Source organism: Ptychodera flava, assembly GCF_041260155.1.
Source record: "Ptychodera flava strain L36383 chromosome 23 unlocalized genomic scaffold, AS_Pfla_20210202 Scaffold_24__1_contigs__length_23054250_pilon, whole genome shotgun sequence".
Taxonomy (NCBI): Eukaryota; Metazoa; Hemichordata; class Enteropneusta; family Ptychoderidae; genus Ptychodera; species Ptychodera flava.
The window spans coordinates 17,825,672-17,897,760 of record NW_027248278.1 but is presented as its reverse complement, the minus strand read 5'-3'; the positions used below and the strand labels follow the sequence as shown (position 1 = coordinate 17,897,760).

At 37.3% G+C, this 72,089-nt stretch overlaps 1 protein-coding gene and 2 long non-coding RNA genes across 3 annotated transcripts; all 3 read left to right on the top strand.

The window, feature by feature from the left end:
- Positions 1 to 14,135: 14,135 nt before the first annotated feature.
- Positions 14,136 to 25,156, top strand: LOC139124990 (uncharacterized). The gene is made up of 3 exons (XR_011550117.1): positions 14,136 to 14,211; positions 23,326 to 23,360; positions 25,050 to 25,156. It is a non-coding gene; the product is annotated as an uncharacterized lncRNA (long non-coding RNA).
- An 18,286-nt stretch (positions 25,157 to 43,442) lies between these two features.
- Positions 43,443 to 50,786, top strand: LOC139124867 (multiple epidermal growth factor-like domains protein 11). The gene is made up of 4 exons (XM_070690965.1): positions 43,443 to 43,675; positions 46,398 to 46,558; positions 47,883 to 47,947; positions 49,642 to 50,786. Exons 2-4 carry the CDS (start codon positions 46,401 to 46,403, stop codon positions 50,580 to 50,582), a joined length of 1,164 nt encoding a protein of 387 aa, XP_070547066.1. The 5' UTR covers positions 43,443 to 43,675; positions 46,398 to 46,400; the 3' UTR covers positions 50,583 to 50,786.
- Positions 50,787 to 63,989: 13,203 nt separating this feature from the next.
- LOC139124866 (uncharacterized) lies at positions 63,990 to 66,996 on the top strand. Its single transcript, XR_011550079.1, has 3 exons — positions 63,990 to 64,418; positions 64,794 to 64,950; positions 65,514 to 66,996. It is a non-coding gene; the product is annotated as an uncharacterized lncRNA (long non-coding RNA).
- The last annotated feature ends 5,093 nt before the right edge of the window (positions 66,997 to 72,089 follow it).

Below are 72,089 nucleotides of genomic sequence, written 5' to 3'. Positions count from 1 at the left end.
GTGTAATGATCAGTTGTTGAGAAATACATCACTTTGTAATTTTTAAGTCCTTGTGACTTAGTTTGTCGCCAATATCGTAGTTGTGTACTAGACTCTACCGCCCTGACGATCGAGGCCGAGAGCGCGTTCACTTCATAAAGTTATAGTCTCTTTGACAACAATTGGGCCGAGTGCTGTGGCCCTTGGTGAGAGTTACTCCAATAGAAACGTTTACAAGAATGTGCCTCGGAAAGGATCACTCTTGAACCAAAAAATCCCTAAAACGAACAAAAGAAACATCCCGATACTTTACGAAAATCATAATCCATAGCAGTATAATAAAGGTAACAATTACCCTCTCCAATTGTCAGTGAAATCCCTTACAGTAGATCATATTTAAAAAAAAAATATTCAAATATGTCTAATTATTGGCAGCATGGGGCACATTCAAGTGAAATGAATATATCCCTGACTGAAGTGTTGCCAAATCGTTCATGTAATCTTTAATTTAAAAAATTACATTTTGGCCCTCACATGTAAGAAATTTATTATTCTATTATCCTTAATTATTTCACCTTTATTTAGCTTTGAAACCTGCACCTCTGTCGATGCAAGTTATTTAATATAAGTTTAGTTTGGCATCTTTAAGATATGATTTTGTGTGTTGGCGATGATCGCATCAACACTTCTTTTCATGATGAAGTTATTTAATTTCCATAATTGTATGTAAAAGTTATAAAAGATAATAATATACATGGCTATCCTTCACCTACGTTTTACTCTCTGTTACAACTCACCAATTGATAGGAGGGCTAAATAGTATACTGCCGAAGGGCCGATGGCAGTAAAATTGAATGATTAGATCCAAAGCAAACCTCTTCACTTCGGTATTCCAATACATTGAAAGTAGTGTAATTCGGAAAATTGTGTGCAAATGGCGAAATCTTCTTCCTCTTCTTGGCCCTATGAATAACCTGACTATTCCATTGTCACCCAAGGGTGTGACTTGTATATCGGCAAATACAACAAATGTCGTATGAGAGATTTTAAAATCATCTCAAGACGATACTCATGTTATATTGAAGCTGTGTAGCTCAAAATGTTTGAACACCCGGCGTCCTACACAGCTTCTCTGACTCAGACCAGGTGGAATACAAAATGATACATTGCACATTACATAATATTGTTACGATTTTAGGACGGGTTATGACACTGTACATGTTATTACCCGAATTACATGTCGGTGTGTACAACAAGCCCTGGCTTAAGTAGCTCAGGTGTTTTTTCTCGGAGCAACAAAACTTCCCGCCTTCGGCCTGACTTTGTACGGCTCCGCGGATAACACCCGTACAAGATAACGTCAAGCAGAGAAGAGTACCATAGAATTACACACAGACACACACAGACACACTCTGAGTTTTTTATTGACATCAAACATCACGTCTAAATGTCATTCCTAAAGAGGCATTTGCAAATCTTAAACAGTATTTCATTGATACCATAATATCCAGTTTCTAAGGTCTTCTCGAAAAACTCTTTTCAAATATGATTCACTATTTGCTACTTCAACCTTTGGGAGATTGCGGTTACCATGTGTTGTGGGTCCAATTCGTACCTTATGTTTTTCCGAAACATTAGCGGAGAGAAGGAAGTTAGGTGTTCACTCAATCGCGTATGAATTTGTCAATTTTTTGCCCTTACATGGCAGTGTGGTTAACATCCAATAATATGACTATTAATATCGAAAAATAATCTTAGACATCATCTCGTGGTGCACGTAAGAACGGTATCTGTCTTTTTCCTCTGGACGTTGATGACAAATGAAATTCCTGTAGACGTCTTGAAGGAGGATATCTTTTAAATGTTATAGCGAAAGCTGCCACAGGAGAAGCAATATGACATAAAACTGGTCCAATAATCATTTCAATTCAAGGTAATACATTACCAGGTCCGTACGACATTTGTGATTTACAAATTTAAGTAGGACCATCCTGAACCACTGATAGTTAGTGGTGGTACCAGGTGTCCGGAATGGGTAAGCGTACCCTGCTAGCATGCTACACCCGTCAGGATTGATCCCAAAATTGTCTAAATATTGTATGAAGTGATACAGTATATGAATCACTGTAATAAGTCAAAGCCGGGAATGCTGTCGCTAATCATTTGAGTGACCGAGGTGTCATATTTGGCCACAATGTCGTCATATCGACCGTAGAACTTTTTGAAAGTCCTAACGGGTCTTTTTGATGTATATCCCTGTCTCACTAGTTTTGATACTAATAAGCTGTGTCTCAGTTGAAAATCAACGTAGGAATCACAAGCACTACAATGTCTGAGAAGTTTAGACACGTACACACCATAAGCAGGTCCAGACGGAATATTACTTGACAAGTGGGGATAATTAAATTTATGATTTCAAAATCGAAATCATCCTTGCTGTGTAGTACAGCTTTGTGTGTAGCCCATTAGTACTCACTTGTAGGGTGAGATCAAGATATGAAGCAGAGTTCCTACCCTCTGTTGTTTCTTTGATTTCCAACTCATCAGGGTAAATATGATGTAAGTAATTGATATGTCTGGATTGTCTAGACTAATCACATCATCAATATATCTGTGCGTGTTGTTAACACGCCTTGCAGGTTTTTTAGACCCTGGTTTGTAGAGAGATCGTAGGAACTCTGCTTCATATGAATACAGATATGAATCAGCTAAAAGGGGTGCACAATTTGTACCCATTGGTATGCCGATAGATTGTTGAAATGTTATACCACCAAACTTAACAAATATGTTGTCGATTAAGAGATTAAGCATTTTAATAATTTCTTCATCTGTGTATTTGTGCTTGGCCTTCAACTGTCATTTTTATGCAGGAAAGCTTGTTTAACAAGAGATGACAGCCTTGTTTTAAGTCAATCGTGGGGAATTGAGGTGTATAATGTGGAAAAGTCAAATGTTCGGTTTGAGTTGAACTTCTTTTTCTTGACGTTTAGATCAAGCAACACACGTTTCGTATCGAAGGATAGCTTCATGTTACAGTCGGGAAAGAGAAACATAATTACCGAAAAACCCACGACACAAGCGATCTATGCACATAAAAGATGTCATAAGTGTGTAAGCACTTTCAAGAGATAAAACTTTACATTGTCAAAAGGTCAAATATTAAACTGCGTATATAAATGACGAATAGTTATCACAAACAAGAATGTGTATAACAACAGCTAATAGGCAAACAGTCGCAAATACACGGATGTATATTGAAATAAAGCCCAGTGAAAATGAATATATACTGATGACTGCAACATGGCTTTAAGTGAATACAAATAGAGCTATGTCACTTCGTCAAAATAACCTAAGACATAGATTCGTTCTACACTGTGCCTTGTTTGTAAAAGAATGCACACCATAAAAATGAGCGAGAAAAAAATAGCGAAAAACCTGTTCAACATTGACGTATCGTATGATAATTTTCAGTCCCATGAGTCTGTCTGTCTGTCCGTCTGTCCCCCTCTGTGCCTCTTTCTAGCTCTCTTTCTTCCTCTCCCCTTGAATAAGCACACAATCAATTATCATTCCGCGCCGGTCTTCATAATAATGTTCGACACTAAGTAAACTAGTACTTATAATGCGTTTTAAACTATTTTCTAATTATGGTTCGATTCTGAGATTAAGAAATCTTTAGATATGATATGCTAGTCTTTACCAAGGTAAAACTCTAACGACATAACTAGTGTCAATATGACAAAAATTCTAAAACAGCTGTTGTATATTAGAAAATCAACCAATCATAAAATCATTTGATTGATAGACGTAGGTCACTGAGTTCACAGTCGACGTAAATCACGCAAGCAGTTGGCAAAAATCCACAGAATCGCTTACAGGGATTTAGTTTCGCATAGAGAAGAGGGACAGTTGCCAAACTGTGAGGAAATAATGTACATTTCTACGAATTCGCTCAAGCAATTACTGGCTATTTTAATTCTTGACTATTTGAGTGCCTTATCGCGGATAATAAACGGAATATAAAAAGAGAACGTAAACGTGAATAAACGAATGTGCAACATGTGTTTATCTTGTTATGTAAATGGCAATAAACCGCAGAGAAAACGAAAGTAGGTCCCTTGACTTCGGCATTACCTTAAGTGAGCAATGTAGTAAGAGACTTTGAATAACGCATATGTGGTAGGTTCAAGCTTTGTTAGACTTCATTTACAGGTGCTCAAAATGTGTTTTGCACGTCTCGCAAACTTATAATATCATTCGACCTTTTGGCGTGAACATTCCCATTTTCAATGCAAAGAAATGGAAAGGCAATAACACGCGCTCTTAGAATAGTCAAAATACCTGACTTCCAGTTTGAACACATATAGTTCGGCATGTTTCCGTTCTAGCATTTGTAACAAATCAACATTACCTCCCCATAGGTCTGAGACAGTCTTAATGTCGGCTGGTACCTTGCTGGTGTGTTGGCTCCGAAGGATAATGTCGTCTTTGCGATCTCGACGGTTTATCTCAATAAAACATCACTTTGCTTAGATATCGAGCTGCTCTCTGTTTTGCTTGAAAGAAACTCACGAAAACATGACGGTTTTTATTGCGAAGCTTATCTCCAACAATAACAATTTACAGCATGTATATCTTATCTGCGAAACATTTGTATCGAACTTAAAACTGACTGTAACATAAATTACAGTCCCTCCACACACAGACTGTGCGTAAATGAAACTGCCGAGCTTAGATAAGTAAGTATAGGATAAATAAAGAAATGATGTAGGCTCATGCGACATTATACTCGACCGCCCACATCTCTTATTTGAACGTCACAATGAGGAACAAGACCCATCATCTGTAAATAAATTTTAGGGAGAAAACATGAATGACTTCAGTTTTACCGTAATCGAGAGCAAGAACAATGTCTCGCATTCGTCTCCTGATGACGTTTACGCAATTGAATTTTTCTGAACTTGGTCTGCCTACTAGCGTTTAGGTACAATGTAGCCTTCTATTCCATTAATATTTCCCTCCCTGTTGTGCCCGTAGCTGGCCCTTCAATGTCAAAAGTATGCGAGTTTTTAAAGCGTTTTTCGCTAAAATTAGTAAAAAAAGCAGTCGTAACTGCCCGACTTGGAAGAAGACCAATGAAATGATTGTTTTCAAGAAATGTCTCCAGGCTTGAGATTGATCGGAACAGCATTTCACGGCTTCTCACATTCATTAACAAGTGGCACAACTTGTAAAGAATGAGGGAAACGTGATTATTTGTGCAAATTTTTACACATTTAGCGGCGTGTATAACAGTACAAAGGCCAATCCCCCGTGTTCTGGCCGTAGCAGGCATGTATCGAGAGCCAGGCTGTTTGAAATTGATAAGACCCTTTGGTAAACGCAATTTAGCTCGGCTATTCCACTAATTTCTGTAGTTATGGTCCATTATTTAATATGCTGTTGGTTGTAATATGAGAGAGAGAGATAGGTTAATCAACTCTACATTCAATTTGCTACTGAACGAATTTCTAGTGATAAGGTCAATGTGAGCGAGAGCTATATATATATCAATATCCGTTACATTTGTACTGAACGATTTCAAAGATTTCAAAAAAAGCAAAGGCCTAGAAATGTAACTCAGACAAAGTATAGTTATTTTCTGAGAACAAAATCGACTGAATCCGTGAACACTGCAATGTCGCGCCCAACTGTACTCTCAGTCGCTTGCGAATCGATACTTGACAGCCACTGCACTGTGTGGTGCATAACAAAAGTAGGCTACAATATTAAAATGTATACCACACAGTGGTCGTCGGGTATCACAATCTACTGTGTCTCTAACCAGGTTACAATGCCTACGGAACCTAGGCAAAAGGAGCATCTCTCGTGTTTATTGTTCCGAAATTGATGTAATTCCTTCGGAATCTACGTACGAGCGTTACACTTTCGGATTATTATTATGGTAATCTATTAACATGTTGATTTTATCAAGGGGGCGCTGCATCCAAAAAGGCGTGTTTTGCTCAAAAATAAAATTCAGATTTGTATTTATTTGTTAACTCAAGATTAAAGTATTGGTTGGGTTCACCTTTTTGCTTGTCAAGCAGTCGTAAGTTGATTGATAAGAAGTTTTAATTTATGCAAATGTATGCAAATCATCAAATTTCCTAGCTTTTTTAACTCCACACAGGCTGGGTCAAATTTGCGGATCATATAATTATATAATCATATACTTTGCGCAAAACCAGTATTTCCCATTGTTATGCAGGTCTTTTTCTCCCCCTTATGACCAGAGTTTAATAATTTAAGAACATTCTTCTCCATGACCCTGAATTCAATTAGTCACGTTGAGAATTTTCGGGAAATTGTATAAGTTTTGCTTACTAAACTGAATATATTCAAGAACGGTAATTATCATATCCATAAAAGTTATAGATAGATTGATAGAATCATTGGGTGTAACTAGACGACAGCACGGTTTTCAGTCAGACTTCTCGATCCTGTCACTGACGTGTTTACTTCAAGACTTGGGGATCACTCAAAGCTTTGTGCCGTCGCAGCTGAAATAAGTTACCTGTAAACTCTTAGAGCTTGCACTTTTTCGCTCGACCCATTGATTTATTAGCTCACGTGTGTAAACACGTGGGCTAATGTCATAGCGATGTCTGTCTGTCTGTCCGTGTGTGTGTGTGTGTTAGTGTGTGTGTGTGTGTGTGTGTGTGTGTGTGTGTGTGTTAGTGTGTGTGTGTGTCTGTCTGTCTGTTTACACGATAACTCAAAAACGCCTGCACGGATTCAAGTCAGATTTGTTACACAGGTACCATGTGCTACTTGCAAGAACTGATAAGATTTTGGTTAGTGTGGCTTGCATAATATTATATAGGGCTCAGCCCTTGGTGTCGCGCCAGGGGTTAAGATTGGCAATGTATTTGTATGGATTCATGATAAACTGTAATTGTTACTTCATAAACGTTTATATGACAACTATGCCCAGTTTCCCTCTGATGAAAGCAGTTTACGTACGTACACGACGTCAAACCCTGCAGCAGGGCAGGTATAGATTTTCTGTAGCGTGTAAAAACTTTGGCAAAAATTGGCAATTTTTACAATGATAACAGCCTATTGCGATAAATAAGGGGCGTATTATGCAATCATTATCATTGCAATGGTAACCGCACTGCCCACCTTCCACTTGCAAGCTGAAAACTATAGCGTTCCGTCTAAAAACTGGTAATTTTTGAATCTAATTATTGACACAGGGGGCGCTCTTCTATAATTCAATCCCAGCATTCTTTGCGTATGCCCCCGTTCATATGCACGACAGTTTTCTCCCTTTATCTATATTAACGATATTTTGTATCAGCGACAAGGTGCATAATAACATTTACTGGCTAATAAAAGAGGTATATTTTATAAAAGGCATGTAATATAATAGTAATTTGTTTCGTATTTGTTTATTTACGAGTACTCAAAAAAAAACATGGCGGCGCCCATGAAAGAAGGGTACACTTCCGGTTACTCGCATAGTATATTATGAATAAGCGCATGCGTAGTCAGCAAGCCGCTGGCGCGACTATTAATGAAGTTATGCAATATCGTTTTTTTCCATACAATGGTTTCCCTATGGAGACGGTAATGACTGTGTAGACATATATCAAGAAATACTGCACAAAATTTTATGAAACTTTTCAAAGATGACAATCTAAGAACATTATGATGATATTCTGAGTGTCATGTCAATTATCTTCTCATTTGCATATTTAATGAGCTTTTGTTATTAGTGAGATAACTCTGAAATTCTTGCACCAAACTTGATGATACTTGCAACAAATATTGATCTGATATATATCTAATTATACTTAGAAGCATTAGACAGTGTCAAGTTAATAAATAGCTCATTTGCACATTTTATTACGGTTGTAATTAGTCATATAACTCCGATATAACTTCACCAAATGTGATGAAATCTGCTGCAGAAACTGATCCGACTGATATCTAACTGTAGTGTAAAGCATTTAGTAGTGTGAAATTAATTAAGGGTTCATTTGCATATTTAATGAATTTGTAATTAGGTATATAACTCTTAAATTACGGCACCCAAGTCAGTGAAATTGGGTACAGATATTGTTTTGATAAATATCTAATTGTACTGAGAAGCCTTTGGCAGTGTCAAGTTAACAAATAGGTCATTTGCATATTTTATGAAGTTTTGTAATTAGTGATATAACTCCAAAAAAACTGCTCCTTATGTGATGAAATCTGCTGCAGATACTGATATGACAGATATCTAATTGTGGTGTAGAGCATTTAGTTGTGTGAAGTTAATTAAGGGTTAATTTGCATATTTAATGCATTTTGTAATCAGTGATATTACTCCAAAATTACAGCGTTATATTCGATGAAACTTGCTACAGATATTGATCTGGTAAATATCCAATTGTACTGAGAAGCATTGAACAGTGTCAAGTTAATAATTAGCTCATTTGCATATTTCATGAAGTCTTATAATTAGTCATATAACTCAAAAATAACTGCATCAAATGTGATGAAAACTGCTGCACATACCGATACGACAGATATCTAACTGTATTGTAAAGCATTTAGTAGTGTAGAATTAATTAAGGGTTCATTTGCATATTTAATAACTTTGTAATTAGGTAACTCTTGAAATTTCGGCACCAAATTTTGTGAAACGTGCTATAGATATTGATTTGATAAATATTTAATCGTGCTATGAATCATTGAACAGTGTCAAGTTAATTTAGGGTTTATTTGCATATTTAATGAACTTTGTAATTAGTGACATTACTCTAAAATTACAGCATTAAATTAAATAAAACGTGCTACAAATGTTGATCTGATGGATATCTAATTGTCCCCTAAAGCATTGAGCAGTGTCAAGTTAATTAACAGCTCATTTGCATATTAAATAAAGTTTGTAATCAGTGATTAAACTCTGAGAGTACTGTGCGAAGTTGAAAAAAAACTGCTACATATAGTGATAATGTATATCTCATTGTTCTGTGAAGCGCACTACTATTAATGAACCTGTTGTAAAACACGTGAGCATATTCATTTCATATCTGGTTTTATTTTTGAAATATAGATTATTCTAAAGAAAATTGCTGACTTCACCGTTTTTTTCTCAAGTAACATTACGTTAATTACGTAATTTCATAATATTTAAATCTCATCATCTCAAGGTTTGCAAGTTGAAAACAGTTCCGCTTTATTTTCCGTCAAATGATAATTATACGGCCCGCGACCTCATCATCGAGTTAACATTGAATCCTAAGGAGCGAACGAAGGTCAAAATAGGTGGCATGTAATAATAAATGGTGGCACTAATCTAAAATGCTCTGTAGTACAAACCAAGCAAACATCTGCGTGCAATTCCAACATAACATTCCATACGCTTCGTTACTCATTAACAATATTATTTACATAGAGTGACGAAAATTTCTATCAACAGACAATCAACGTTTCATATTTCATCATGGGTAGAAAGCTTTATCAACTACGACTATCATCGATTGCCGTAGCTTGTACTGTTGTGACAGTAACGCTGATTTCGTGCAGTGATGACACAGTGTTCGCTGGACAGGCTAGATCGGACGATCCACATGCTTGCCTTTGGTTTGAACCACTTCAGGGGCCAATGTAAGATAGACATGTACTGACCACTTACAGTTTTCCGTGTGAAAAATAATGACAATGTATTGATTTTAAATGTTTTAAAACTATTTGTCACAGCTACTTTTGATATTTTGTATATGTTTCCATATTTGGAGTTGGAAATGATTGTAAACCGTATAAGGACATCATTAATACTATTTAAAGTTACATGTATTGTGTTTACTATCCGTTGATATACTTCAAATGAAATAGAATTTACGTAATAGATTGACAAACCTTTTTTATTGTGGCATAAATAAAGACAATATGTGCTGATTCGGAAATTAAACTAATAATTTGTTCAGTGTTTACAGATGTTGTGATGGTTATTTCAAAACCCAAGAGTCAAAACTGACTGAGAATTGTACAGGTAATGTCGTTTTAGCAATATTTGTATGATAAATTTACTTACACGCCGTAAACAATAAAATTACGATGATCTATAATTTGATGCAAATGACAAACAAAAACGGTTTCAATTCAATGTTATTTCAAAAATCAACCGCGTGCATATCATTCTTAATTATATATTCAAAATGAAACGAGTGTTTTTGCCGTATTGGTTAAAGAGGCATACCAACTTGGTAACATTTATAAAACATGTTACTTAATGCCAACGGTCGATATTTGACGTGGCGACTGCGCGCGGATCGCGAGATATCGATAAAAACATGTCATTTCCCGAGCGTATTTTTCACATCCCGAAGTTTTACGATCGTTTTCTGATTATGACCCGAAATCCCCCGAAGGTTTGTTGTTGTGCTGATTGACGATGTTCTAGGGAGTCCATAATAAATTCAAACGACGCAATTAATTTACCTCCCACTGCGAAGACTTTATATACAGCATTATGCATTTACCTCAGGTAAGTTTTTTAAAACTTCTCCTTGGTTTTTTTTCGTTTTCATTATTCTCAATCATTTGTATTATATTTTTAACCAATACCACATAGATATCAGTTTTTACGAGTAAAATATTAGCCGCCTCTGATGACTACATTTTGTCGTCTGCCAAACAGTTACGCATGGTTCCATACATACATAGCGGCCGCCGCGTGGTATGCGTCTATGCATACCACGCGGCGGTCGCTATGTATAAACCTATGCGAATTCTGGTGGAATCAGCAAACTTTGTTTTTCGTTTGTTTGCCGAGTCAGTACGACTCGACTTTCTCCCACGGGCATGACCGATCACCGACGCAAGTGGTACTGTGGCGTACTGCAGCGTCAGCATAGACTCCTTAGCGTAGTTGACAACGGCCCAAGTTGCCGAACGTTCGATGTTCGGAAGCTGAATTTAGGTGGGCCATCGGAATTCAAAACTTTATTTTTTTGAAGACATGTTTTTATCGATATCTCGCGATCCGCGCGCAGTCGCCACGTCAAATATCGACCGTTGGCATTAAAAAATGTGTTTTAAAATGTTACCAAGTGGAAGTGCCAATTTAAGACAAGAAATATTGAATATAAATGTAGACTTTAATATGCAGGTGAGTCTCTTCCACAAACCCTTATTACCCTGACGTCTATAATCATAATCTTAATACATGCATCTCCGAGGTAACGGAGATGTATTGAGACCTAATTATGACCAGAACATCACAAAGAAACTTAAATCTCCTTGTGTTAGCGGGGTTGTGTGGGATACTGAACAATTTACGGATTTCATATTTAAAGCACGGGAATTACGAAGCATAGGTTTTAATTGCTGTTTCGGTAACCGTGATACGGAATTTAAAATTGAGAAGAACTGGAGAAAATTTACTTCGGAAAAATAAGGCTAAAAGATGATGTTATGGATGGATTTCTAAGCATTAATCTGGATAGGCGACTTATTTTCAACGTGTATGCTCAAGTATCAATGCTTCAAACTTCATGATAGCACTAACGATGATTTGAGAACATTGTATAAAGATTAAATAACGACGTGATCCAAATATATCAGACTTTCTACATTGACCTAAAATTATTTCTTTTGCACATATTTGTCTACAATAGCAATTTCATAAGATAAACTAAACAGCACATTTTCAAAACTTGCTTTTGCTGCTGTGACAATATTGTTATATGACTTAATACACACAAAAGACAACAGACTCTTCTGGTTTATTATTGTAGTTATCTTAGATTCACCTGACTGAGATTTTCTTTATATTTTCGCAGAATGTCATGATGGATCGTATGGATATTACTGCAAGAAGAACTGCAGCTGTGAAAATGGTGGGACGTGTAACAAACTGGATGGTTCTTGCCATTGTTTAGCGCAATATTTTGGAAACAATTGTCAGTTTTCCTGTAATTGTCAAAATGGAGCAACCTGTATGTCTGACGGCTCGTGTTTGTGTGCAAAGGGTTTTCATGGAGAATTATGTGATCGTCAATGTGTCTGTCCTATAAATAGTGAATGTGATAGTAGAAAAGGAGAGTGTGTCTGTCAAAATGGTTTCTATGGTGAGTCGTGCTTGCCGTGCAACTGTTCAAACAACCAACAATGTGACCGGGTTAATGGTCTTTGTTCTTGCATACCTGGTTACTATGGTGAAAACTGTGATAAACATTGTTCTTGTTTTAATGGAGCGTACTGTGATATTGATCATTTGCATCTGTGTACATGCGCATTTGGATGGATTGGTTCAAACTGTGCTGATTGTGATAGCGAAAAACGTAAATCAGATGGTCTTTCATATTGTGAGGATAAATGTTTACACTGCTTTAATGGACTTACTTGTTCGGTTCAAAATGGCGATTGCGAGTGTTCCTCTGGATGGCAAGGTAACAGATGCGACAAACAATGTGACGCGGGTTTCTATGGCTTCAATTGTTCAGAAATATGTCATTGTGAACATGGTAGCTGTAACCATGTAGATGGTTGGTGTCAGTGTGAGATTGGATGGACTGGTCAGCGTTGTGAAGTTCCCTGTCAAAAAAATTGTGCACTGTGCAGAGAAAAAGATTGCATGTCTTGCAAATCTGGATGGACTGGTAAAAATTGTAATGATAAATGTGAATCCGGATTCTATGGAAATGCCTGCATGCAAATTTGTCCAGAATGTGCCTGTGCCACGTCTTGTGGTCATGTCAATGGCAGTTGTCTTGACGTTGTCAGGTAAGATTTGTTAACCCTTGACCATTGAATAAAAGTTTTCTCATTAACTTTGTTACACAACAATACAGCTGTGACACTTAGCTCGTGTATAGTAAGATCGGAAAACACAATTCAAAGTAACATTAAACTTTTGTATTTCAGACATTCTTGTTCAATGATCACATTAAATGAACAATTAATGTAATGATTCGCTGTGAGCAGCATGTCTTCAGCGCAATATATATATTATATATATATATATATATATATATATATATATATATATATATATATATATATATATATATATATATATATATATATAAAATGCTTTTGATTTATTTTAAAATAATTATGTCATAGAAGCAATGTTCGCCAGCAATTGTTTTAAAGACATACAATACCGCATATGATGGGCAAAACGATAACGCAAAGCATTATGGGGAAAGCACTGGCAGAGAAGTTGCCAGTGACGATGTGTAAGAGACGGACTTGACGCATGTGCTTTAGGAATATGCTTACGGCTGCCATTTGAAGACCACAGCACAAGCTGTTTACATTCATCTAAGTTCGATAAAGTTCGTACTAACTTTTAAGTGACTGACATGATCCCCCGGGTCTACCGCATATATTAAATAAATATAAAACACATTCAAAGTAATATGTACTTGAAAATGACGTTTTGAATGTTACCTTGCTATCTGGTTCAAATAATATGAATTCCACATGTAGTGGTATACATAAATCTTAGATTTCCTTCGTGACAAAAATAACGTTAATATTTCTTTGTGACAAAAATAACGGTAATCTGGAACTATGGCAAACTGTACAATATTATTTCAGATGCAAAGAACAAAAATGCAAATATCCAAACGCAAAAGTGTGTAAGGAAAACCCTTTCCAACTCGAATGTCAAGATGGATGGACTGGACGACTCTGTAATGACAAAATGCACAATAGTATGTAGTTAAATATTCTTTTGCACGAGTTCTTGCAATTACGAGTCTAAATGTGTATGTCAGACCTGCTGTGGATCCACAACAGCAGCCACTATTGATTAACTTTCTATAATATTTGCAAAATAAGTTATTCTTTTCCTTATATTTGTCAACAAATGAACGGATTTCACCATTGTTTTCTAAGGAATTTGACCGACATTTTTTAAGGTCTACCATACCGCACTTCAACAGAGGCTGTCATGAGATATTCATGTAGCTCTTTTGTTATTAACACTCATGATTGTTTAAGAATTGTATTTCATAACATAAAATGACAGATATCGGTCGTTTTATTTCTTCAAGAGAAGTATCTCTTTATATTTACCCCAGGCGAAAAAATGACCATTAAACACAACAACACAGTAAGTGAGACCGCAGATAAATCTTTCCCGCATTATATTTGGATTGTAATTGCCATCATCGTTGTCACCACTGGTATTGTTTTTAGTGCCGCTGTCATAATGATTGTCCGAAAAAGGCGAACAGTCCAACGGTAAGCTTGAAAGTGTTACGCGTTTACTCATATATGTTTCCGATCCAAACAAAATAGAGATGCATTATGTCGATCGTAAAAGAGAAATATAATGATTATCTGAGAGATTACAAAGATTTTTTTCCATCCTCTTAATTAGCATTATGAGAATTCTATTAAGCGATATAATGTGTCTGTTCTGTAAAACTACATGTGGAAGTTATACAATACAACATAAAAAGAATTATTACACCTCACGTATTATTCAGGTACTGTGATTGGCTGAGCCTCACTCACGTGATATAGAACAAAAAGTGATAGAACATGGCTAAGGTGATATAGCCCTGTCGCGTGCGCTGATATAGCCCTGTCGCGTGCAGTGATATAGCCCGCTACCACGTTCTGGAATACCGCGCGTACTTTCTGCGCGTACAACATCGTCGCGTACATTTGCTTGGTATTTTCTGTAAAGCAATGGCTTTTGAAAAGGCACAAGAAATTAGCTCGACCTGAAGTACAGAACAAAGTTTAGTACATTTAACGAGAAAAGCTTGAACAACATTGTGTTCGTTTTTAGACGTTAATTCAACTTCATGTAGCATTGCGATCGAGCAACAAATAGAACGTTTCACTGTGGCGAGTCTCGATCGACACTTGACTGCATTCTGAGCAAATTTTCGAAAACAAGTGTTTGTTCGGTGTAATAAAATTAATAACACACGCTAGCACGGGCAAGATCACGATTTGTTGCCTGCCCTCGGGCTGGTGCTCATGACGGTAATATTGATGATACCCTCGCCTTCGGCTCGGGCATCATCAATATTACCGTCATGAGCACCATCCCTTGGGCGGGCAACAAATCGTGATCTTGCCCTTGCTGGCGTGTGTTATTATTTAACTTCTGCATGCTATCTTTAAATCAACGGAGTAATGTATTAACAAGATTGGTTTCTCAATCTCAGTATGCAATCTCTCGATATGTATGTTTTTCATATATGTGTACTTATAAGATGACGAGGTTATTTGTAACTTATTTTGATTTATAAATGACAACGGTTTGTGGAACGCAGAATTGACATTCTATTGCCCATCAATGAAGTGGGGAACTGCAAGGTGATATGCTGCAAGGGATACGGCTTAGGCCCGAATTATTTCATCAGCACTCATATGGTCTAACCTTGCACACCATAATGAAAATGAATGGAAAGGGACACTCTGCTCTAAAGTAGTTAGGGCAAAGTTGTTTTTATACAGCGATTTGCTCATTGTGATATAAGTCAATCCAGCACTCAATAATTGCTTTTGTCACATGAACTATCTGTCCCAAATTTCCCCCGATGTGATGCATACAAACACACATAAGAAATATGTCATGTTGCATGGCTGGTTTGACATGTTTATAATCGTCCGGTATATGTACATTGTTCATGGTGGTCGTTGCTGTCCTGGCTACTCGTACACTGTCCAGTAATAGCACACATACTGAAGAGTGGCGCATCATTATCGGATGGTTTAGTCACGATATGTCAACAGTGGTATAATAACTATAAACATCGGCTGTTCATAAAGATATGGTCAATCGCAGTCACTCATGCTGGATTTCTCACTGAAGTCAGTACGTCAGAGTCTCAGAGCGTCTATATTGCTGTGTCTAGGCGCGAGTGCCAAGAGTAAAGTAAAGAAGTACGAAGAAGTGCCAGCAAAGGAGTGCACTTCTGTTGAGAAAGCGTACAACTGAAATCATTTCGAAAACCTGCATATTGTCATGACTTTGGTATGCATCTACAGTTAACCAAAGACGAGTACTAGTCGGCAAAGCAAAGTAGAAGAGGGTCGCTCCAATTTAAGTGCCATGTAAAATAGGAAGAAACGATCTGTCAACATAGAGCATGGAGGTCCAGATTAGACGTCCGGTCATTGCCAATGACCTAAGCAGTTGTTCAAATAATATCTCCGTGAAAGGAAAATAAAACGGTCAATTCAAAGATAGAAAAATAAACAACCCAGGTATTAAATTGTCAGTCAACTAAACCTGGACCCAAGTTCATATTATCCAATCAACAACAAAGGAAAGAATGATTATCGTACAATTTGAGTTGCAGTTGATGTTGAGGTTTATTTCACTACACACTAATGATGATTAAAAGTCTACAATACTAGCCGGCAATACTGTTTAAACATTCAGAAACTCTAGACACGCCCCTATCCAAGTTCGTATCAATTACAGTGTTCACTCAATAGACACTCTCCAGAATTGTTCAGGGTTCAGAGTCCACGTCGCTCCTGTTGCTACGGTTACCAATTCCGTGATGTAACCTCTTCCAGTTCGGGTGGGATACTGATTCACACAAAACGTCCTCCAGACAGTTCTCCTTTGGGATTAACTCATTAGCAGTCCAAACGCTTCCGTCAATGGGTTGGTATGTCGGGAAACTAGAAGTTCATAAGCCATGCAAAAAGAGAAGAGCACTTACAAGTTACATAAGCTCTTTGAGTCAGCAGATCGTGATATCAGCTGGATCTTAATCCATGGCATGGCAATGCCATTCTAGTCACTTTATGTCAAGGTGAACAAGTTCATTTTCTGTTGAACTATTGGTATTCAGGAATCAAAACAAAAAGTACAAAACTACTAAACAAATCAATCTATTGCTGTGGAAGCTTGAGATTCAGAATGGCTCACAGTCCAATCGGGAAAGCACATGGCCTCTCCAATTTGCCTCACAATGGGTGTGGTCTCAAACTTCAAAAAATACACCATGAAAACACGTTACAAATTCAGTATTGCAACAAATGTGAAAACCTACCTAGAAGTTCATAAGCCATGCAAAAAGACCAACCACGTCGTCTTGGTTACTGGCAAGAAGAACTAATTCCCTTAGACCGAGTCTCTGCCCGCACAAGCCACCACTCCACGCAGTATCTGTCTGTTCGCAGTTCATTGTGGGTGATAACGGCAATCAAGGAATTCCATCTGATTACTTACTGTCAGATGGGATGGAAGATCAAATCACGTGACTTACTTCGTAACCGGGGTTACACAAATAAACAACACGAGATTAGTCGCACGATTCATCACGTTTACGGTTACTGTCGGTCAGAATCATTGTTAGTCATTAAACCCTAATCCAAAAGTCTGAAATACTACGCAATCGTTGGGCGATATTACAAATCCTTATTAACCCTGCTCTATGTCATCCAGTCGGTCCTACTTTCAGCCTTGAGACAGTTGACCGCTTTTAATTATTTTGAAGCGTTTGCTTATCATTACAAAGCACTGCGCATACTAATGTTCAATACAACTTTTAATTGGCATCAACCTTCATAGACAGCACGAAAATAATACATAAAATAAGTTCTTATAATTGATTGTAGATTGATTGGTGTTATGAGCTACTGTAGATTATGATAAGGGATGTATTCAGTAACGACATATCTTCCTTTTTAACACGTAATTTGGAAGCCAGCGACACTTGAATGTTAGGGAAAAACATTACAATATCGTCTGGCAAAGTTTATTCAAACTGAAGTCAGTACATCAAAGTCTCAGAGTAAAACATCTGTAGTTTTTGATGACCTTGTTTGATGTCCTTTCTTAGCATATAAGCAGTACGTACTCCATTAGCCTAGTTTGGGAAGGTTGGCTCACCGAGAAATTGAAAATGGCGATTGAGAGTGTCCAGAAAAGAGCACTTAGAATTATCTTGCCTTTCACTCACTATGACGATGCTTTAAAATGTTTGGGCATTGTGAGTTTAGAAGACAGGCGTAAACAAATTTGTAGAAAATTTCGGTCTGAAGTAACAAATGAACACCACAAGCTACATCACTTAGTGCCAAATATCCATTCACATGGTTACGAGACCCGACATAAGAATAGATAACCTTTAAATGTAGGACAACACGAATGGAAAATAGCCCCATTGTACATTGTATTAGATTGAACAATCAGTCATCATGATTTTGTAATGCTCAGTCTTCTTATTCAACAACGCATTTATCTCTCTGCATCAGTCAGCGTTTTTAGATGTAATACTTTGTTTTATTTTATTTTACTCTGTCAGTGTTTTTACACGCAATAATTTATTTTATTTTATATCATTCAGTCAGTGTTTTCTAGATGTAATACTTCTTTTTATTTCCCTGTAACTCATACTTTTTGACCGTCGGTCACCTTTTGAGTGCTTACAATAAACCATTATTATAAGGCTACATGCCTGTTTTGCGACTCTTTTTAGCGCATCGATGATGATTTGACTTCACTTTTGATATACGTTGGATTGTACAGTTTATATGCAATTGACCCTTCAAATGTATCAAAAGATGCAACTCACACCTTACTAATATTGGTGTTTGTAATGCAATTAAACTACTCAAAGTGCTCTGAATTGTGTCAAACGCAAGAAGTTGGTATTTCTGCTGCCTATGAATGACACTATGGCAGAAACTAGAGACTTGTTTGCAGCATGACGGTTGTAAAGCTTAAGGTACAACGTCTGACGGATGACATTAAAACTGGTTGTCAAAAGTGGCAAAAGACAAGTATCTTCATTGTCAAATCAGAAAACCATGCCTGCAATGATAAAGATATTCATAGAAGGCCTCTGCTACACCCACTTGCAGTCATCTGAGTGACTAAGTTGGTGCAAAGATAAACAAGACAGATGACTCAGGTTGGCTCAAAGACGACCAAACAAGTCACTTTTATGCGAGTGCAAATGCATTCTCAGCAAATTCGCCTCGAATAATTGAAGCTCATTTATTGTGGTTGATTGGCAAATGATAAAATGACCATTGATGTTGTATGGAAAGATACAGTTCATTATCATTTAATTTAAATGGATGGTTTGACAATTTATGTGGATGGAAATGTGAATTCCATGACCTCTCAAACAGACCAAAACACACACAACTTTGTGTCAAAGATGCTGGATAAATTAAGATACGGTGTAATGTTTTACAAAATCATTATAGCGGCAATGTGGGATAAAATCCTTCCATTAGAGGTAAGATTTTTCCAGCTCAGAAAACAAGCAATGAAAACCCTGCGGCCAATACAACCTGACCAAACACAACAAAATAGATCTCAAGAATGCTTGGTGGATTAAGATACGACTCAATGTTTTTGTGGCATCCATTTGTGTGGCCATAGTTGATATTGGGTGGTCATTTTGGCTTTCAATGAAATATTTCACACTTAGGGACGGACCATAGATCTTGGGAGGGGGAGGGGTGGTGGTCAAAAACAGAAAAAAAAATTTCAGAGCAGAAAGTTAGGGAAAGAAAATCTTCAAACTAGTTTGCAACATATAAAAAAAATAAATAAGAAGACAAAGGCGTAAAAAAAAATATGCAAAAGTCTTTAAAATTTTGATGTTTTTTTAGATTTTACCGACAGAAAGCAACTTTCTGTATTTTTTAGTACATCCTCCAGGCACATTTTTAATTTTAATTTATACATTTAGAGTGACTGTATCGCTTATACTGGAAGTTGTGATTATCTTATCTTTTCAGGACTTTTTGTATTCTGATCACTTGAAACTTATGAAATTATAGAGCCTGTTTTCTACTTGTTTCATGCGTACAAACCAAGCAGGTACACTAGGTAAAACATTGAAACTATGGTATGGTTGTCAAGACAGAAAGTTGTATTTGCCTTTTAAGATCAAGGTAAACAGATGCAGGCCACATCAGTTTCATTTTTTTCACAGCATTTTATTACAATGATGAATGCAAGAATGGTTGAACAAGTAGAAACACGTCAATAATGATAAAACAACATATCAAGTCATTATGTATTATTTTGCTTTTAAAAAGGCATTTTCAATTCTTTTTTCTCAAAAACAGCCTCAAAAAACAACAGCAACACATGTTTTAACATTCAACAATATACTACGTAGAATGCCATCTATCCAACAAATCCCAACACAAAAACACACAAAAGGGTTGAACTTTGAAAGTTTCTCGATAGCAAATACTGAATAAATCTGCATGAATAATCGTTTTTGTTTTGCAAATTCCAAAGAAATTGGACAAGCCCTTTCAGAGAATACAGATTTTTGACCATGAATGGCATAAATTGCCCTAAAAAGACAAATATTGAAATTTCACAACATCTATACACATCCAATCAATTTGGACATGCTGCTACAGAGAAACAGATGTTTTGATCAAAAAAGGGCAACAATTACAAATATGCAAATTTAACTATATTATTTAGTTTATTTTAGCTTCTCAGCTTGTAAAAATCAATTGTAAATCATGAGATATGCATGATGTTTGGTGGGGTGAATGTAGGCATTTCACCACGCAGTAGAAAAGGAAGCCAGGAAACCAAAATAGTCAATTTTCAAAACTATAGGAAGCTACTGAGGAGCAAGAAGACCATGTTTTAGAGGAAGATGTGTAATCCAAAAAAAATGCTCCCAAAGTGCCACCAAATAACACCATTTTTATCTCTATTTTTCAAAAGTTCCAACAGCAGGGGGGGACACCCCCTCCTGACCACCCCCGCAAAAATACTCCCCAAGTGCCACCAAATAACACCATTTTAATCTCTATTTTTCAAAGCTCCCAACGGCAGGAGGGGGACACCCCCTCCTGACCACCCCCCGCAAAAAATACTCCCCAAGTGCCACCAAATAACACCATTTTAATCTGTATTTTTCAAAAGCTCCAGCAGCAGCAGGGGGACACCCCTCTCCTGACACCCCCCTCCCCGTGACCGCTTGCGTGACCGCTTGTGGTGCTTGGCACAACTTTGCCCATTTTATCTTCAGACAGCGACGAACTAAAAAAAATTATAATCTGAAAATTTACTCTGAAAAAAAATTTGCACAGCTAATCTAAATTAGAAAAAAAGAAATTCAGAAATTTACAATAGTAAAAAAAATCACAATTTCATTGTGACCACCCCCCCTCCCAAGGTCTAAGGGTCCCTCCCTTATTATAACGAAAGAAACTTAGCCTTCAGCCTTACCTTACTGTATTAGTCTCTAGGATGCAATTTCAGCTAAGATATACCTTGATATATGTTGTGGAAACAAGCTTAGCAGCTATCTTGGATTGTAAGCATCAATTTCAGACTTTCATGGTTGATTTTTAGCAAATAAAACGAAGATACCAGTTTTTGACCCGTAAAACATGCCGAAAGACACCAAAATCAGTGGCATAGTGTATTAGTGGCATAGATATGACTCCTTACACACTGAAACAAGTATTTGGATTTTTTATGCACATTTATGCAAATTAAGGGTTGAACATGTCAGCCAATGAAAGATATGAATTGCTTGACCCAATATACCTGGCAAAGGAGACCAAAATGACTCCAACACCTTCTCATTGAGCTGAGTTATGATATTTTACCTGTTTTTGGATGTCGTTTTGGCAGCCATCTTGGCTTTTTTATGCAAACTAAGGGTTGTACATATCAGCTAATGAAAGACATGAGTTCCTCAACCCCATTTACCTGGCAAAGGAGACCACAATGACTCCAACAGCTTCTCATTGAGCTGAGATATGATATTTTACCTGTTTTTGGATGTCGTTTTGGCAGCCATCTTGGCTTTTTTATGCAAATTAAGGGTTGTACATATAAGGCAATGGAAGATATGAGTTCCTCAACCCCATTTACCCGGCAAAGGAGACCACAATGACTCCAACAGCTTCTCATTGAGCTGAGATATGGCATTTTACCTGTTTTGGAGGTGATTTTGGCAGCCATCTTGGATTGTTATGCAAATTAAGAGTTGCACATGTTGGGCAATGAAAGAAATGAATTCCTTGGCCCTGTTTACCTGGCAAATGACACCAAAATCACTTTGATAACATTTCATAGAGCTGAGATATTACCACTTACATGTTTTGGCGGCCATCTTGGCGGCCATCTTGGCGGCCATCTTGAATATATTAAAATGCCCAAAGGTGCCAGGGCGGCATCATGCAGATCCTGATTCAGTAGGCTTTGAAGATACAGAAGCCACCGAGAACCATTGTAGGGCTGAAAATTTTGGGTTTTGTGTTTCGGCACCAGACTATATTCCCATAACGTTACTTCATATTCTCTACCAAATCTTTCACTTGCTGCCAAACGTCAGCCATGCCACAGCTCGAGATAATGATTGGCAGATTTATCCAGGAGGTATCGTGTCCACGGTATTTAACTTTTTAAATCGACCGAAATTATGATTGAAAATGCTCTGATTTGCTTATTTGTTTTGCATATGACCTTGCAACGCTCAGCCATTTTTGCAAGGTGCAAACAAAATATTGTTTTCCCGCTTCTTTGATAAAAACAAGAGGGCTATTAATGTAATAAATATAGAATCCCATGGAATTGTCCTGCTTTTGACAACAACGTAGGAGAGTGTATTTCATGGAACTGCACAAGTTCTCGCTTAATGGGTTCTGTTCTACGCGTCGAAAACAATAGTATACGATGTCAAACACAGAAAAAATGTCACGGGATTATATGTAAGAATAATAGAGATGCTTATCTTTTTTATTATTGGCCCTGACGTTGCAGATTACAGTATATCGATGAATATAGAATAAATTCAGTAATTCGAGCAAGAAAAATCAGGACTTACACAACCGGATTTGCGCAATTACTGATGTTAAAATAACGACACCCTTCGCCATGTTGTCCAACATTAATCCATCCCATCTGATCATGACAAGAGTACACAACATCAGTGCTATAACTGATGTGTTTGTATATATTAAAAACTGAAAGTGCAATTGGCCATTCAATAATGAATTCAAGGCTACATTTATGTACAACAATTTTAAACTGTTGTTAGTTTCAAAGTCTAGCAGTTTTTAATCTTTAGCATTTTGACGTTCCTACCAAGTTCTTTGCAAAGAACTTTCGAAGTAATACTTGACAACATTTTCCCATAAAGGTTATCATGAATTAAAACTTTCAGCGTCACCTTCCTACTTAATAAAGTAATAATGTTTATCTTACCTTACTGGTTTTCAATATTTTTTTGACCTGTATGTACAAGATATCAGGTCCCGAATTCCACCTTTGAAATTTCCGATTTCTCTTCTTAGAATGTTGCCTAACATCTTTGTCGAAAATGATATTTAAGTCAGTAAGCAAACAGCTTTATTTCATGCTTTCATTAATAGGAATCCTGAATACTGCGAAGCTACAGACATATATGGTGAGTATTATTTTATAGAGAGACATTGATGTTTCTTATTGGAATGTACCAGGCAACATGCAATATATGCACCACAAGTGACCTAATATATCAATCTATCAATCAATCTGGAGAATTTATAAAGCGCCAGCATCCACTACGAAGTAGTGTTCAATGGCGCCGTACAAAGTTATGGCATGGTGTCAGTAGGCTCTTTCGAAGAGATGGGTCTTGATGTTCTTCTTGAAATTGTCCAAACTGGAAGACTGCCGTATTTCTAAGGCAAATTATTCCAGTTAAGTGGAGCAGCACGCGAGAAGGCACGTAATATATCAATCTATATCACGTTTTACACACCCAAAACGAGTTGCTACGAAATACATAAACAGATACAACAATGATGACGTTGATCTTAGTTAGTTGATTCTCTAAACTCGGCAGTTATAGTATTGAAGTATAAAAAAGTCAAATAGGTGAGATACAATACCTGATCACATCATTGCCGAACATTTAACATCTTATTCCAACCACTTCAAATATTATTTTCTTTATTTTCTACTTTAAATGACGTAATTCTCTGGCCCTTCCAGAACACAGAGCATATAGAAATAGCAAAGGGTACGAAAACACCTGTTGTTCTCCCATTATCTACATGGGAGTTTTTCAACATTTGCGAGATTTAACGCACTCACAATATCAGATGCTTGATACATCTAGTATAGAATACTGCAATTCTCGTGAATTGCATGTGAGGGAAACAGAAAGGAGTGGTAATAAGGTGTTACTTCATATAAGAAGTATGTGGTACTATCATACCGTGTTATTCTCTGTACGTGACATCCTATATTTGAATTAATTGCCAATATCGTCTCCACTTAACAACATGATTAACTATATAGTTACGACTGACAGACATTTGCAGACCATTTCGTAACTAATTGTAATTGCCCTTAGTTGACGGAGCAGTCTTTATTATTTTGGTCTGAAATACAAGTCAATGTTAACAGTTTCCAGTAAATATTATACTGTTATTTTCTGCCCAGTTAATATGGTGTCACAAGTAACCAAGAAGGACTTTCCGAAGTAACGTTACTTGTCAAAGATGAGATTAAAAGCTCCTCAAATTATATTCAACATGCACAGCCTCTAAAATTTAGTATGATAGCAATAGTTCACTCGAAATATAAGGGGTGAATAGTTGGTGTAGAAAACGTCAATTTGATATTCATGATAAACTTTATTTATTTTAATTTGACCTAACACTTTCAACTTAAGTATAATGTGGAAGAAAATGAAAAGTAATCAACATCATAAGCAAAATTAAATTACTCCTATCCAAATGTAAGAGCTTTGTTGTCAAATACAATTGTCGTTTTTTTATACAGTAATCAAGAAAAAAAAATGCAAAATGTGACCTAACAAGAGTTGTGGTATTTTTATGAAATATTGGAAATCGAAGAAAAAGGAAACCGAGACATTTGGTGATTTGCGTGAATTCTGCATACATTTAGGCTACTTTCTCACGCAACTTACGAACGTTTTGCATGCTGAAAGGTGAACCCAGCCGATATTTTGATCCTGACCTGGTTACACATTAATGAAAGTCCGCTGTTTCATTGCGTGCACATTTTAGGGGCATTTCATTGTTCGATACGATTCTCTTCCTCCGGTCATGTTAATTTACGACTATTGATTAATGCATGATTTCAGATCTCCAACAAGACAGAGGTACCTCTTACAATGAAAATAGGAATGCAACACATAAAGAAGATTATCAAGAACTACGTGACTTCACGTACTCTGAATATCAAAAGCTCGATTTATCAGACACTCAGTTTTAAAGTAGTTAGTGCGGAAAGTCAATGGAGTGATATTTTGTAAATAAATTGTAAATCAATACATTGAAGATGTTGGTTTAGTGAATTTCCCTTGGTATAGAAAACTTTGGTGTCTTTGAAAGACATATCCATAAGAATTTGAATTTGAATTTGAAAATTATCTTTACATCTTCAGAGTTTGTTTTACTGCATTCCTTCAAGGCGACGTTTTATGTGTCTCGCTTTAAGGTAGAATGCGCCTCGGGATCAAGTATTCGAACACTCAAATTTCTACATCTCCTTTCTGACGTGCCACTTATGAGGGCTCATTTTGAAGCTCTTGACAATTATATTTCATCGGTAATTCGCCACTTTGCCTTACAGAATAACTAGTTTCGGGGTATTTGTACTTTTACACGTAGCTTAGTAATAAATATATTATTTTGTAATTCCGCTTTGAAAATTGTGTTTTTTGATATTTTATTTATTTGCGAACTTTAAGTTAACAATATTTGTGGATATTCAAGACTTTTGTAAGTTTGGATTTATCTGTATTATGTTTAATTTGCTTGCATCATTTAGCAGGAATATTTATTACTGAATAGACCAACTTTTGTGTTTTAGCTGACAATGTTTTCTTGATGTATTCTTCGATAGGAGAAGATCACGCCGGAGTTTAGAAACTCAAAGGAGGGGTAGTGTGCTGTTTCTGGGTGTGTAATTGTCTTTTTATGATTTATGATGTCCTAATTACTTAGTGCATTTTAATTGTCATATTTATGTTTTAATTACAGAAACGTGTGGCGAACTCGTCTTGAGACATACACATAGGGCTCCAATTTGTATTGGCCTTGGTTTGACTTTAAACCATAGCAGAACTTTGCCGGCAGGTAACATTGAGTCAGAATCCCTTACAGGGCCCAAGAATAGTTTCCTATTACTGGGGCCGGCGACCAACTTTCCTTGGCAACATTAATACACGGGGTAAAACCATGTGTGGACTATATTCGCAACACAAGAGCAAGAAGCATTGTCTCATTTGTGGCGAGGGCGGGATTATACTCCGATTTTGAAGAAGAAATAGTACACAAACAACACTATGTGTGAAGGTTAGCCTGATATTGTGTGCTCGGTAATTCTTGTTTGAGACAAGTCATAAAGAACAAATGTTCACACATTTACATCCTGCAAAGACCATACTGTAAATAGCGGACGCTAGACGCATCTTTACGCGTTCAAAATGTAGATGACGGTGTTCAAATGTGAACGGCTAGTGTTCATATTGTTAACACTAGTGTTCGTATTATTATCAATGGTCACTGCATGAAAAACCTATAATTCAGATAAATTCACATTAATAAGTTACCTGTATTGTAGTTTAAAAACTATCTACTGTTGATTGACCAATCAGAGTGCTCAATTCAGGGTGTTTTATTTACTCATAAAGCCTTGGTCACCAAATTCCAAAAACGAATGACAGCGCCGTAGTAAAGTACTGTCCAATCACAAGTGAACATGTCATATTCTGTAGACATCTGGTACATTTTAATATTCAAATTTGGTAACACAGCGGAAACCAGCTGAAAAACAAAATCTGCTGTGCCCTAGGGCATTTATAGAATGTTTCATTACATTGGAAGGCTATTTCACAAATAAAAGTTTTAATTCATATCCTAAACATGTTACATTGACAAAGGGGACGGTTGACGTAAACACTTTGAAAACGAAAATATATCAGTTAGGGGCGATAGTTTTTAAGTCGGATAAAACCCTCGTACTCGGGCTCTTCTGGTATATAAAGTCCAACCCTACGATAAAATGTCTCGGCCTGCGGCTCGACATTTTATCGTTGGGTTGGACTTTATATACCAGAAGAGCCCTCGTACTCAGCTTTATCCTAATACACGTTATTCCACTCTCCGCCTCGTGCCCATTGTTCTAACCATGCTCTCAAATTTCCATAACCGAATATTTTATTATATACCACCTGGCTTTCTTTTGTTTAAAAAGTGTCCGATTTACAAGTTCTTTTGTTTAAAAGTGTCCGATTTACTAGTAAATCGGACAGTTCTTTTGTTCAAAACTGTCAAGTTTACTAGTAAATCGGACACTTTTAAACAAAAGAACTTGCAAATGGACACTTTTTAAACAAAAGAAAGTCACGTGGCGACGAATAAAAAAAACAAATGCGAGACATTATACCAGAAGAAATTTATTTCACCATCAAGTACAGAGTAAAGACACTTTAAAAGACTCACCGGACTGAATTAATTTTGCACGACTGTACATCTCAAAATCAATTACAGGTCACCGTGAAATAATGGTATTGATTGCAAATATCACTTCTGTGTTAAGGTTATTGTTATCACAATCATTCGAAGCTGAAATTTAAGACTTCAAAGTCAGTTATCAACACTGAATGTAGAGGTTTCAGTCGCCTAAATCTAGCTACAGGCAAACACACACGCAGTACCACAGTCATTGTGGATCTACACGTATTTTTTGTACTTGCAGTTTCTGTTGCGCCTTTCTCTGACGTGGCTGTGTAGCTTGGTCTTCCGATTGTGGCCGTTAGCACTGGCGTGACAGGGGACTTTTCTTTTCCATCTTTGGCTTTGGTAGTTGAAGTGCACCGGATACAGCTTTCATTTGTACTTCATTCGCCATATCGATATACGTAGAGCGACTCGGCAATTGCGTGTATGCTGCTCAAAGTTTTCGACCCAAATGAGCAAAGCGTGACTCTAACGTCGATCTGCAAACACCTTTTCACTTCATTCAACCAACCAATCAATCAAACATAATTCATACACTTCAAATCAAACCAGGTGCGCAACCCACGTCATCGTACTACAATAGCAACACATGTCAACTTTGTTTTATCCAATCAATCATGGGTTAGTTTTTATACTTTCGTTCAACAAGGTGTCAAAACGCGTCAATGTTTTCCTGCCAAAGTTTCAACTTGCACTGCACTAAAATTACAAATAAAAACTTTCGGCGTGCAAACAAGGCTCTAAAACTCGGCAAATTCGTGGTATAACACGGTCAGCGAACTCGTAGTCGGCGGTTTACGGAATTTAACGGTACAGTTTGCCATAAAACTCCTCGGCCCTGCGGGCCTCGGAGTTTTACTGGCAAACTGTACCGTTAAATTCCGTAAACCGCCTCCTACTCGTCCGCTTACCTATAGTAAATTCACATTAATTCACATGAATACAGGCTTGCTGAATACAAAAAATGGATTCTTGACTGTATTCATCTGCATATGCACTATTCAGCTAAAATACAGGCAATAATCCATGCTAATACAGTAAGTATTATAGGGTTTTTTATGCAGTGGGTGTTCTAAAACCAGAACACGGGGTATAACAACCATCTCCCTCAATTGTTAAAAAACTCAGCATTAAAGAAATTTCATAATACTGCTTATCAATTAACAATCTTTATTGTTTTTTACTTTACTATGGCTATATAAAATTTACTACTGCCTCGCTGTCCAGCAAACGTACACGGATTACGATGAAACGAATTTCCCACTAAGTGAAAAATATCTCCTGTCTAAAATTGCTGAAAGCTTGTTGTTTCTAGAAAAGGAAGTATACAAAATAATTTTACACGTTCATTACCGGTTGAAATTTTGAAATTTTGAAAAGAAAATCAGATAACCATTATGAACGTTTTAATTTTAACATTGGCCTGCAAGAGACATTCTACTCCTTAACACTTGGTATTCAAGTTTAGTGCCTTTTCTTATCCCGTCATGCATCAAAACGGAAGTTGCGACATTTTTTCTTATAAGCGCACGCTGAAGTCGTGATCTTGCAAAAGCAAGACCAGAAAGGGTAAGTTTTCTCGCCAAAATAGTAAAAGGCATTAAATTTTGAAGCATCTGTATTATTATCCTTATCCTTATATTTGTATAGTACTTTGGAATAGCTAAAATACGTGAAGAAACCTTTTTACTTCCAGTGGCTGCTATACCATACACTAGCTGGGAATACGCAGCGGTGTCACGGCGTATCGATCGCATTCGGGTCAAGGGTCATCATCAAAGAACTGTAGCGATGACCTTTGACCCGAGCGCGATCGATATGCAACATTACCGCTGCGTAATCACAGCTTACACATGTCTTTAGTAATCACGATCGCATGTAAAACATCAGTTAAACATCGCAGAGTGTACGCTCTGTTGTTTCATCATATGAGAGTTGGCTTTTTACTTTTCATCAGTTGATGACAAGAAGTTTAGTGCAATAAGGCAATATTTTGTAACAGAATCGAAATGACGCCTGTATACCAAAGTCACCCCGTTTCCTTAACCTAATCAGCCCCTTGTCTATCATTTGCAGTCTCAACTCGCCATATTACCATACTCTTGCGTTATTTTCAGGATGTGAAAAGTTGGATTTACCTGGTAATCGAAGAGTTATTACAGAATCTTATGGTACAGAAATTGAAGAAGATGAGTGTACAGGTAGCTGTCCGGAAACAAGCTTGAGAACCTCAGTTCATCTTTAATATAGATTTAAACTTTCGAGTGTCAGTAATGGAATTTTGATAAGTTTCTGTATTTTTGTTCTGAATTTATCTAAGCTTTGGTAGAACGCTATGATCAACTAAATATTACAGGAGAATAAACTTTAAAACACGTGTAGTCTCCCTTATCAGATGCAAGGATGGAATGAAGAATGTCAGAAGCAGTTTTTGTTCTGCTCTCAACAGAACATTAAACCACTGTAAGTTTTTAACACACCGTCTTCACGTCTTAATGCACTCCTTTTGTGAACTTTTGTAATCTAACTAGAATCAGAATTTACTTGTCCACAATTAAAATAAATTCTGTACTATAAAGAAGCTGAACTACCTAGTAGAATACTTTGTATCTCGACCAATTTAATGTGTAGAATAAGCAATTTTCCCTTAAAGTCGGAAGAAGTTTTTTAAAAAGATATGCAGATTTAGGTAAATGAAGAACACGCTTAGATGGGGATAAATCGCGAGTGACTGTGTCTAGGGATGTTGTTAAAACTCATTCCCATTGTTTTAAGAATGCTAGAAGAAGACGCACCATGAATAATTGCACGGCGCGGGATATCACGCATACAAATGATTTTGTATCGGTACTTAAGCGTCTAAATACTTGCACTTCAAAATTGTCAGGTAGTTGAAAAGCTATGGGCCTTATTTGGATGTCAAAATCGAATCAAAATGCTTTTAATCAAGACAGTAACCCATTCATTTTAAAAAGTCCTGTTGGCGATGAATTTTAGAAAGCGAAGAGGTCAAACACTGTTTCACCGGATGTGTGTATTGTCTTTGCACTGTATACACAGTTAGAATCAATACATACAAACTCGATCGCACTCATAACCGGAAAGAAAATTAAAGATCCAATCAGTGTTGCCGGGGCCAAAGCACTTTAGCAGTGATTGAAATTACAAAGTATGTATACTAATGATGATATAAGTAACATTTGAGTACAATTACTGCATTGGTTTTGGAAAATAAGAAAAAAATTACATTATTCTCGATTATCATGGGCTTTTGGCTAAAAAAACAATATGGATGCCAAACCTTGTGATTGGTCCAAATGCGTCTCACAGAGTTGAAAGTACATATGTTCATGATGATATGAGTAAAATGTCAGTTCAAATCATAGTAGTGTGCAGTTCTAGAGAAGAAAATATTTATATTTCGGTGGTAAAAGTAAAATGGAGAGCAACATACCAAACTACATGGTAAACTCAAAGACATGTTCAAAGGTTTTTAACAGCACTTAGCACTGCTTTCCACCCGTTCATCTATCCTCAAAATTAACTTTAAATGAGGGCTGAGTAGTCATGACCATTGGGCTATTGATTAATAATCTCACGTGCAACATCATTTCGAGCATTTGCATTTGAACTCGAACATGGCTTAGGTCCCACAACAAATGAACCAATTGCAATTCTACGGTATCGAACCAATTGAACACCATTTTATCACCTTTAAGGCCTTGTCGAAGTCTTGGTGCAAACTGCTTTGTCTGTGCTTTATCTCCACTAACATAAATACGATGATTGTGTTCGTTTGTCTTCTTGATTTCTTTTCCCGTTTCCGCTGTATATTCGTAATCTGTGCAATTTCATTAGTTAGAACTTAAGTGACCCCGTTATATTTAGAATCGCAAATAAACTTGTTTACTTTTAAACGTTTGACAATTTGTGCTCTTATCTCAATGAAACTAATTTTTAGTGAGTGACTTTGTTTCGGTTTAGTTCATCACTGACCGCATGATTTATGTTGGTAAGCCAACTCAGTGACCTTTGTCTGCCTATCGGAGGTTGTTGTTTGCATGCAAAACCTACGTAAAACCTGATTTAATTTTCAATTTTTATGAGCGGCAAAGTTACTTGGGAGAGATAATTTTGCACAATGAGGACTGCACAGAAACATCAAGGAAAACAATTATAAAAATCATATTGTCAATGTACCAAACAAACTCGTAAGTCGTATTAAAAAAAAGCATTATTATTTTATATCAGGCCGCTTTTATCGATAAACCTATTAAGTAAACTGCAAAATATCATATCTGAAAAGATCATACGAGAACAATGCACCGTAATTTTTTATTTGGCTTCAAATCAAAGACCTTTAAACGGTACTAAATTTGCTTCACCCACTTAACGTAGGCGATAAGCGAGTTTAGTTTCGAAACTGAACAGGTTAAGTTAAGTTACAGCAGCTCAACAGAACAGGCAAACGGCAAACTGGTTGGTCTGTATATGGATATTCTGCATGACGCTAACTGGAAATGTAAGTAAGTTATAATTCGAAGTGATATCATTTTCCTTCGTTTCAGAGAAACTTCGCAAAGGAATAATTTGAATCGACAATTTATTTGTAATGAATAATTGTATGTTTCGAAGACAGACTGCGACCTACTGGTGACAGCCTTTCAACGATTCTTTATCTTATAGTTTTAAAATTAAAAAACTAATCATAGCTGTATATGGTGTATCAAGACTTCGTCTAAATGGACCTTAAATCAAAGATGAAATGGTTGTGTCGGGATGCACGTGCATCTTACGTGTCGGGATTATGTCTTATGGACGTTTTGTTGTATTTCCTGTCATGACGTGCAATATTTCTATGGTGTCGCATTATGGACACTCTATGATGTCGCATAATAGACCGACACCCTGGTCTGTCTCAGAAAGTATTACTTTATCGTCGTGAGCAAAACAAGCAAAACCAAGTTTCGGCTATGCTTGTCACATTGGAATTTCAAGCCAAGACCACCAGGAACCGTTTTCATGCTTATTGTATAGCAGTGATGCATGTGGCCGCTTTTGGCGGCCCTCTTCGCGAGCGAGAACGAATTACCGTATTGTTAGGGAACAAAGGATATGTCATCTTTAAAAGATCCACAAAATACAAAAGGGTGAAAAAAACATGGACCAGGGTAAGTTCAAGCCTCACAGGAATTAAACTGCTATCTTAAATTGCACATCAGATTCTAATCGTGTGCGGTTTGACAGACGGCAAATGCTTCATTGAGAATTGAAATTTTGAAAACCAAATACATCGTCATTCTTAGCGTTAATGAAACACATCATTCTTCAAATAACATATTTCGTATTGGTGGTTATTTTTGGCTTTGCAATAATAGTCGGCGGAACAATTTTTCAGCTAGTATCGCAAAAAATGATGACGTCAAAATCGTCGTACGCGTTATATTGACGCCTTGTAATAGCGTCAATGATTAACTATGTAAGTTAAAATGAAATTTATTTTCACTTTCTTCGAATCACTTTCACACTTTCCGATTGCTTAGTATTTGATTCGGGCGAAGCAAAGTTGGGGCCTGGGAAAGGAGATAGCTGACTGAATTATCGGAACAGAGAGAGCGTAAGCAAGCGAAGTTCCGAAGGAATGTTTGTTGTCAGTCGTTTCGATTTTAAACATTTCAACATTTAATCAAAGGATAATTACTTTTCTTGATGATAATGAAATATTTGTAAACGAGCAAAGGGGCTTTCGTAAGGACAGAACTTTTCAGACAACGTTTTTGCAATGGATATTTAGAAATCGGTTAAAGAATGATCTCTGAACATTTGTAAAGTCTACAGACTAACAAAAAGCTTTTGATTTTGTTAATAAAAATGTTCTTTTTATAAGCCCTGAATGAATAGCATTGACTTTTAACATACAACTCAATATCTGCTCTCTATTCCAGTACAATTGCTTGTGTACAAGTACAAAACAATGATGATTATACTGAACAATCTCTAGTGATAGCGTTTCTCCCATCACCGAGCTTCATAGTGGTATTCAGATAGGTTGTTATACTATCAAATCTCATGGCGTTGAATTTGACGTAGCTGATATTTCAAACGATTAAATAATATGAAAAAATATTGCGTTCTATGATTGAATGGTGTAATAAATAGTGTCGTTTGATAAAGAAAAAAAAAACAATAAAAATAGTACACACAGAAATGAAAGTAGAGAGTTCACGTTTCAGTATGTCAGGCAAACGAATTGATTATATGTAAATATGTAATCTAGAGCGCTTGAAATACATGTTAAACATTTAAACCTCTGTACAATTTGGAATACAAAACTTCACTTCTGTTCTGCTATCAAGAGGTGTAACCATGATAAATTCTATGAAGAGAGCGCCACGATTTTTCTAGGACTTTCATACAGTTGCTCCAACTACACTCAGGCTAGTACGTTGGTAATACTCATTTGATCTGCAAAACCAAGGCACTGGATCAGTATTGTTAGATATTGGAATGGGCTATAAATATAGATCACATTTTCTTGTAGGAAAGATATTGTGATTTGGCTAGGACTGACTCACCTTCAAAGGCCCGATTTGTCATTTTTATTTCAAATTTTGGAGCACAATTTTAAAGAAATCAACAGGATTAAATTCACTGCTCTGGAAGATTTTTGGCATAAAATTGTTTGAGACGTTTTAAACAAATCTGAGACACACTTTGGAAGATCCTGAGGACAGCTTGCACTCTCAGAAATTTCAGCCTTATATCTCAAAGAACGGAAGCAAAACATAGCGAAAACAGATTTTTTAAAGGTTATGCAAATTACCTGTCACATGATAGTTTTGTAAACAGTGGTATCACTATGGTAACCAAAATGTTTCTTTATATCTAGGCTTTCTGAAAATATATAGTTTACGGGGGTTCTGAGCTTACTAACAACTAGAGAAGTGTTAGCTAAAAAAGGTCAATTTTTTGCCTTGGAACCTTAAGAAAGAACAGTACCCAGTCACTGTATGTTCTATTTGTCTTCGGAATTTCGCCCCTGCGTATAGAAACAATACGATACGGAGGCTCAACAGTCTAAGATAAAATGTGTGTATACAGTACTCGAAATAGCGTTGAAAGTGAAAACGAATAAGTCAATTGCAAGAACTCTCAAACAAAGCCATAAAGTTGTAATGATATCGGCGTGACAGTTTGTGATGGTCTGACACGCATAATATCCACATGTAAAGGGATTGATATTGGGAGTTTGAAATGTACTCTGACAACCACTGTATCGATTGTACTTAGGTGTTCTACGAACATAAGCGGGGAAGCTGGAAGCAGGTGAAAACACCTAGCAATGTGTAACATCCATGAATAAGAAAAAGAAATGCGTCATCTTTGAAGTCTTTAAGCAACTACTCTGTTTCTGTGTCCAGTTGTTCCTTCGCTACCTAGTGGTCAACAGAGTTTCCGTCAAATGAGTCAGGCAAACATTTTATGGTGTCTACGATCTAGATATGTGCCTCTGCAAACATCAGAGTTGGTAAGACTTAAATATTGACGAAAAAGATAGATATTGACGAGTTGACACCAGTGGAGACCAGTCGATGGCACCGTTGTCGTCACAAGCATCCAATGGCAGAGGTAGTATTGGTGCCATGGGACCGTTCGGGTCCATCGAGATTGGAAGCTTCTGTCTTGATTTTGTCATTGCATTTACTTAATAAAATATATATTTGAATTAAAATTTGAAAAAAATAAAATAACACTTATTACTCCGGCTGTCCGTCGCTAGCGCGAAAAAACCTCTTTGCCCGCGAATGGCCAACTTGCGTGGGCGTCGGGACCACGGGATACAATGATTGACAAGTCCATGTGACCGAATCGGTATGTCTGATGGGTAGAGATGGCATTCGGTGTATCAAAATTTAAACTCGATCGGATTAATAATTGAAAGTATTCCGTAACTTATTGCATATCTCCAGGGTGATGGGCCGTTTTGCTAAATGAATGGAAGCTTTGCCGGAAACTAAAACACAGATCGCGACATTATTTTTGTGGCGATGATTTTAATCCAGCCACATAAAAAATGAAAGTAAGGAGACTGACCATTTATACATAATCATGTAACCATATAACTATACGTAATTGTTCTCTGTTTGATGACATCATACACTCGTGTATTTTGCTGAGCCGCACAACTATTCGTCTTCTGCTCAAAGCTGTACGGCTACTCGAAAACACAAGTGCACGATGAATTCAACCATAGATTAATACCATGGGATTATAAAATAAATATAGCCAGTTCGTTGTGTCATCACAGAGGTCACTCGGGCCGCCAAACGTCGTGTATGCATGTATAACATAATGAACAGGCAATGTTGGGTAATTACCGACTTATCATTTATGCGTGCCAAGAATTGTACATGAAATAGAAAAAAAACCTTTAATTTCAGGTAAACCATTTCCCAACACGAAAACTAACCTGGTTGAGATTTTTAAACATCTCTAATTCTACTGTTTTGGATGTTTATACACAAATGTTAGATAAGCCCAAAGTTTTGGCATCTTTCCCGAAACGTGTTCCACGTTTGTCAAAGTGGATATTTTCAGGGTGATCGAGTCACTTGCTACGTCATCATAGCTGCAAAGAACAGAACGCGCACTCTACGATGCACGTCCACTGTACGTTTAAAACCGATGAGCTGAGGAGAATTTGCGTCACTGGTCAAAGCGAGTGACGGAGCATGGCTATAGCTGACAATTGCAATTCACTTAATATAAAATAATCTACAGTATTTGCAAGGCAGTGTTGTTAATATATGCATAATATTACATATCTTAAAAGATAGCATGGAGCCTTGAGAGAATTTTTTGTCAAATGAAAATTACAGAATCGATAATAGACTGACATTAAAGCATCAAAATACTTGGTAGAATGCTAATGAAATTACTTAAAACAAGGCAGTATTGCTGAAGGCAATGAGTACTTGGGCCGTGATAGAGTAATTTTGAGGACAATATATACTACTATTCAAATATGGTCTTGAATTTCCTCTCTGTCAATGAGGCATTTGATTAACTGGTTATTAACGAAGCAATGGCATGACAACGGCAAATATGTCTAGCAACTTTTGTGGAGTTTGAGGCAGGGGTTCTTTATTTATTGCGGGAATTGCTTAAACTCCTTAAATATTCAAATTACAGCAAATTTCTTTTGTTCTCGATGGTAGATGTCTAATATTTAGATGGGCATATTTAGATTTCTACCCTATAGTTATCCCTATATACCAAAAATCGGACATCCAGCTCTATTGGCTTGCTCAGAATTAGATATGCGCATAATTAATGAGGTACAATATGTGGTGTCATAAGGTGTCCCATCATACCATTTATGAAGGGTGTAGCACTTGTGGTTACTGAGTTGTGGACAAATATATATATTTGAGGTCAAAGGTCATCGAGGTCACGTGACATTTTGTCAAAATAATTGTATTGCTAAGTTATTCCTATATACCAAAAATCAGACCTCTAGCGCTATTGGCGCGCTCAAAATTATATATGCGCATAATTAATGAGGTACAATATGTGGTGTCATAAGTGTCTTATCATACCAAATATGAAGGATGTAGCACTTGTGGTTACTGAGTTGTGGACAAATATATATATTTGAGTCAAAGGTCATTGAGGTCACGTCACATTTTGTCATAATAATTGTATTGCTAAATTATTCCTATATACCAAAAATCAGACATCTAGCTCTATTGGCTCGCTCAAAATAAGATATGCACATAATTAATGAGGTACAATATATGGTGTCATAAGGTGTCCTTTCATACCAAATATGAAGGGTGTAGCACTTGTGGTTACTGAGTTGTGGACAAATATGTATATTTGAGGTCAAAGGTCATTGAGGTCAGGTGAAGTTTTGTCAAACAAATTATATTGTTAACTTATCCCTATATACCAGAAATCAGACCTCTTGCTCTATTGGCTCGCTCATAATTAGATATGCACATAATTAATGGCGTACAATATGTGGCATCATAAGGTGTCCCATCATACCAAATATGAAAGGTTTAGCACTTGTGGTTACTGAGTTATGGACAATAATGTATATTTGAGGTCAAAGGTCACCACGGTCACATGATATTTTGTCAAAATGTCTGAGATATCTGCGTGAACCGATGGACTCACTGATGGACTCACGGACGGATATGAGCCAATCTATAAGCCCCCTGGACTTTATCCGTGTTGACAAAAAACTGTGTCACCAGTGTGCGAAATTAAGAGAAAATAGCTTCAGGTCATAAGGACCTGCTCCAAGACAAAGCTTCAGGTCCTTACAGAAAACTGCCGGTCCTCAGTAAATGCAGTTGTTAACGACCTGTATTACCATTAAAGTCAACACTCTCTCCACCAATACTATGCTTTTGAATGTTGTAATCTTTAATTTTCCATGTCCTTTCATTAATAGAGTCAGCAAGTATTCACTCCAAAGGAATATTATTCACAAAGATAGCAGAATAGTGTAAGTGAATGATCATGAATCATTCAACTACATGATCTGGAATCTGAAAAAGATCACAGCCCTTATCTTCCTCACTGTCATGCGCATGCATTTATCAATTGTACACTACACTAGGGCATGTGATATTGTGATTTGGAAATGTTTGGCGAGCTGAAAATCTTTTCTGAAATTAGCCAACACGAGTGGTAGAAGAGTGAGTGAATAGGTTAATTAGTACCCCGAAAACAGTCATGAGTAAGGGGAGTGTATGAATAAATTTTTTATGTAAACATTGATCACTACATCCTTTTATTATAATGTAAAACCGAAGGGAAAAAATAACTGGTTTGTATTTTGATATGACGTATGGATTACTTAACTTCAACATTTTTCAAAAAATAAATATGCTTAAATGTGGCCTCTGTTGCATTCATAAAGAAACAGATGAAGTTATACTTTTAATCAAAAGGACAAGTATCGTAACTTTTTCTTGATTGTTTTTTCATACAGGTCATTAAAATAGTATAGGGTATACATATTAGATAAATTGACATTAAGACAAAAATCTGCTACGAGAACAGTGCTGTCGACTAAACATATTTGGTTTTGAACATGGAGGTATCTTTTAGCTCCATGGTTTTGAACTACATGTACGCCCGATATAAGGACTAGATGTTACACGACAGCGCAATTGTGCTACCTGCAGTCGACAGTCAAGTTTACGTTTCGCTGCGTTTGTTTGCGGACCGCTAGAACATTTTGCTTGCTCGTTGGTCTTCAACCCAAAGTTCACAAGGCCGACTGTTCACAAGGCCACAAGGCCGATACAAACTTATTTAAGCGGCCTTGGTAGGTTCATATCCAGAGCCCCGTATACGGTCTGTCGCCGTCAGTTGAAAACAATCTCATGCTCCCGGCCATATGGGCAGCTGGCCGGATGCATGACTTCCCGGAGAAGGCGAGCTGTCACGTTCAGCTCAGGATTATTTGTCGATCAAATTTCAGTAAATTTACCTATAGGCTGAAATTTCGCCGAAGTTTGACAAAATACATCGATTTTTCAGGTTCATATGCGACATTTTTGAGTTTTGAGTGCAGACAGAAATAAGTTTTGAGGCAACATGGCTGCGACCCCATGTTGACCCCTAGCCCTGCGTACGATGCTATGTGCTACAGCTAACACACAGCATCGTACGCAGGGCCAGCGAGAGAGTTGCCGACATCGACGGTTATTACGAGAAGTGAATAAAAGACTGTCATTTTTGGAAGCGATCGAGTAGCTGAGGTAGGCTGGGATACGACTTGGGCCCAAGAACGCTGAATTTCGGCAGTAATTTGGCTTTTTACGTCAAGTCCCAAAATGGATTTGAAGTCACCGACCCAACGTACGGGTCTTTGCAGGGCTGTAGCGGAACACACAGCATCGTACGCAGGGCTAGTTGACCCCCAAGTGAAAATGTGTTCGCGATCAAATCTTCCTATATTTTTTTCAGAATTTTCAACAAAATCATTGCTTCTTACATCTTTTGTAAAATATAAAATACTAAAATAAAACTGCGATGTGCCATGTCTCCAGATTTCTAAAATATCGTTCGTTGACCGTTCGACGCAAACTTGTGACGCAGTTGAAATTCAATACTGACCGCCAAATAAATGAGACGAGATCAGTCTAGACATCCTCCAAATTATCCAACCATTCGCATTGGAGTTCAGCTCGCTTAGAGTATCATAACATTTTTCGGCCTTCTTTTAGATCGACGGTGACCCTAATATCTCCCATTTAGGAATAAATACACAAGCTACCTCGACAAAACTTCGTGCACCATCCAAGACCAAACGCACTACAAATCTGTCTTGACGTCATCATCTCCTTACATGGTAATCGGCATACCGTATTTTTTAGCAAAGGGGACACAGAATACGTCGGAGTATTCAGTTTCAAAACGTATTACATTGTGTGATGTTGTCAAAAAAAAGTCATGTTACTGCAGTGGTATAAATTACAAAACACAAAAGTTCAAATCAGTTTATTTGGACTGGCTTTACCAAACATTTCATATTGTTTCTTATGCCAGATTTGACCACGTGCTTACTGGCGACCCCTTTTCATGCAAATTTTGTGTCAAATGATGTGTTCCCCTGGAAAAACAAACGTACGATTTCTAGATGAAGTAGGCGAAATTTGCCCTCAAGACTCGAAACCACCCCTTCATGGGGTGTACCTAGCTATTTTTAACGAGCTTCTCGAATCTGCAGCTCTATTTCGAAATGATGGTCTGGTTTTCTCAGCTCAAGGATAAGTGTTCTCCATCGCTGTGGGCATTACTATTCTCAACCGGGGGTACAGTTTCCAGTCGTAATGTTTTTCATTGTGTCCGGGATATAAAACCTTTCCTTTTCAAACTTTCTCTTTGATTAACACTAATCCACATCTTGTCAGTGATTAAAATGTTTCAAGTTTAAATGTTAAATTCTGGTCTCGAGCCGTCCTGTTCGACCAAACCGAAATTACCCCTCCCACTTTGGCTCGTCCAGTGGGTGTAGCAAGGGTCGTGCCATCGCCTAGTAACGGAGGGTGCATTAATTGTTGCATTTCGATGCACATTTTGATTATATTCAGAAGATTTGTGGCAAAAACTCAGATAGAGAAGCATTTATATTCACATCTCACTTATTCAAGACTGGCTGAGAGCAGCACTTCCATTCAGTTAACATCATTACGCATTTATTATGCCAAGAAAGATGAAGCCAATACATTTTGCCCTCCCTGGTCTCAGCCAGAAATGGTTATACCTTACAGTTTTTTCCCACGGAATGAAAACAAATGTACTTGGGCTGAGGCCCAAGTACAATAAATCGAATTACAAACATAACTATACCAGTTACCAAAACAGTCGCGTAAAGTCATTTAAAATACAACGTGTATCGTTGATAAGATATCTTTAATTTGTCTAGGAGGTGAGGATGTTTTAAGAACTGGAAAGTGGTGGACGTTGATAAAGGTGACGTTATTGTGTAGAGTGGATCCGGATATCATGGGCAGTGGCGTAGAGTCGACATAGCACCGATAGGCGTCACTAGACTGCAGCAATAGAAATTTCTTCGCAAACTGCAAGGCTCTATCTCCGAAAATCTTCATCAAAACAACACAACATAAACAAAGTATCAACAAAAATATAATCAAGCAACTTCAAAAACATCAAAAAACCTCCATAAACCTCAATGTCCCTACATCTCTAATAATCAATTGCTCAGGCCATTCGGTCAATCAGGCCCATTGTATCTCTTACATATCACTAGCAGTGGTATTGCTATCCAACTGAAGAGAGAAACAATGAAACATTCAAAGCTTCAGTACGCGAACCTCATCATATAACGACAAAATACAACCGCACTTCATCAATACAACAAAAACAATACTTCAAAGAAAGAGATGCCTCGTTTCTAAGTACCAGGAAATACATTCACCAAAAATCAAAGTCCATGCATCCTTATTTTCGTTGTTGAGTGGTTGCCCTGAGTGTATTCGAAATACTGATTCTCTTTTTCATTGTTAATTCATTTGTCACGTAATCAGTTCATAAATCAGAATGCCGACTGGAAGGTGAACCACAAGCATCGTTGACTTTGGTTGGTCGTACTTGTTCTAGGCTTACGCACATTTCAAACTTCTTTAGCCGTTACTGTAGACAACTTTCGTCTCGTCCAGTCTTTCGTCTAGGCATAACGTTTGCACCAAAATTAATAATTTCACATTGGCTACATCGGACATACATGTCTGCTACCCGCCTGGCCCTCGGCTCTCTTGGCCATGGTTCACATCCATTCGTTGAAGTGCGCCGCCTCGTTGCATCGTTACATATCACCATAGAATCGATCGTGCGGCTGGTTCAGTGGTTCATCTTCTTGTTCTGCCATTTCTCGTACTCGTCGCTCGTCGACTCTGCCAGCAGATCCCAGAATCTAAGTGACAGACTTTTAGAGGTAAAATTCTTACATGACACGGCATTACACAATGTACTGACTTCCTGTCATTGGCTCGGTTTGTCTGTGCAGTACGTGGAGACACCACCATGCTGGCTCGGTTTCTCAGACGAGTGTTTGGAAAATCCTGCGAAGCAAATGTTTTCGAGCGGTTCGTTGCGTTATTTTCTATTCGCATTGCAAGCAGGAAAAACTAAAAATGCGAGTAAAATGCTGAATAACAAAGAGCAAAGGTCAGCATTAATAATGATATGAGCCGAGTGGTATTAACCAGTGGTGCACGCTGTTTTGAAATACATTGTGCTGGTATAGACTGAAAGTTCAAGAACTCTAACCTTGCACCCTGACCTAACAGGGTCACGTTTATCGCAGGATGCTTCGCTGCGTTTAAATGTCGGGGAAAAGGTGGAGGGGGGGGATAGTGTATATCTAATTATATTATGAACCATGTATTGGAATAGTGGGCAACAGAAGTAATTCGGTTTATATTTTGGGTCGGTCATAAGGACGATCCGAATGTCAAATTCTTCGTACTTAGGGAGAACAGTCGGTCTCGGACCGCAGCACTCACGTTAATTTCGAATACTGTCTATCAATGTTTACAATGGTAGCGAGTTAGGCAGTATACATTAAATTCACAGCTGAAATCATGATGTCATCACGTTTTGTATAATTTTGAACATTTATAATCGGCGATTAAATACAAACGAACAAACCCATATAGAGATAAATAACACGCACGACAAAGTAAACATAGGTTTTGCATGTAGCCTAGTATGACATATTATGCCTGCAACATTTGTTTATATGTTTTTTCTTTCAAAAATATTTTTGAGACCTACAAATTACAGTATATGAGGCAAACATGTTGCGTGAACAATATCTACAAACATGATTTGCTTATGTAGGTATCACTGAACATTTCAAAATCACCTACGCAATCGTTGCATTGGTGTGAGCCTGACTAACAAAACAAAAGAAACTTATCATTGCACTTTTTGTACAGTGCAGTTGCTAGAAGATTTAGTTTTAAGCTAGAAATTCTTCTCACGTACATGAAAAGACTACTCAAAAGTACGTTTAGGTGTTTTATTTTTCAATTCATTCTGTAGCGCGCCTTAAGGAGAAGTCTTTGTTTGCCGTCCGCACGCGCAGATCGTCTGCTCGAAAAACGGCGCGTTGTACACTTTCTTTGACCGCAACGGCAATTTGAGAGTGCCATCATAGACCCTCGAGAAAGTACAGACAAATGCGGTAAAGATCAAAATGACTTTGGATTAGCGGCGTACGAGCCTAGTAGGAATAATTAATTACGTTGTGTTGATAGCTCGGGTACGGAATGAAGCTGGGCGCGATCGACTGCAACGTTCGGTTTGTAGACACTGACTGCCGCAGGTGAGTAATAATGTTTTCGGATCACAATTCATTTCGGATAACCCGCAGGTCCGGTTTGAGAAAGAAAAGTGTTACCAATATTACTAGAGGAATTCCTTAAGATGGTTTTAAAGTACTTCTTATGTATCAGTGGCAAGATTCGATGCAAATAGAAGTCTACGTGGAGTCAGTATGTTACTGTAAAGTGATAAAGTTTAGAATACAAATCCGAAACACATATCACTGCAGTTCCGGACTCAACAGCTATTGACATCACAGCGTTGTTTTCATTCCGCAATCGTCTGTGTATCTCCAAAATTTCTCTCATTTTTGCAGTTTTTTTAACCGTCGGAATGTTTCTGTACCAGAAGTGCTCCATGATTCGGTAAAGTATGTATGCTTACTACATAAAGGGAGGGGGTTGTTGGAACTGCAAGATTTTCCTGTAGCGTCTATGGCTAAATGAAAAATGTTTTTATCTTGTGGTGTTTTCCTGTTGGCTTCGGCTAGAATCGAAAGCGTTATCTCTATCGTTATCAGAACATTCACCATGACCAGTATCAAAAAAGACGTCAAAAATCTCTTTGTCAATTCTCGGAACGTGTCATGCAAGAGCAAAGTGTACGTATGCACAACGTCAGTTTGCTCGTTAATCAGATTAAATGTACGTACGAGCAATGTAAAAGGGTACGTCGGCCGCTTTGTATACGTGCACCTCCTATTGTAGTGGACTGTAGTGTAAAGTCCGATCGATCGCGACCCTTTCGTGACAAGCTGATTTTCTCCCTGAAAGTTCTAATGTCGGCAGAAGGGCGTGGATCTTTTTGTTCCATAAAAGACGGACCTATAAACAATTCTTGGCTTGTTTGGTTTGGAATGTGGTACAGAACTGAATTTCGATCATCTTTTTAGGCGTTTTTCATCGCCAGTCAGAACGACGTTTAGTAGAAAACAATCGATTCAAATCCGCCATTGATCACGATATCAAATCTGCACAGTACAAGGGAAAACTGGTACATTGAAATGTTTGTTGTATAATGTTCCAACGCAGTTAAAGTTGCTAGTACTTTGAACATTTTTCTGCTACCAAACGATTGGGTGATTTTAAAAGACCGGATTAGAACAGGCTGATCGCAAATTCGGGTATATAGCTGCACGCGAGTGATATCGGATATTCTTGAAATTCGGACAAATTTTGTCGGTGCGTTCATGGCTATAATTGCAGCTTGTAGTCTGAGCCATAGGTTATTGTGACTTTTTGTATCCATTGTAACTCTTGCAGTATTTTTGTACTTGCGGAAAATGCGGACAAATAATTACTGGCGTTTGCATATTACTGAAAGAAAAATAACGTCAGTTCAGCGCTATTCAGTTGTCAAAAATATCGATGGCTATTAGGCCAACCCATGCATATGCTCTCATGCCAAGCAGAAAACTTGACATTTTAGTATGCAAAGGGAAGACGGATAAACGAAAAACAAAACCAAGAAAACAAACAAAAACCCCTACCTATTACAAAAAAATTAACATTCAGAATTAATAGCCCAAAAGTATGGCTACTATAGCATTTGTGCTCAAGACTAGTATTATTTGAATCTTTCGGCACATAAAGGAGGATGTGCACCCAAGGCTGTTATGACTTGTTCAACTATACACTCTTCTGTACAGCAATTATAATTGTATGAAAGAGACAGTAGTTTCATTTTTTACCAAGATTTGTAGCCTTCCTTTCTGAGTGTCAACGACATACTTTGTTATACTCAGTAACTCTTGCAGTTTAATATTTGGAATGTTTATTATATGAAAGTGACAGAAGCACAATTTTTGTTCTACCTCAACATTTTGCAGTTCATTACAGGTTGTCAAAGCATCAGTTGGTTATTGTCACACTGTACATGTGGTACATCGTGTACTGGTATGATGTCTTTTGCCATTGTTTATTATAGAAGTTTTGTTCAGACTTACGGCCTCCTAACTTTTAGTATGCTTGTTTTACTTGTACAAGTATAAATTGCGTTTCCAAGCATTGGCATCAACTAGCTTAACGAAGAGCACAAGAAATGTTGTATTGTAAATGTAATAGTTGAATGTTTGTACTTGTGACAATAAACCAATTGGAAATTTATAGTTTATTGGATTCATATATGTTGCGTTTTTTTCTGTGTTTGTTTTTTGCTGGCTGGCAGGTAGGTTTTTGAAAAGTCTAAGGACAACAAACAAAGAATTTTCTTTAAATCGCCAATTATGAATAAAGTGTAGTTAACTGAGCAGTGTTGTTAATGTCAATTGCTGTTTCTAACACAGCTACATCGTAGATCAAGCGTATTAAATGTTCTCAGCTATCAGTCAGGAGAAATTTGCCCCTGTATGCTGGCTTATTCAATTAATGCATTGTGAACTAATACTCAATCAAACATCTTGTACCTGCGATAAGGCCGACTCCCATACTCAGGTGTTGTACTAATCTGAAATACACTTTATATTTCCAAGCCCTGTCAGTCGCATTTCAATTCGTCGACCTAAACCACGTGACTGACCGCAAATACACATTGTAATGGTTTGCTTATGTGCCCGTGAATACGGATAATAATATGAACAAGCCAACGTACCATAAACATAGTAACTTTACAGCTAAAACGCAAAATGTGATTTGTTCAAAGATCATAATCAATCAACAATTAAAATGAAGCACTTGTGGCCAAGTTTAGAAACCCCCTCCCCCAAAGCAAAATGTTTACAGTGCGTCGCGTATTGCATAACTGACATATAGCACAGCACGTGACTGGTCAGTAAATACATTATTTGCTTAATAAAAGGTCTTGAGCCCCGTTGTCTTTCGCGTTGGAACTTTTCGTAAATTTTGACGGTTTTCTTCGGTTCCTTTATAAGATATTGGAAATAACCGCCCTGACAATGAACGTTTATTTATTGGCTCGGGCGACAGGAAAGCCAAAATTAACGGGCATGGCAAGACACGCCCGTTAATTTTCACCTTTACTCTAGCCTTTGCCCTTGCCCAACAATAAGCGCTATAGGTCAGGGCGTAGCCCTTTGATTCTATATTAGTGATAAAACTGCATTAATAGAAAATGACGGAACTTTCAATTCACAGATCATGGTTGATACGAAGCTTTATCAACAACAATTGTCACTGATCGCATTGGTTGTGACAGTAAGACTGATTTCGTGCAGTGATGATGCAATGTTTCCCGGACAGGCTAGACAGGACGATCCACATGCTTGCGTTTGGTTCGAACCACTTACAGGGCCAAGGTAAATATGTAATACATATTAAAGTATAAATATTGGATTATTTGCCCGAGGGTAGGTGAACATTTGCCTGACGTAAGGAAGGCAAATGGTCACCTTCTTTGAGGGTAATTAGTCCCTTGATTGGGCTAAAGAGTGTTAGATGTCTCTCTTACATAGTTTTTATTCCAAACTTTCGAGTTCACTTTAATCAATATGCCTTATTTCCACATAAGATAAAAACCCGTTGAAAAAAAAACCATATCAATTTCCATCTTCAAACTATGCATTGATGTGTTTATATCAATGTTATGTGGTTTGTTGAATTTTTCTCATAATTATGTAAAAAGCGGTATTTCAAATGCAAAACATATAATTTTGTAATTTTTAAATCCAAAAGTTGTCAAATTGAAACCAGCTTCGCTTCACTTTCAGTCAAATGATGACTATGCGGCCTGCGACGTCCTAAACAAATTACCATTGAATCCCATGGAGAAGGCGACATTCGATATATAAGCCACATTATGAAATTCGTTATGGCCCTCGCCGTACGACAGAGGTCCGCATAACCCGTATCCGGCGCTTGTCATTTAACTTTGGAATTTCACTGTTCGACACGAACAGATTTCATGTTTGGTACACTCTAAGGCTTAACTTTCGAGACAAAGAATCACTCGATCGAAATGCTTCAATTTCTCCAAAGTCATACGAATATGTTCATTTTTGTCTATGACTTGCTCAAAGAAACGCAAAAAGCTATTCATGGTTGAAGTTTTGAGCCAATCGTACGTCCGAATCGGGAAAAAAGGATTTTTGAGAAGAAACAAATTTGCTACAGTGTTCTGTATGATAAGAGAATATGCTGCAATCGACACATCTGTCATGATCTTCCAAATTTTGCGCAAAGAAATTAATATTTCACGCTCACGATACATTAGCATCCTTGGACGCGATAAATCAAGCTGCAATGCCCCTTTGTAATTATTTTCCGTGTGCAAAATGTCTTCAATTATGGAAATTCTTGAAACTTATTTTCCATGTTTTAATTTGTCTAGCTGAGACTCCTTAAGTTGATGGAATAGTGATAATCGACCAATCCGATATAACCTTCCAAGCACGCTGCACATCAGAAGACATATGTGAATCGTGCCGTACTTTTAGTCGGACATAATTTGTCAATCATACAATGAATGGCATGATTGGTTTTATCTAAAGTTCACTGTATCATGTTCTTTGAATTAATAAGCTTTACGTAATGATGTGGCATGCATATTTTATCATGGCATGAATAATAACAAAGGACAATATTTTCCGATGAAGAAATTAAACCTAATAATGTATGTTTTAGTGTTTTTAGATGCTGTGATGGTTACTTCAAAACCGAAGAGTCGAAACTGACTGAGAATTGTATAGGTAAGTGTTGTATTACCGATACAATATTCGCCTGGTGGGTTTACATGAACGAACGCGGTACGAATAAAATTACGGTAATCGATAAATTTTGATGACGCTAATGCCAAATGACAGAGTTCCACTACAATCATATTTTTAAGAACCTACCACTGTCCATATAACCCTCTCACTTCTTCATAAATTGGCACGTGAGTGTATTCGAAGTATTGGTTAAGACAGTAAATATTAAATATATCGAATTCAAGTCAGTGTTCTTGAAGACGTGGGTCTCCTCTGTATATCCCTCGCAATCCTGTTGTCTATTATGTTATTATATCCGACGTAACGCTCGCTGTTGCTGAGTCACTGCCTAAGCCTGATATATACTACCAAACTATTCTAGAAGCTCGGCTCTGAGCGTGATCTTGTGTGGTACTGAGTAATTTACAATTACCGGATTTGAAGCAAGAGAGTTGAGAAGAAAAATGCTAACTTGCTTTTTTGTTACAATAAATATTTTTGTCGATGAATTACATCAAAATTGAGAAGGACTTGAGCAAAATTTAGTCGCGATACCGACTACAGTACGAAGCCAAGGAAACTGTCGCTCAGTCACAAGTTTCTTAGTATAAACCCAGATTGCCAACTTATTTTAAACGAATCTATTCACATGATCTGCTATCAAAATTTCGAACTCACCCGCTCAAACGACGATTTGGGAGCATTTTGTGCAGTTTCCCTTACAACGTACTATTCAAAAAATGTCATGAATTCCACGATGATTTAACGAAAGTCCGTTCTTGTGCATAATATATCCACAGTGATAGTTTCATAGATATAAACTACATGGCAAATTTTGAAATAGCATTAACTAACCAGGACGTATTTTGCAGTTTTGACCACGCGTGCATTCTTAATTGTACAAGATGTTCAATAGCGTTTTACTTGCATCACATTTACAGACATTTTTCCTGGAATATTAGGCGAATTTATTGCAGACGTTTTGGATGTACGGAGTATTTTATAAGTAAAATATCCAATGTGATACCACACTTTCACATTTCAGGCAATGGTGATAACATGATGACATTTTTTTTTCAGTGAAACTGCAAAATTCATTTGTTGGCATTTTAATAAGGAAGAGCATAAGTTTGTTTTCCCTACATTATGTAGCATTTACATCACATGTGTCTGATGGCCAATGTGTTGGTTGTGGCAACCGATAATTAGAGGTTATAACCTTCAAGCGAGGGTATTTGGTTACGGATATAAAACCTCTGAGGTAAAAATAGGCATATTTGGCATTATATTTTAACAATTATAATTAACCTCAAGACGTAAACCCGTCCGACATAATAGCGCGCGAGCTTCCGAATGTTACACAAATCTTCTTGTCGAGAATATAAACGCTGGCTACAGCCAATCAAATGGCCAGATTCCAGTTGAGCATATTATACTTTAAATAATGTTTGTTACCGTATTAAAGATAAGTCTATATAAGACACTTTAATAACCAATTATACAAACATTAAAAAAGTAATGCTTCCGAGTTCTTTAGAAATGTTCTGAGAATTAAAAACTTACTTTGAGCTGCCTTGCCATTATCACACAGCGTAATGACCTTGTTCATTCATGCGACAAAAAGACTCTTGCAGTCTACGGTAACTGTTAGAGCTTCAGCATTTCGTCTGAAAATATGTTTATTTTTATGACAGAATGCCCTGTAGGATCATATGGATATTACTGCAAGACCAACTGCACCTGTGAAAATGGTGGGACGTGTAACAGAGTTGATGGTTCTTGCCATTGTTCACAACAGTATTTTGGAAGCAGTTGTCAATTTGCGTGTAATTGTCAAAATGGGGCAACTTGCATGTCCGACGGCTCATGTTCATGTGCAAATGGTTATTATGGAAAGCTATGTGACCGTCAATGTGTATGTCCTATAAATAGTGAATGTGATAGTAAAACAGGAGAGTGTGTCTGTCAAAATGGTTTCTATGGTGATTCATGCTTGCCATGCAACTGTTCAAACAACCAACAATGTGATCAAATTAATGGTCTTTGTTCTTGCAAACCTGGTTACTATGGTGAAAACTGTGATAAACATTGTTCTTGTTTTAATGGAGCGTACTGTGATATTGATCATTTGGATCTGTGTACATGCACATTTGGATGGATTGGTTCAAACTGTACTGATTGTGATAGCGAAAAACGTAAATCAGATGGTCTTTTATATTGTGAGGATAAATGTTTGCACTGTTACAATGGACACACGTGTTCGGTTCAAAATGGCGATTGTGAGTGTTCACCTGGATGGCAAGGTAACAGATGCGATAAGAGTTGTGACGTTGGTTTCTATGGCATCAACTGCTCAGAAATATGTAACTGTGAACATGGTAGCTGTAATCATGTAGATGGTTCATGTTGGTGTGAGATTGGATGGACTGGTCAGCGCTGTGAAGTTCCTTGTCAAAATTGTGCTCTGTGCAGGGAAAATATTTGCATGTCTTGTAAAGCCGGATGGACTGGTGAGAATTGTAATCATAAATGTGAACCTGGCTTCTATGGAAATGCTTGCCGAGAAACGTGTCCAGAATGTGACTGTGCCATGTCTTGTGATCATATCAGTGGAAGGTGTCTTGACGTCAGGTAAGATTTGTTTACCATTGACTATTGAAAAATAGCTTTCATTCTCTTCTTAATATTGCCATGTAACTGAAAACTTATATTTTAGATATGTTTGATCGATGACAACATTGAATCTACAATAACCCGCTGTGGTGCAAGTACAGTAACCCTCGACACAAGTCTCGACCAGTAGCGCAGTTTGACCACTAACGCAGTTCGGCGGTAGCCATATGACTTTCTGACCTCTGTTAATAACTAACAAGTATTGTGACTCGTCTTATTTATCACGTGCTATCTATTCTCTGATTGGTTGGGACCTGACCCTACTTCACTTTTCTCATTGAATGCTCTGACAGAATTCAGTCGGGGCAAGTCATCACGCAATTACTTACCTGAGATGTAAAAATAAATCTTGCATAAACAATCTATATGTGATTCATACTTCAGAGCTCGTACCATAGTTGTTTGCCGAGCAGTCCGATCCGGATATCTATGCTTTTCAAAATATCAAAATATCGAACCTGTCCATATCAAGTCTTGAAATACACGTACATATATCATAGGAAAAAAAAAGTCATTGTCAATGACATAGTCCCCACTTGTAATAGGAGTATTAGTCTTGATGGGGCAGGAAATGAGGTCATTAAGAAGTATCACTGGAGTGTATATGTTCAGATCTATGGACACATAGGTCTATGTCATTGTTCCCAATTTGAAACAAGAGGCATGTATAAGTTATGGTTCTAAATCAGGAAAAAAGATCAGACCTCTAGTTGTATTGGCCAGCCAAGAAATACATAAGTGCATAATAAATGAGGTACAAGATGTGACATCTTAAGGTCTATTATCCTATCAAAATCAAAGCGTAAAGAACTTGTGGTTACTGAGATATGCATATATATGCATATTGAAGGTCAAAGGTCATCAAGGTCACGTGACATTTTGAAAAAAAAACCCATTGTATTGCTAATTAATCCATATATGCCAAAATTCAGACCTCCAGCTCTATTGGCTTGGCCACAATTATATATGGGCATAATTAACGAGGTTAAGCATGTGTTGTCATAAGTTCTTCCAACCTACTCAATATAAAGGACATAGCACTTGTGGTTACTTATTTATTGACATTATCGTGTATTGTAGGTATAAGGTTATAGAGGTCACATGACATTTTGTCAAAAAATTTCTATCCTATAGTCTATCCCTATATACTAAAAATCGTACATTTACCTCTATTGGCTTGCTCAAAATTAGATATGCACATAATTAATGAGGTACAATATGTGGCGTCATAAGGTGTCCCATCATACCAAATATGAAGGGTGTAGCATTAATGGTTCCTGAGTTATGGACAAATATGTATATTTGAGGTCAAAGGTCACTGAGGTCACATGACATTTTGTCAAAAAAATTGTATTGCTAAGTTATCCCTACAAACCAAAAATCAGACCTCTGGCTCTATTGGCTCGCTCAAAATTAGATATGCACATAATTAATGAGGAACAATATGTGGCGTCATAAGCTGTCCCATCATACCAAATATGAAGGGTGTAGCATTAGTGATTACTGAGTTATGGACAAATATGTATATTTGAGGTCAAAGGTCACCAAGGTCACGTGACATTTGTCAAAGTGTCTGAGATATCTGCGTGAACGGATGGACTCACATGGATGGACTCACGGACTGACATGACCCAATCTATGAGCCCCCTGGACTTTATCTGTGGGGACTAAAAACTGTGTCACTGCATCCTTTTTGCAATATGAATACTATGAGAAACTAAATTTTTATTTTTCTTGGCCTTATACATGGGAGTCTATGGACTGCCTTATACATGGGAGTCTATGGACTTCCTTATACATGGGAGTCTATGGACTTCCTTATACATGGGAGTCTATGGACTGCCTTATACATGGGAGTCTATAGACCGCCTTATACATGGGAGTCTATGGACTGCCTTATACATGGGAGTCTATGGACTGCCTTATACATGGGAGTCTATGGACTGCCTTATACATGGGAGTCTATAGACCGCCTTATACATGGGAGTCTATGGACTGCCTTATACATGGGAGTCTATGGACTGCCTTATACATGGGAGTCTATGGACTTCCTTATACATGGGAGTCTATGGACTGCCTTATACATGGGAGTCTATGGACCGCCTTATACATGGGAGTCTATGGACTGCCTTATACATGGGAGTCTATGGACTTCCTTATACATGGGAGTCTATGGACTGCCTTATACATGGGAGTCTATGGACCGCCTTATACATGGGAGTCTATGGACGGCCTTATACATGGGAGTCTATGGACTGACTGCCTTATACATGGGAGTCTATGGAGGTGAAAACTAAAAAGTCCTCTAACACCGCCAAATTTGATCGCATTGTGAAACAAATCGACGTGCATCTGTATGAGGTAGGGTACTATCCTTGTACCAAGTTTGAACGAAATCGCTCCAGGCGTCTCTGAGATATCTGCGTGAACGGACGGACGCACGGACGGACGGACGGACGCACGCACGGACGGACGCACGGACGGACGCACGGACATGACCAAACCTATAAGTCCCCCCGGACGGTGTCCGTGGGGACTAAAAATAAGCGCCATAAAATTTTATTACATTCTGAAGCCGGTGTTACGCATGAGACAGTTCGGTTGGCAATGTATTAATGCATTAGGAATCCCCTTGCAGCTACCCGCTACGTCCCGCTGCATAAGCTAATAAAGTTCATCCCGTTTGATAAAGATCGATGTCTGTGGTTTACCGCATAGTTTAGCTACGACATAATACAAATTCAAAAGTAATTTGTACTTAAGGGGCAGACCCACCTTCCTTGAGTGATTTTGGTCATTTTTTGTTTTATGGTAAATTTTGAACCAGTGTTATATGGCCTTTGAGTGGAATAAAAGTTTTGAGCCCTAACATACTCGGAAATGTGCTAGATTTTAACAAAAATGAACATTGTAGGCCAGTTCGCGTGCCGTCGTTTATCTTATGTCGAGACTGTCTCAAGAGCTTACGTAGATTACGTTAATTCCGTCTGGAGGAATGCGCATGCGTTAGTCTTCTTCATTGCTGCCTGCAGGAAGTATGTCGTGGCACGGTCCCTCCGTGGTCGTGGCTACCGTAGGTAGCCGTAGTTTGCGAAAGCATGGTCCAAAAAAGCGAAATATCAAACATATGGCCGGGAATGAGAGAAAAGTTGAAATTGCCAGGGTTACAGTCGAGCTTAAAACTACAGTTTCCTGTGCGTTTACAAAAGTTGTGAACTGGAACTGGTCTCAAGCGCGCACTGTAAAGCAGAACGCTAAGCTTACTCATTCAACACTAAACTGAGCTTCGAACGATGGCTGGTGATACATCTTGCGCACAACAGAGAGGCTGCTCATTGTAGTTTACGATATGTTTACCTCGATTTCCTATTCCATGTATTTAATAAAACTTTTCACGTACAAAACAAATAACGGCCGAAAATCCAAACAGTACGTCTTTGTCTTATGCTTTGCATGTTTGCCAAATAAAGTACAGCATTCACTTTGGTGTCCGCTAACAAGTGACGTGACTCAATGGCAAGTATAGTCTGACATTCAAAACTGACCCCGCCCCAATCAAGGTAGGCCTACTGCCGAATATTCAAAAATTACGTCATTTTCTGATAATATTTTATATGTTTGTCTGCACTTAATTAAGTCCGACATTCAAAATAGATCCCGATCAGAACTAATTGCGACTGACCATAAAAATGTCAGATAATTTTTTTTATCTATGCAAATGCCCAGTGAAGTCCCGCAACCAAAACTGTTCCCGCTTATGTTATGGTTTAAGGCATGCAAAGCTCTAAGTAGAAATAAGAAATATGCCGATAGTTCGAACTTTTATAGCGAAAAAATCGCGCCGGTATCTGCTCTGTCCGGTTTGGAAACGTACGCTTATTGTTTTGTAAATTCTATGTGGGTAACGCACGTACATATATTACATATATTACATTAGAATTATGCCGTGATTTACAATGTAAACACAATTTTGACGTAGCATTTTTTTAAATCGATACCAGAGCTAATCATACTGCAGACTGTTATGTAGGCCATTTCCCTCCCACTCATGAGCTGAGTTTAATCAGTCTAGAACATTCTCAAGGTCACTGTCCTTTACGACCACACGACCTTGAATTCAATTAGTCATGTTTGGAGTGTTCTGGAAATTTCATAAGTCGTGTAAGGGAGATAATTTTAGAACAATAATTAGCATATCAATAGAAGTTCTGGATTGTTCATATATTCTCTTATATAACCACTTGAGAGTATAAATAGGGGACCGGCACAGCTTGCAGTCCGACATTTTGGGATCGTGTCTCTTGCGCGTTTCTTCAAGTCTTTGGAAACTCCAGCAGTATTATTTTCAAGACTTTGACTTTTCATAACCTTCACTGCCACGCTGGATTTATACTGTTGACTTTTTGCAACTTCAAGCTTGCAAGCAAAAGGACTGTTCATTCATCCGACTGACTGTTACAACTCTGAGACAGGAGCTTTGCCATCAAAGTTGAGATAAGTAGCCTGTACACTTTTATAGTTTGTATTCTATCCCTCGACTTCGCGATTAATGTTATTTTTCGTAATAAATTTCGTTTTACACGGAAATTGCTGAGTTCACTTTTTGTTCGTTTTCTATAATGTAACAAGACAGTTTGTCTCGACCAACTTAACTGTTATTGGTGGACTGCTCATGAAATGAGTCGAGGTCCAGGGTCGAAATCAATCTCGATTGAAAAGTATGCGATATTTTACAGCAAAAATTCATGTCAGTATAGCTTTAAATTGATTGCGATTGAATTGTTATTGGGTAATTATACACTTATGCAATAAATTTAAACCAAAATTATATAAAAAATAATAAAAAAATTTCCATGAACTTGAAATATTTAAACAACCACGAACGTGCTTTTTTTCGAATCGGCAACTACTTTTTCCTCAATCACGTTGAAAAATAGCGTGCTGCTGGGCTGTCTATCGTCGTTATAATAGTTCTACGGACAGTCGCCACCGAAGAACGACGAATGCTTGTTTCAACATATCGGAGAACGCGATACTCAACTGTTTGACTGGGGTTTACGTATTTCATTACTTGCACAAAACTCGACCGTCGCCATTTTTGAATGACGCTTTAAGTTATCAGCTTGGTCAAAGATTCACATCTGTTTTACATACTCCTGGAGTGAAAACAAGTCGCTTTTAGAATTGTTCGAGTTTCGTGTCAGAATCGATTTATTTCAGTTTTCGACAACTACTACTTTTTATCTTACTATTAGGAAATCGTTTGAGATACCAGATATTTTTAGCTCCATGCCATGTTCAAGGTGGACTGTGGTCGTACTACAACATGCAGTTGACACAAACACGAAGTGTAGGGTTCTGATACCGTGGAAGACTCAAAAAAGCTAGGATGCATCTACAATTAACTCGGTCATTACTCGTGCGTACGCAACTAAGCTGAGCGTACGGTTTTGTTGGTATGTATGACATTGTAAAATTCATTGTCACGTGTCTCTCTCCGGGCAGGAAGCTGTAAACGCGGTGACGATTGCCCAACCAAAAGACAGGAAAACACAATGTCATCGATATCGGACTTGGCATGCAAAATCACATAATTTCCACGAAGTATATACGCAGCCAGCCGTTTCTTCGCTTGATGATCAAATTTGAACTGGTACACTACAGTGTACAGTTAATACTCTAATTTGTATTTAGCAATTTTCCCAGTCCAGATTTAGCTCAGACTGACAGTTGTGTAAATAACACCTCACGCTTACGCCGCGAACTGGCCATCAAGTTCAGTGCTCATTTACTTCCAATTTTTACCCCATGTATCATTTCATTCATACCACAAATTCAGGTAATTGTGTAAAAAGTCCTGTACTTCATTATGGGATAGGAATTTACACCGGAAATGTGAGCGAACCGGAATTTAAGCTGACTTTGTGCGACTACAAGGGTCCCATACACATTTCTCTGATTTACTCCGTTCCGTTTTTGGCAATGTATCGCAACTTCTGGAGAGTGTAACTTGGCGCCGCGTTGACGGATTAGCCTTATCTTTGCACAGGTTGTAGTTAGTGATTGGTTTTACAATACAATGTCTCAAAAATCCGATAATGCTCCAAAAACGCAAGATATCGTAAGAAACGTGGACAAATGACGTTAATTTATTCAGAATCCACCACCTCTCACTTTCAAGACTAATTGTGCAAACAACAAAGCGGAGTATCAAAATCCAAGACACGATATTTAAACACCTAACCCTGCTATCGATTTCAGTAAACGGCTCACCTTCTCGTACTTAAACTCTCTTTTAAGTGAAAAAAAATCAAAAACAGACATTTTAGCACAAGGGATCCAGGGGCAGACAAAGAAACAAGCATACAAACAAACATACAAACAAACAAATAAATAAATAATAAACAAACATATAAACAAGCATACAAATACATAATAAATAATAAACAAACATACAGACAAACAGAAACAAATAAATAAATAAATAAACAATACCATAGAATAAACAGAAACAAATAAACAAACATGTATACACACGCACATATATAGATATTATATATGCATATATACATATACATGCAACTGCAGTACCACTACTCCCTATACTTCTCAAAGGGGTGTGACTCAATGGCCGCTTACGCCAAGACATGGCCGGTGATATAATTTTTCCAACCGCACATAAAATGTCCGTCCCACCGCAAATGAGTAAAATCCATACCAGTTGGGAAGGACATGAAAGGGGCTTTCAAGTGTAACATGTAAAATGAATGTGCGATCAAAAACTATACTCACAGAAGACGGACATGATAAAGGATTACAAACATCATTGCAGAGATGGGAAGCAGGGTATAATTTATTCTTCTAAAAACTGTAATTTCAACAGACAAAAAAATAAGCGACTCTAACAGATTTCACATCTGCAACGCTGTAAAGGAAAGACAATCCACAAAAAGGAAATAATTACAAAATGTGATGAAAATATTGTGAGGGGAGCAAGTATAGGGTAGGTTTTTGTAAATTTGGTCAGGCAAGTGACAAAGAAAACTGGTGCTGGAAAGAAATTGACACCAGACAGGTCAAAGTTGAAAATGTCAACAGGTCATCAGTTAATCTGAAAAGTGATATCATTGCACACTAAATCACCGATACTCTCAGTTTTGATCACGATATTTTTAAAGTCCAATGACCTCCTTCCAGCACTGACGTGCGTAGATATGAAAAGAAATGGTAACGCGTTATGTGAAAGCCGACGGGTACATGATACTAATTTACATGTTGTATGACCTTTCACCTGGTATTGGCTACAATGTATGAAAAGATAATATTTTTCTATTGATTGTGTGGCATATGATTTTACATTAACAGTTTTGATTAAAAGTCGTGCTGATACAATTTCTTCCGGTTTTTGCTCTTCTGGATGAGGAGTTTAAAACGCCCGGGTCGATGTGTTGTCCGTTGAGCTACTCCAGTCCTTCGAAATTGTAAATGGGCCAATCGCGTAGCCATATCGCGCCAAATGAGTCAACCGACTTGGCAGAGTCGGTTGGCACATTCATTTTACATGTTGAACATGACAGCCACTTTCATGTCATTCCCAACTATAGATTTTTACTCATTTGCGGTAATATATATATATATATATATATATATATATATATATATATATATATATATATATATATATATATCACATACATAGACCAAGTTATTCCTATAGTATGACATCACACTATGGTAATACGGTTTACATAATTTCCGTATAGGTCTACCCCTACTTCTAACGTCAGAAGTAGGGGTATACGGTCGAAACTACTTTTACCATTTAACGAACACCCTGCTTTGTCAGAAAAATTCTCACGGGAAAATTAACGATGCGACTCAGGTTCAAAGGTCAATTTTAGCAATTTTTTTTTATTTCAAATTTCGAACCACTGACACGTGGTCTTTCTTTTGGGGAAAGGTGTTGGGTCACATCGTACCGGGAAATTCCTGAAATATTACTAAAATGGCAAACTATCAGCTACACCGCGTGCCATTATTTCCCTTTTGTCTTAACGGTCGCGGATTACCGACCACGATATCTTTGATAAACACGCAGAGATTATGTATGGGCTTTGCGGTATAGTGCGCATGCGCTAGCTTCAACGTTAGGCTCAGCGTTTTGAACTCCGCATGTACATGATGCATGTATCGGTACGGCAAACACGTCGAGCAGACCAAAGCCGGCGCTCGCGCTCCGTACCGTCGAAAAAGCAAGCGAGGTCCACAAAAGCGGACCTGAAAAAGACGGCAACGTGCGCAAAGGTCGATTTAAATGTAAAACAGTCCGACTTTGGCTCATACTCCCTGCAATAACGATCAAGAATGCAGTGAAGAGTCAGATTTGGCCGAGGACACAGACGATAATGGAGACGTGCTCACTTCAACAACTATGAAAGTATTTGACACGCTGCTTTTCGAACATATTAGGCTATGCTGATTACATACCCGAGTCCAAAAATTAGCCTGAGCGAGATGAAACTTCTTCTAGTTGCGATAATTTTATCACTCTTGCTGTACATGCTTGGTGTTAGTATCGTGTTCTTTTATATTTTTAAACTCAAGTTTTCTATCGTGCAGTCTTTTCGTGTCTGCTGAGAAACCTTGAACAACACCGTACCCGACATCACGCGACATTTATGTCAAGGAGTTTCCCAAGCCAGTGCAGGAGTTCATACACACATAATGTAGATTTGCAAGAGCAAGTTCACCGATCTGCTAATTTTTCGAAACGAAATGCAAATATTTTTTTATTTCATGCCTTTTCTTTCTTTAAATATAACCCAAAAATTAAATTACGTCAAACGTGAATTGCGAGGGTTCACAAATGATTATTGTGTGCGTGTTGTCTAAACTTATCAATTACCCGCAGACTAGCTCCACAGCTGCTAGCTGGACCTCAACACTGAACGTAAAACAAACCCGGCTCAACTTCTAGAAGTGCTGAAACTAGCAATTTTTGCTATATGAGGTCAGTCATCGAAAGTCTGACTAAAAGTAAAAATCTCCGAAATAATTAATGTGTGCGCTGGTATTGCGCAAGTCGAGTGACTCCACTGTAGACTAGTCGATACTCTGTCTCTCGGAACACGCTGTCGATGGCAGCCTGCACTGTTCTACGCTACGGCGTGATTATTATTAGTTTGATAAAATCGGTACAAGAACACATATAAATAAAGTTTGAAAAAATAACACGAGTCAATCTCTCCCGTCGTAACGAAGGGCGACAAGTTTGCAGTGCGGTGCAAAAGCTAAGAAAATACGACAGACATTTTATGTCAAGGAGTTTCCCAAGCCAGTGCAGGAGTTCATACACACATAATGTAGATTCACAAGAGCAAGTTCACCGATCTGCTAATTTTTCGAAACGAATGCAAATATTTTTTTATTTCATGCCTTTTCTTTCTTTAAATATAACCCAAAAATTAAATTACGTCAAACGTGAATTGCGAGGGTTCACAAATGATTCTTGTGTGCGTGTTGTCTAAACTTATCAATTACCCGCAGACTCCACAGCTGCTAGCTGGACCTCAACACTGAACGTAAAACAAACCAAGCTCAACTTCTAGAAGTGCTGAAACTAGCAATTTTCGCTATATGAGGTCAGTCATCGAAAGTTTGACTAAAGTAAAAATCTCCGAAATAATTAATGTGTGCGCTGGTATTGCGCAAGTCGAGTGACTCCACTGTAGACTAGTCGATACTCTGTCTCTCGGAACACGCTGTCGATGGCAGCCTGCACTGTTCTACGCTACGGCGTGATTATTATTAGTTTGATGAAATCGGTACAAGAACACATATAAATAAAGTTTGAAAAAATAACACGAGTCAATCTCTCCCGTCGTAACGAAGGGCGACAAGTTTGCAGTGCGGTGCAAAAGCTAAGAAAATACGACAGACATTTTATGTTGTCAAGAGTTACATGTGTTCGTCTCATCTTGAGGTAGGAAAACTAGCAAGTGACGTCCCGTTCGCACAGTGTCCGCGCTAACATGAACTTGACAATCACTTTTCACAAAGAACATGCATAAATTGCCGATCGCGCGAGACAGGAAGTAGACAACTTGAGTCAAGAACAAGTGAATGCCCGACGCGATCGCGCGACGACAGCACATAAGTCTCGATCGGATAGACTTTTTTACGCAAGTTTCGACGTCTCAGTTCGTCATGACTGTGAACTCTGGTAACCAGATTGTAACCGTGTAGACAACAGTATACAGTTAATCTACTAGTTAAACGTTCCAAAAATGGATTAATCGCTAAGTACCCTCTGTGTTTGTCGTGTAAATACCACCCACTGCTGGCACTAAGCATTTGCCAGTTCAGTGTATAATTTCTATTTTCACACGATCTGCAATCCTAAACATATTCAAAATTCCCAAAACTTACTCTAAATATTTCAACTTAGTCCTGGTGTAAGAAAATTCGCAGAAAATAGTGCGCGAGTCGGACTTCTTGGTCACAATGTGTGACGCATAGGTCGTTTACACAAATCGTCGATATTCTCAGTTCTGTTTTTGGCAGTGCGAACATTATTCAAATAAGTATAAGTCGGCGGCGCCTGGACAGACTAGCCTGATTTTTCACCTGTGGACAGTGAATGAATATATCTGAAAGACCGTGTCTCAGATTTCCGATAAAGGGCCTGGAAGTGAAGATATCTTGAAAAACGTGAACAAAGGCCGATAATTTATGCAAAAAAGGTCAAGTTGACACTTTGAAGGTGCATTGTGCGAAAACAAAAGCGAATTTCAAAAATCCGGGACACCATTTTTTGCCCAGTATTCCCAGCCGTCGATTGCCGTAAACAGATCACCAAGGCCGATCGGAGATTTGTACTTACACTTTTTTGAGTAAAAAAACTAAAAAACACGTGTTTTTGAGTAAAACAGCCGTATGCGCACTGTTTTTAAAAAAATAACAAATTTTCTGAACTCTCCGGTGACCGAGCAGATAAAAAAAGTACCACATGTCGGGTGTGTGACCACGTCTTCTTTGTGAAAATGAGGATTGGAAATAAGTGACAATGAACCCGAGTCGCTACCTTAAAAGGGTTTGGGGCATTTGGAAATGCAATGGTCAAGAGCACCGAGAAGGAAATAAAATGAGCAAATATTGGCACCAATTTTTGTTCGAATCTTTCATATTTCAATGGCGCGAAAATGAAGACACGGTCGTCTGCCCCTAAAAATTTTGGTCAAAGCGAGCAATGTCGTCAACCGAGCGTTACGTTGCCGTGTCCAATGTCGAAATTGATGCATACATTAACAACTATTTCACATCAAACACCATCAAAACAACACATAATGCAGTTTGGCAACTAATGAAGTTTCTAGCAGCAACGAAGGATGGTTTTGATGCCGAAATTTTCAATGTGTCACCTGAAACTTTGGAGTTGGAGCGAGACAAAGCGATGGGACAGAATATGAACCGGACACTTTGACAACTTATGAACGGGGCATCGATATGTATTTATCGAAGAACGGATACAAATTTTCCATATGCCGGGATGCGGTATTTGCAAAATCTCAGAAGACGATTCGAGCCAAACGATCTGATCTGAAAGCAAAAGGTAAAGGAAACAAATCCCGTGCCAGCGAACCCCTGACAGACAATGTATGAAACCCTGACGATGCGCGAAAAAGGGGTGCTCGGAAAGCATTCACCAGAATCGCTAATGTTTACAGTGTGGTGGAATAATACCAAACTATTGGGATTTCGAGCATCAGATGAAAACAAGAAATTGCTGTGGGGAGATATCAAATTAAAAGTTACAGCTTCGGGCAGAGAGCACGTTGAATTTAATGAACGCGACAACAAAACCGGCCCCGGGCAATGTGCCATCAATCGTACGTATTCGCCCAAGATGTTCGCCGTTGAAAACAAAGCCATATGTCCGATCGAAACCTACAAGCTGTATCGTGACCATCGACCTGTTGAAATGTGTACGGACGACTCACGTTTTTATCTCGCCATCAATTACAAGCCATTGGCAATATTTGCTATAAGCGACAACCAATGGGGAAGAACAAATTAGAAAACATCGTGCAGAATATGGCCGAGAGAGCAGGTATACCGGGACGCAAAACCAACCACAGGGCACGGAAAACAGCCATCCAAAAGCTCCACGATAGTGGCATCCCTCCAACCCAAATCATGCAGCTTTCTGGTCATCGAAATGTTCAGTCAATCAATTCCTATGCTTACAACTCCCTTCTCAAACAAAAGCTCATGTCCGACATTTTGGTGGGCTTGGATAACGACCGGCAGTTGGCGATACCAACCGCACAGCCGAAAGCATCGTCGATCCCTCGTAACGCTCTGCCCCATGGTCCTGTGTCAGAAAATACATCAAATACCACTGAGACCAATAACAGCAAGACATGCAACTGCCGGCAAAAAGACACATGCCCACTCGACAGTAACTGCCTTCAAGCCTCCATCGTCTACCAAGCCACAGTCACACGTTCAGACAACAACACCTCCGAAAGGTACGTTGGCTTACAGAGAACAATTTCAAGACAAGATACAGAAACCACATCCCATCATTCCGACATGTACGCTCCAGAAACTCCACCGAACTCAGTAAACACATTTCGACGCTAAAGGACAACAATATCACGCACGCTATCTCATGGAAGGTCCTAGCCAAAGCCAAGCCATATGACAGTACTAACAAGCGATTCAACCTTTGTTTAACAGAAAAATTTATTATCATCCGCCATCCAGAATGTTCCAAACTCAATAAAAGAAATGAACTTGTGTCATCATGCCGTCACAGAAGCGAGACATTGTTATGCAATAACTAGTAACTCCTTCCAACGAAGTAAATCAGTCCTCTCCGTAAACATGAATATTCATAGCAGCAGCAATATATTGTTATGCAACAACTGTAAATCTCAACGAAATTCCACCACCTGTGTAACCAGCGATGTTTAGCTCATGTAGATTACCTCCAGTCTAGTCTCCTGATGAGTGAGCCTCGCGACTCACGAAACAACGTTGTAGAGATGAAATTGTAAAATCAATTCTCCAGCAACCCTTATATATATATATATATATATATATATATATATATATATATATATATATATATAATATATATATATATATATATATATATATATGTGCGTGTGTGTATACATGTTTGTTCATTAGTTTGTTCTATGGTATTGTTTGTTTGTTTATTTACTTGTTTGTTTGTCTGTATGTTTGTTTATTATTTATTATATATTTGTATGCTTCTTTATATATATATTATATATATATATATATATATATATATATATATATATATATATATATATATATATGTATTAATTAATTTATTTTTGTTTGTATGCTTGTTTGTTTGTCCTTCCCTGGCTCCCCTGTGATTTTTGAACAAAACAAACACACGCAAACAGGTTTTGAAACATTCTCACAATTATCGTAATCTTCAATTGTCAAGCTACCCTAATGTATACTATATGTCGGGTTAAAGATTCATTTTAATGGTGAAAAATCAGGTTAAAGATAAGTGTGTGCGAACGTGCGTCTCCCCCTTAAAGAATGAGGTTTTAAATGTGAACCTTACTTTTTCTTTGTAATACTAATCACGGTAATCAAGAATGAAAAAGAAAAACCTTACCATATAATTTCAGATGCGAAGAACAAAAATGCAAGTATCCAAACGCAATAGTGTGTAAGGAAAATCCTTTCCAACTCGAATGTCAAGAAGGATGGACTGGACGTTTCTGTGATGACAAAACAGATGATGGTAGGTAAATATTGATACATTTTTTCCAGCCAAACATCGAACCATCTGTGATAAAAACAACAACTGCCGCCAACGATTGAATTGTTAAGAGAATTGCAAATTTGCGGTTCTTTGCCCGACATTGTTCAATAAATAAAATGGATTTACCATTTTACTGTTACTTGCTAAAGGGTAATGATACGCATATAGCGAAATGGTCACATGGTCTTTACATTTAACCAAATTGCACTTCTACAGAAGTTGTCAACAGAAATTTCGTATCTTTGTTTTATTATTAGCACTCGTTTTTGCTTAACAGTAGAGTTCACAACATCAACTGATATCGACTTACGGTCTATTTTTCTTCACGGAAGTATCTGTTCATATTTACCACAGGCAACAATTTGACCATTACACAGAACATTACTGTGAGTCCGAAGGAAGATGATTCCTTGTCCGTATATATTTTGATTGTAATAGCTGTCATTGTTGTCATCGCTTGTACTATTGCCGCTGCCATATTGGTTGTCCGAAAAAAGCGAACATTACAAAGGTAAGTTGCAAAGTACTGCGCGTCTACTCTCATATCCGTTTCACACCCTAAAGATAGACAGAGATGCTTTAAAGTCAGCCTTCAAAGAAGGCGACCATCTAAGGATGCCATCACAGTGTCGAAGTAAGATATTATGTTTTACATCCCTACCTTTCAACTAGCATTTTAAGAATCTACCATACGTTAAAGTATATCCGCCAACGATATATTTTGATGTTACAAAATGTTACGGAAAAAGAATTGTACGTTACCGTCACATTTTTGGAGAGACAGATTAAAGGGATTTCCGTTAAAAAGGATAAAGGCAATATGTCTATATGTTCATGCGTATGTACTTATAAATTGTAATGTGAATACCAGTTTTGTATTTCTGATTCATAAATTATGAGAAGAGAAACATCTTGATACGCGAAACTGATGTCGGCCAGTACGAATTTGTATTCCTTGATCACAACCAGTGGCTCCTCAGCCAGTAACCTTAAAGTATATATTTGAGTCGAATTTTGACGTTTGATTGACTTGTATTGTTTTTGGTTTTATTTGATTTTCATGAATGTCCATAGCAATGCTCGTTGTTCAGACCATGAACAGGCAACCCCAACCTATGAAGATGCAATGTCTCCTTATTCTTCAGTGAAAGACAATGACAAGATGACACAACGGAGAGACGATATTGAATCAAAAAAGCAGGATATAGAAGCATTTGAACATTATGCTCTAATTGCAGGACCAGAGGGACACACGACTTTCAAAGAAGATTTAAACAAGTTGGATTATAGTAAAGGTCACTATGAAATTGTTCCTTTAGAAAAATCCAGTTCGATTACCAACGTAAATGATGACACAGTCTATGACATGCTTGACGGACTTAAATATGCGAAGCAATACAAGGATAGCTGTGCTAGTAGTGGCGCTTATGAGCTTTTGCATCAGCCCTGCAAACAAACAATTCATGATCCATAATGCAGTGTCGGCTGATAATTTGAAGTAGAACGGTTATTGGTATTTGGCCGCCAAACGATTCATACGATCGTCATTCACTGTGCCTAATTAGTTTAGACTGTCAGGGGGTCAAATAAAAGTCAACACCATTACTCTTCTGTAACTTAAATACAAGCTTTAATGTCTACACGTGTGTTGTGAAAACAATGAATAGAAAACAGAAGTCAGTTTACGCAACAAACACATCTGGTTAGAAACAAGTTTAATTTTTGCAAAAACAATATGCGGGATAAAAGTTGAGATTAATGACAAATTACACAGAAATTGACTACATTACTCGGACCTGAATACTGACACTTGCAAAGGGAATCACATAAAAAATTACAAACAGTAACATTGCATTTTCATTCTATTGATAATCCCAGATCAACTTGAATGATCGGGACGTCGATTTTGATTTCTCTAACTTTGGTTTAAATGACAAGTATTATATTTGTATATCGGTGAAATGCATGTGCAGTAATCGTAGCCATAACAAAAGTGGACTACACAACGTTGAGACTCGTGAATACGAAGTCGAATACCGAGAGAAAAAATTAAGCTATTGCGTATATTAGCCAGGGTATTTGAAAAGCATACCACAGGAAAATACAAAGAGTAAAAAATTCATTTCTACACATTTATGTTTATGTTTATGTTATTTTTTATCGCATAAGCTTCGAAATCATTGAATGAGACTAACACAGTACAAATTACTTTTAAGCAATGCTTCATTTCCACACTGAAAAATACAAATGTACGAACGAAGTATGAAAATCCTTTTATGTTTTCTCTTATATATCAAAAATGTAAACATTTCATTTAATTAGTCACAAACCCAATTCGTCTGAATATATACTAAAGACGTATCCGAAATATATCTTTACGAATAGAGATTCCGTTTTGCTGAACTAGTAATTTAAACACCATTGAAACTAATTTGGGATAATTGCATCTTCATATTTTTCAAATTGAATTAAGGAGTGAATATATATGATCTATCGATATATCAATACTGTTAATTCAATTTTTCTTCACAGTGACACTTCTTTAATTGAAAGTTATTATAAGATATGCTGTTAATGTGATTTTATTACCCTCGTTTGTTCATTGCAAATCTATTTTATGTAAGTAACAAATCTAATAGAGGTAACTATAATATAAGTATTATGCGTTAAATGTGACATTCTACACCTGTGAGATTTAATTGAAGTTACTCGAATGTTAAACATTATAGTTTTTTTTTGATGATTACAGTTCTTTCAAAATAATGAGAATATATATTCTGAAAATAAGAGTGACAATACTTGTGTCTGTTACATAAACCTTATACTGCAGACACATTCTTTAGATTATATCTTGAAGGTTGATAATTTTATTTAGTTAATCAGTGTACAATGGACAATGTAACCTAGTGTAACAGTTGTAACTCTTTCTAGTCAGTGTGTTATCAAGTAATAATGTGATTCTATATAGGATATAATACAAAATCTGAAAGCCATATTAACAATATTAAAGCTGTTACACATTGTTGAGCAACAAGGTAATATGTATTTACTATTTTTAACATTACCGTTGCAGCATATGGTTCTCGTTGCTTTTTTTGATGTAATGAGTTTGGAATTTGATGTTACTTATCAGAATATGATAATTACTTTTTTATTCTTTTAACTTCATTTTCGTGGGTTAAATCTAATTGATGTCGTATTTGGTGTTATCAAATTTACATTACATTTACATACAAATTTACGTGTACTTTTACTAAAATAGCGGTAAATTGTCATGTACAAGTGTTCTGAGGATCAAATGAACTATGAACACGATTGGAACTAATTTGGGAAAATTGGATGAGAGTAATCATTAGAAAAATGTAACGAAATCGAAATTTTTACAGCTCAAATTTTACAAAATGATAGAATAGTGTAAAATTTGAAATATTGTTCTCATCGAACAAAACAACGAAAACACAACGATTATTGCATCCCTCTTTCATCGGATTCATTTTCGTGAAAAAAGTTCATTTTTGTGTAAATGTACTAAAGAAATGAGACAAAATGCTTAAAATTTCTCTACTTAACGACTTTTGAGTAAGGGCACTTTTGAAATGCCCCTGACTTTTTCGTGAATTTAAGGCTTCATAAACATTAAACTGAGTCAGGGCACATTTTAAATGACCCTGACTGACTTAACTGTAAATCAATCGAAAATCTTCATTTAGGTCGAGGAAAAGTGACAAACTGAGATTATTACTAGTGTTTCAGTAATGAAGAAACTACAGACAAACTCTCATATTTTCATTCAAGTATGAATATTGTTCAAATGTTTTGAACAATATTGCATTAGATACTATCATGCACTGATTCTTACTCATAACATTTCAACAGCATCGTAAATTTTGAATAAAATTTTAAAGATGGTAAGCAAATATGGTGTAATATTAGACAAATTTCTAAAATTCGTGAGAAATGTTGCCAATCCAATTATCCCAATTTAGTTCCAATCGTGTTTATGGAATTTGTTCCAATACCATTCTTGTTATTCCAGGTTTAAACTATGTTAACAGAGAGTATATAACATTGCCGTATTGAACGAACTGTTTTCTTGTATCTTTCATTTTTCGTAGACTAAATACTTGAAAGTCGACACTGTTAATTTCAGATAATGTGTTCAACGTAAGGTTAAACCTTATCTAATAACATCATTATTCATGCGATTCCAATATATTGCTTTTTTGAGCATTCGAGTGGGATGATTCAACTCTATTGTATTTGTTCCGGGAAAGTGGTTTTTAGATTTTTCGATAAAAGTAATTTCTTAGTAACTGATAGGAATATAACAAGTGTTTGAGTTATTCTTCATTATTCGTAGTTTAGTATAATTTGTACACTATTATTGCTGTTCTTTGATCACATATTGAGCTTTTCTTATCAAACTGACATGAAATCAATCATTGAAACGTAAAACATTTCATGTTGAGACATTATTGCATAGTTGTAACGCCATTTATTCAAGAAGTGATCTGTTGACGGAGACCACATCAATAAGTAGGTACTGTATCATCCAGTTTCTTTTATTATTCAGCTTCTAAAGTATTTCTATTCTTTGTTGAAGTTTTTCAGTGAAAACGTAAATCATATTTGCAAGGGAATAAGGCTATTTGCAATGAATGTCATATTGTTCTGTCTGTAGATTGTAAAAACAGATACCCGCCCGAAAATGTAGATGCTACTTAAGAAATCATGCTTCGAAGAACTACAAAAATTACGATTAATATACGACTACTAATATTACGATGGACACTTTAAACTAATGACGACTGAGACAACAAAGTGCAACAACAGAAAAGGGTACATATCTAATAAGACTATTTTCACGATTTGACTTTCTTGCAATTATCCTTGTAACATTGTCACTGGATGGCACTGATGTTTGAAACGTGATTCGCTCTAATTTCATGTTTTCTTCATTTATGTAGTAAGGTAATTGTTTTCCTAAACTTAGATTTGCGTTTAAACACTTTTACATAGAAAATAAAATTAATAAAATTTCAAGAAAAGTGCATTATATTGTTGGGGTTGCTTTATATTATTTCTAATGATCATACATGGAAAGTTATTTGGAATCACATTCAAGTAAAAGCCTGTGACCTTGTACAGAGTACAGTTGTCCAAATAGGTTTATCGTAGTGTTTTAATCATATACCATAAAAGCGTGAATTTCAAATAATTGAATCGAACACCCGAATGGGCAGAGATAAACGTTATCAAACGAGTTGGGGATATCGGTGTAATTCTAGTTGTACAGTTTCACGTCTTCCTATTCGTCAATAATACGAAAACGTCAGGAGCGGTGATGGCGAATGACTAGTAAGCAATCGCTGAACAAAAAAGAAAACAAGGCCATCGTGCTAACGTAAAGTGTTGGTGATGACATTGAAAATAAGTTTTCATTATATTTTTTTCTCTAAATCATTGGAGACAATACTAATTATGGAACAACATATTCAACTTGTAACATATGGCGGCTATTTCCATTTCGACTGACTTTCAAACTGCAAAAGTTATAAAGGCAACTAGTATTCGTCTTGACAGATAATATGTATACTAGAGTAATTGAGTAGGGAAGTATTAACAGATTGACTGTTGATCTTATATATATATATATGCTGTTTTAAATTACGTCAGGGGGTTCTATATTCATTGAAAGGACATTTCTCGAATGTAAGGTGTAATAGAGAGCTTATTAGTCCCCATGAACACCGTCCGGGGGGACTTATAGGTTTGGTCATGTCATGCGTCCGTCCGTGCGTCTGTCCGTTCACGCATATATCTCAAAGATGCCTCGAACGATTTCATTCAAACTTGGTACAAGGATTACTTCATGTGTCATACATATGCATGTCGATTTGTTTTGTGATATGAATCAATATGGCCGCCATGCAGCCATTTTGTTACGATTTTTTCATGTACTGAGCCATAACTCGGGCACATCTGAACCAATTTTATTCAAAGTTGGTACAAGGTCATTGACCTATATTATACATATGCATGTAAATTTGGTACATGATATGATCCAATATGGCCGCATGGCGGCCATTTTGTTATAATTTTTTCATGTTCAGAGCCATGACTCAGTCATGTCTCAACTAATTGTATTCTAAGTTAGTAGAAGGACATTGACCTATGTCATGCATATCCACATTGATTTGTTTTGTGATACAATCCAATATGGTCGCCATGCGGCTATTTTGTTATAATTTTTTTCATGTACAGAGCCATAACTCAGTTACATCTCCACTGATTTTATTGAAAGTTGGTACAAGGACATTGACCTATATCATATATACGCATGTCAATTTATTTCACGATATGATCCAATATGGCTGCATTTCGGCCATTTTGTTACAATTCTTTAACGTCATCAGCCATAAATCAGACAAGTATCATCGGATTTTATTCAAAGTTGGTACAAGGACATTGATCTATGTCATAAATATGCATGTCAATCGGTTTCACAATCCGATGCAAAATGGCTGCCTTGTGGCCATTTTGTTATAATTTTGTCATGTTCTGAGCCATAATTTGGATATGTATTAACTGATTTCTTTTTCAAAGTTGGTATAAGGACATCGACCTATCATGTCATAAATGTGCATGTCTTTTGGTTTCACAGTCCAATGCAATATAATGGCTTCCTGGTGGCCAATTTGTTAAGATTTTTTTCATGTGCAGAGGTATAACTCAGACATATTTCCACCAGTATCATTCAAAGTTGGCACAAGGACATTGACCTATGTCATACATATGCACATCAGTTTGTTTAACGGGATGTTGCAGTATCATGTCAATTATTGAATTTTTGTAATTAGTCTGATATGTCAAGGAATACTGCATCAAATTTCATGAAACTTGGTACAGATGCTAAGCTCACATTGCTTTACACAAAGACCTAATTAATGAAGAGGACTCTTTCCTCTCAGAGGACTTGTAATTAACCTTTTTTTCTGCCAAGACCATATTTCACCACCACGTCAAGATGGTTAAAATTAATGAAACACAACGTATTCCATATAGTGTATTTTAACATAATACTGTACATTTTAAGGCTGTTGAAAACATAAATACTATAAACTTGATTTTTTTTACTAAAGATGCTATAAAATAACAAGCCAAGTTGGTGGAAATACTTCATGTTTTGGCTCGATACCACTTTTTACTGACTTGGCTGATGAGGAAGTGATACTGTCTGGTAGGAAAAGGGTTAAAGTACCCATTAACAAGTGGGGACTGAGTCATTGTCAATGATTTGTTTCTCAAGGACACATCTTCATCAAACACGGCCGAAGTAAATTTAACCAACTACAAAATCCTACATAGTTTTATAACTGTTTCATTCTAAACAAATAAATACATGATCTTCACATTGCACGTCTGTTTCGGCAATGTAAAGCAGCTATATATGCTACCTATCGTTTGACTCATAGTGTCAGTCGGAAAGTGGGCTAACATTACCATTCATAGTTGAATGAAAACATATCTCCCTCTGGTGCAATAAGTATTTTTGTAAACGTAGATACCACAAACGAATTTCCTCTGTATGAGTGTCAAAATTAGAAGAGTTTACTAGTAGTATATTGATGGCGCATATAATGCGATCTT

Bases quoted from the DNA above. Each gene is read 5' to 3' on its own strand.
- LOC139124867 (XM_070690965.1), top strand. From the start codon at position 46,401: ATGGTTGATACGAAGCTTTATCAACAACAATTGTCACTGATCGCATTG. The intron at 46,559-47,882 runs GTAAATATGTAA...TGTATGTTTTAG, and splicing joins GAACCACTTACAGGGCCAAG to TGTTTTTAGATGCTGTGATG. The intron at 47,948-49,641 runs GTAAGTGTTGTA...TTTTTATGACAG, and splicing joins ACTGACTGAGAATTGTATAG to AATGCCCTGTAGGATCATAT.